General features: G+C 37.5%; 1 protein-coding gene across 6 annotated transcripts; it reads right to left on the reverse strand.

Moving 5' to 3' along the window:
• Positions 1 to 1,150: 1,150 nt before the first annotated feature.
• On the reverse strand, positions 1,151 to 59,281 carry Lnpk (lunapark, ER junction formation factor). Of its 6 annotated transcripts, none has more exons than XM_042275483.2 (14): positions 59,122 to 59,259; positions 53,206 to 53,294; positions 49,727 to 49,768; positions 48,624 to 48,811; positions 35,105 to 35,163; positions 30,032 to 30,072; positions 26,934 to 27,017; positions 26,798 to 26,849; positions 16,930 to 17,127; positions 12,000 to 12,105; positions 10,096 to 10,166; positions 9,211 to 9,381; positions 7,656 to 7,738; positions 1,151 to 1,417 (listed from the first exon to the last, which is right to left on the reverse strand). In XM_042275483.2, exons 2-14 carry the CDS (start codon positions 53,230 to 53,232, stop codon positions 1,409 to 1,411), a joined length of 1,131 nt encoding a protein of 376 aa, XP_042131417.1. In that variant the 5' UTR covers positions 53,233 to 53,294; positions 59,122 to 59,259; the 3' UTR covers positions 1,151 to 1,408. The 6 variants fall into 6 exon arrangements, with proteins under 6 accessions (XP_042131417.1, XP_076425813.1, XP_076425814.1 ...); XM_076569698.1 differs by lacking the exon at positions 59,122 to 59,259 and adding an exon at positions 58,611 to 58,748; XM_076569699.1 differs by lacking the exon at positions 59,122 to 59,259 and adding an exon at positions 54,191 to 54,298.
• Positions 59,282 to 72,089: the final 12,808 nt, after the last annotated feature.

Consider the following 72,089-nt stretch of genomic DNA (forward strand, 5'->3'; position numbering starts at 1 on the left):
TCCCCTATGGCATAATAACTTCACTTCTAATTGTTTCAATATTGGAGAAGACACAGCAAAGGAAGCTAGAACCAATTATCGGATTGTGTTTAAGATTAACTAGTCTATATCAAAAATCTTCACACCTGCTCCTTGCTATACATACTCAATCCAGCGAGCTTCATTAGCAGCTAACTGCCTAGTTCAAAAACATATTTGTCTCTCAAAGTTAAAAACTACAAATGGCATAATGTTTCAAAATCAGAACATTTTAACTTCTGATTAAAAACACCAAATTTCTTATTTCTCTGAATTTGAAAATCTAAATGAAAAACAAAAACATAATTTACTATGTATTTATCATACAGTGAACTCTCCCTACCAAGATTTTTTTTTCAGATGGCTAGTCATCCATTAAAACACTATGTGAAGAAGTCTAGATATTTAACCAAGAAAAAACATTGCCAGGTCATCTTTATTTTCCAAAACACACGCACACACAAATTCATTTATATATCATTATTTTACAAATATAAATAATACCAAGAATTCAAGTACAGTCAAGTGCAGACATAGTCCTATTTGTTAATATGTAAACATAAACTAACTATATACATCACATGCCTTTGGCCCAGCTGCAAAATGAAAGACATCAAAAGAAATACTGCACTTGACTGTTCAGTTGCATTCTTATTGACAATTCGTACCAATGCCTATGTAATTAAGATTACAGCTTTCAGTATCACTTAATGTAAACACCTAAATAGATATATCCTTCCCACTGGCAAATATCTCAGGAGTTAAAATTCAATGATGAAGTATTCAAAATCTTAATTATGTTTCAATCCTTAAACACCATTAAAGAAATTATTCCTAGCCAAAATTGTTCCTATGTCAAAATGGGTATTATTTACAAGTTATAGGTGTAGAAAACAAAAATGCTTTTTTTTAAACTTTAGAATGCACAAAATATCTAATAGCTATGTGGGTCTCTGCACATTCAGTGATACCACATGCTTTTATTTTCAATGCCCAATAGACAGGACTTGAACACACTGAACTTGCTAGGCAATCTGAATTTGAATAGTATTAAGCATATATCTAAAAGGCATTTTTTTGAGTACCACAAAGAAAAAAAAAGCAGTAGCTGACATCAACAAGACTACAAATGTCCAGTAGAAGGCACATGGAGTTCTTTACTACTGTGTCACCAAAGAGTCTCCACTTGGTTCAAGATTAGAAACAGAATCAGCTGTGAGAACTGTTGACTTGGCTTCATTTGTTGACGTTTCCTCATTCTCTGTCTCTTCTTGCTTCGCCTCTGGATCCTCTGGACCAGATGTTTTTTCAATCACTTGGCTTGTCTGCTCTGCCTCTGGTATTTTGTCGTCTTCCTGCTCTGTACTATTACCAAGAACATCTTGTTCTTCTAAAGATTCTGAAAAGAGAAAGACATGAGACTTCAGGAATATTCAAATGTCAAAACTGCTAAATAAGGCAAAATCAAAGACAAACATACACATGTACTAAGACACACCTTTTAGTCTTACCTTTTATATCTTCTACAATAAGTGCTGAACGATAGCATATTACTTAGGAATTAGCATAAAGGAAAAAATGAAGGAAATAGACCCATACTTCTATAATTTCATATACAATAAGCTTCTAAAGATCCATCTGTAAGCTCTGTGTCCAGTCTCAAGGCTCCAACAGGATGAGATACTGTAAGTGCACTGATTTTTTTTTTTTTTTTTTTTTTTTTTTGATGACTTGACACAAACTTGAGACACCTAGAAGAGGGAACTCAACTGAAGAACTACCTCCATCAGACTGGCCTGTGGGCTTAGGGCATATCTTGATTAATGACTGGTGCGGGAGGAGCCCAGCTACTGTGGACAGTGCCACCCTTGGGCAGGTGACCTTGAGTCATATTTTTAAAAAAAAGCAAGTTGATGAGAGGAGGGAGTCCGCAGGCGGGAGATGTCGAGATCATGATGGGAGGACATGCAGAGATGACTGGCCACACTGGGGAAAGCCCATGAACTGTAGAATAGTGGCTGTGGAGCCCCCATGGGACTGGACTAGGCCCTCTGATGGTTGTTTGGCTTGAACTGTTTGGGGGGCACCCAGGCAGGGGGATCAGCATCCGTCCCTGGTGCATGGGCAGGCTTCTGTGAATCTGGTGCCTACAGCGCGGTTCCTTGTGCAGCCTTGGTGCAGTGGGAAGGGGCTTGAACCTGCCTAGGCTCAGTGTGCCGGGGTCTACTGACTCCCCATGGGAGACCTCGATTTGGGGAATATGGGTTGTGGGGTGGCTTGGGAGAGAGGGCTGGGGGTTGGGAGGAGGTGGGACCTGTGGGTGGTATGTGGACTGAGTAGAAAATTTAATAAAGAAAAATGAAAAAAAAAAAAAAGAAATAATAGGGGGAAAAAAAGCAAGTTGAGCAAGTCATAGGGAGTAAGCCAGTAAGCAGCACCCCTCCACAATCTCTACTTCAGTTCCTGCCTCCAGGTTCTTGAGTTCCTGACCCAGCATCCCTCAATGACGGACTGTGACAAGGGAGTTGGTAGTTATAGGGTGAAATAAAACGTGTCTTCCATGAAATTCGTTTTTTTTAAAGTGTTTTATCACAGCAGTAGAGAAACCTAACTAGGACAATAAGGCAAGAGTCTAGAAAACAAAACAAATGTACAATCTCCCATGTTACTGAACAGAAAATTGTTTTCCTTACACCTAAGTGTAAAAAAGTGTATGCTTTTGTGTATATGCATATATGTGCATATAGATATGTATGTATATGTAGGCAGTACTCTCCAGACCTTATATACATATCCATTATTCAAGGATGAGAGAAGTCAAGATCCATCTTTCCAACTGTATATCTTGTCTCTCTTTATGCCTATCCAAGCCCTCACTATTGAAACTTAGGGATTAGAATATGCTGTGTGCTAGGACAAAGAAAACGGTCTTTTTCCTTCTATCTATACACAGAAAAAGTTTGTGTGTATTTACTCTCTTTAAGTTCTAATTATTTTTGAGTTTTAATTTAAATCTCTTAATAACAATTTAATGAAAAGTTTATGAAGAAAACTCTTTTAAATTCTTTAGATATTAAATAATGAACTGGAGGAGGAAGTGACAGAAGCAGCGAAGGCCTGGAGTCACCTAGTTTTCAAGTCAAAGGGAAATTCCAGTTTTAAGGCATTCCCTTCTTTCATAATAAACCTAATATTCTTGCTAGCAGAAAAGTAATTAAATTAGCTAAGCAAAAGACAAAATTCCCTATACTCATAAATGTTCTTTATGATAAACTACAAGTGCTATTGATAAGAAAAAAAAAAAAATCCGGGGAAGGCCAGCCTGCTTAAGGAAAGATTCTAGCTAAATTCCTTGTAACATATAGCCAAAATTTCACAAATTAAATAGTTTTGCAAGAAAATTATGTGTATTATATACACACCATTGTAGAAATACTAGAAATCCATGGTTTTAGCATAAACACACTTTTTGTCAGAACTTGGAAAATATTTTTAAGGTATTAACTCCTAAAATAGATATCCTGGATTCCCATCTACAGGATTAGTTACAAATTTCTCCTTTTACAGAATAAAAGGCCCAGATTCCATAGTTAGGGGCATCCACATAATGATGTCTTACTGTATGACAATCCAAATAGTAGTGATCACAAAAAGTAGTAAGGAATGATCATAAATGACACTTGTGACACATGATTAGAGAAATCTGGTTGTCGGAAGAAAAGCAGTAGGTCACTCAGTTTTGTTAAATGAGCAGGCAGAAAGGAAAAGCAGAAAGGGCTATAAACAAATCATGTCTGCTACAGAAGCAAGTTCTAATACAGAAAACTTAGGAGTTATAACCATTTGTAATTCAACCCTCACAGAATTTATTCACAGTAGAATTTTAAGAGCCACAGTTTTCCACAACTCTCTGGCCATAAACCAATATTTATTCAGCAAGAACTTTGTCATTTGTGTAGTAAGCCTTCTGAAACCAACCCATCAAGCCATATAAAATGAAAAAACAAAAAGCTAATAACAGAGGGCAAAACCAACAAACACCATGTTTAAATGAACACAGGCACACGCCATTGGCTAAATTCTAACACAACTAACACAACAGCAAAGGAGTCAAAGCTCAAAGTGTATTATATTAAACTTTCATAATATTACTAACTTTAAAAACTTAACCAAGTCAAAGCTAATTTTAAAATTCTAGGTTTGCATAAAAAGCTAATACAAAGAATGGAACTAAAATTTTTTTTTTTTTTTTGAGAAAGCCTTTTGTTTTTTTTTTTTCCTTTTTCTTCTATTTTCTCTTTTTTTTTTTTTATTTTATTTTACAATACCATTCAGTTCTATATATCAGCCATGGGTTCCCCTATTCTCCCCCCTCCCACCCCCTCCCCTTACTCCCAGCCTACCCCCCATTCCCACCTCCTCCGGGGCAAATCCTCCCCCGAGGACTGTGATCAACCTGGTAGACTCAGTCCAGGCAGGTCCAGTCCCTTCCTCCCAGACTGAGCCAAATGTCCCTGCATAAGCTCCAGGTTTCAAACAGCCAACTCATGCAATGAGCACAGGACTTGGTCCCACTGCCTAGTTGCCTCCCAAACTGATCAAGCCAATCAACTGTCTCACCTATTCAGAGGGCCTGATCCAGCTGGGGGCCCCTCAGCCTTTGGTTCATAGGAACTAGAAATTTTAAACATCTATAATACATGAATTCAAAGCATATGTCTCAATAATTAGAAAATATGACACAGTTTCTAGTAAAAATTATATTTCAGAAAATATATGGAAAACTAAAAACTTGGTTAAATGATAGTAAGGACTGAAATAACTGAACTGCCTATTTATAAGGACTTTCCTTCTCTTGGGTTGATGTGTAGAAAACAATCTTGATGGGAACAATACTAAAAAAGACACTGGCCTGTTACACACCTATGACACAAGTCAGTTAGCACTGATGTGAGAGGCTAAACCTACCTTACAGGACCCACACAAACAAGAGCTAAAAGACCAGGTGCACGGTATTAACAGACACATAACAATTTCAGATTTGAACAGTAGAGCATTATAAGAAGACCATGTACTATCCCCAAAGTACTTATTTCTATGGGAGCATCATTTGCCTGTTACAACAAAAACAAAAATTAGTTTTGTTTTGTTTAATGAAGCTTCAGTTTAAACTAGTTTGGTAATATAAAATACAGTTTAAAAGACATTAGTATTTGACAATAAGATACCAAAAGACTAAGACTCAAAATAGTGATCTGAAGGACCTCATCCTATCCACCACCTTTATTATAATATCCACTCCAATATTACTAAGACAGCAGTGTTTTTCTACCAAAAAAAAAATAGCAATTAGTAACTGACTGTTTAGGCCTAGCCCCAGCTCAGCTCGACAACTCAAACTCAAAACAATATAACTGTATAATAAAAATACTATTGCTTCACCTACACAATCACACACACACACACACACACACACACACACACACACACGCAAAAACATATGAGCCTTACCTTAAATTTAGATTTTTATCCTAGCTCTTAAGAAAGAAAACTAAATAATTTAGCAAAAAAAAAAAAATTGTTTTTGCTTTGTGGAGAAACCAAAACTTGGCCTTTTTAACATATCAGTGCTCACTATACACGTACACTATACATATTCCTTCCCATTATTAAGTTAAAACCGAAAATTTCAGTCTTTAAGTCATAGGTTGTAAAGAAGACATTTTTGCCTTCCTTAGGATCAATATATTTAAGGAACAAAGGCATGAATTTCATCACAATTCATAAAAATGACTCAATAAATAACCCAATTAAATTATAACCAGTTTTTAAAAAATAGTTAAAATTCAAAACATAGACTATTATCTAGTTATTTATCATTGGTAAACAATTCAATTAAAACAATTAAGAGTTTCATTACAGAGCAATGACTTAAACCACCTAAACCATTGGGTGGAAGTGTTTACAAAAAGGAATCAGAAGACCAAATTATTCAGAAAGCTCAACATAAACAAAGGTTGAAGCTTGGATGAGAAGTCTTTTATGTAAATAGGAGCCAACAAAATTTTCATTATCAAGTGGTAAAATTTCCTAGAGCATCATGAAAAACACTAAAAACAATTCTTTATTCATTCATTGTAACCTAATAGTAACAGTAGTTTGCAAATAAGAAAAAAAGAATAGATATCAGGTTATCAAATTTTATATTATATAAAGTTTACTTAAGTATCAGTATTGGATAGAAGGCATGAATTTTCATATTATCGAGTGAATAAAAGATTATTTTCAACTAAAGCAATTACCTGGGACCTAGACAAACATAATTAAGTAATGGAAACAATGTTTTTTTCAAACATGGCAGCAAAAACAGAACCACTAAACTGACGCAAGAATGTGGAGACCTTGCTGCTCTGATGACTACATCTGTGAACAGAATGCTAGCTATGAAGCATTTTGGAAAGGGTTTTATTTATGATCATTATTAGTGCTGGGGTGGTGCATGTGCCAAAGCATGCGTGTCAAAACCAAAGGATGACCCTGTGGAGAGGTTCTCTCTTTCCACCTTTCTGCAGACTCAAGGGATCAAACCTGCTTCATCAAACTTTCATGGCAAGTGTGTTTGCTGAGCCCAGTTTTGGGGATAGGAAAAAACCAATCAACCACTTACTTTAATGTCAGTTGGCAGAGTTAATTTTTTATGTATTTATGGATTGTGTATTTATACATTATCATCTAATCATAAAAGGAAATAATTAATCTAAAAGCAAGTCCTTTTTTGGTAACTAGTACAGTTTTAAAAATATAGCAATTAATACACGTAGTTCCTTGTGTTTTTGTTATGTTATCAAAGTATCTGGATTACGATTCTAGAGTGTAAAAAAGTTCAAGGATTAACAGGAATTTCTTCTAGGTCTCTTTGGTAAAAATTTGACAAGATTCCACAATTCTAAATGATAGAAAACTTTTAAAAACCTCATCCTAAATGTGAATTCTTCTAATATCAGAATCCAGACAAAACTTAACTGCAGAGACATGTGGCACAGACTGGGAGGAAAAGTTCTTAGTTCTAGATCATTGATCAGAAGCAAGTTATCTTTCCAGTGTAAATTCTGTAAATTCAGCAACATATCTGACCAGTTCCTGCTCTCAAGAAGTTATTTCAATATGCTTTAAAAATACAAAAGGAAAACATTTCTGCCCAGTCCTCACTTTCCTATAACACTGATGAATTTAGAAATTAGAACTTTAATCTCCAACTACATTGGCTATTAGCATAAAGTTGATGACTGAAATCATATTGTCTTATTTGATAGCTCAATTTAACCACCAGTGTTTAAAATAAATGCAGCTCTCTTTGTTCATCAGAAATACTTGGCATCATTTACTATAGGATCCATCTTTGGACTGATAACTGTATCGTAGTGTAATAATAGAGGAGTCTTGGAGAAAAGTTTCCGTCTTCTGAAGAAACAAGAAGAAAAAAGGTGGCCGGCCACTCTGATGAATCCAAAGAGAAGTATGAAAAAGTTACGACTCTATAAAAACGTCCTTAGCAAAATGGAATTACTGCTTCAGCTTTTAGTACTAAGGAGTCATCAGACCCTGCCTCAAGTTTAGTCTTCACCTATTAACATTACCTTACTGGGGTTCACTTTGAGCCAGTTAGACTTCATTCCGGAGATTTCAGATAGAAAATGAGACATCTGAGGTATTGTTCCTCCTAGATTAGATGAGAAGGAAAGGTATAGCTGTGTGTTGTTTGCTAACTATCCATCTTGACCTTAGTAGAAGAAATAAAGAATAGGACCCATTATCAAGATTTATATTTTATTGGAGTTTTTTTTTCTTCTCCTCTTTTGAAAAAAATCAAACAAAAAATACTACTGGCTTTCAAGCATTCACTTTAGCTTTCATAAGCAAGGTTACTCATGAAAGGGACTTCAGGTTTTTCCTCTAGGCATCTTCGGTATAAAACCCTTTATTCTCAGTTCCAAGAGGCCGCAATGCCAAGGCAGATGGTTTGCATGTGTCAGCATGCAGCTCAGAGCATGACTAAAGCCAAAAAAAAAAGGTTGACACTGTGTTTGGAGTTGATGCTGCAGACTTGGAGACGAAGATGCATTCACTCAGCGTTGGAAGGACACAGGCTCAGTCACAGCTGTCTGTATTCATGTTCACTTTGACACTTGTTAGTAAGCCAAAGCCAAGCCCAATTCCACACATATTTCAGGTTCATTCCTCAAAGTTTAAAAAACCCTTGACTCTCATACTAACCTTCTGAAATCTAAAATATTCACTGCTTCATATAATCCAGCTAAAGCAATTTTAATGCTTTTATGAAAGATAAATCAAAAGTATATAAATGATAATTGCTACTAAATTTGTGAACTTCCAGGATGTTTTTATACACTAGGCAACAGTACCAAAATACTATGGTCTGTTTCATAATTTTAGACATCTTCATAATTTAGAACTGAGTAACAAAAAAATGAGTGAATACTAATAACGAGAAATAGCTGGCAGTTTTCTATTTCACCTTTTCCATTTTTTCATGAAACTTCCTTAAGAATTCTTAAGATAGACTTGCAAGACTAACTCTAAAACACAAGCTCTGATAAATCCTATTTCCATACAACAAAGTGACTCCTTTATCACAGGCACTGTTAAGCTCATGGACTTCTAATAAACTGTCCAAATGAAACAAAGTGCTATTACTATTAACCAAGTTGTCTGAAACATGCAAAGATGACGTTCCAACTCCTAAGTTTCTTGTTCTCTGGTCATTTCTACCAATGACCAACCTGAACGGTAGACATACACCTATTCTACCCACACACATTCTAAATATTTTGTCCTTAGAACAGTTGTTTCATGATTTCAGTGCTTCATTTAGACACACCAAATGATTCCACGAAAGCATCACTAATAAGTCTCTTGGACTTCAGAAGAGTTCATTCCATACACAATGCTCAGCCAACTGGTGCTAAATGCTGTTGATCACAACATAATCTGCATTTGAAAACTGAAACACATCAATCATATCAATCACAGAAGAAGCCATCAGTGCAATAGCTGACATATGCATGCTGAAAAACTTCATAAATTAACCCATTGTCATTTTGTAAGTGTTGTGCTCTTATTATTAAGCTACACACGGTACCAAGACAAACACTTCAGTTAACAGATTCCTACCTTCACTGAACTGGCTCTCTGGTGAGGGTACACTTTCTGATGACATGGGACCAGCTGAACTTGAGCCTTCCACTGCCTGCTTCTTTTCAAAACTAAACTCTGGAAGTCGTGGAGCTTGAGGTCTGGTTTTTCTTGCAGGATTCAAGAAAAAACAGTAGGCACATCGAAAAGCTGCATAGAATTTTTTTTAAATGAAGAAAAAAAAAAATCAACCAAATTTCAAGAACAAACCAGATAACTCACAAGATTACTTTTATAAATAGTCAAACTCAAGTTATAAGTTTATAACTTCTGAATTTGTTATCTTACTATTACATTAGGTGTTCTAATCAACATTAATTTTAAAGCATACTACATGATTACTATGAGAATTCAAATATTAATTTTAAAGTAGAAAAGGTGTAACAAGTGCAGTTTAATAGCAAAACCATATAAATTATTAAATATTTGATTGAACTTGCATTTCTAGTCAATAGAATAATTACATATTTTAAAACCCAGAATCTTGTCCAAGAAGATATAGCGTGTTATATCCCTAAAGCAAAATTTATCATGTGAGCATATAATAATGGCTGCATGTGAAAATAATTGGTGATCTTAAAAGTATACGTTAATGCTTAGATGCCACCCCAGTAATTAAATCAGACTCCCTGTAGGTGGGTCTGGGTAGCAGAATATCTTGAAAACAGCTAGCCTAGAAGCTGTGCATTTTAAAAAGGAATTGAGTTAGCTTTTCTCCTTCATTTTTAGTATTAAATAAGGAGACAATGTACCTGGTCAATATGTACAGGCAGTACCTAAAATAAAATGATATTACACGGGAGTAGATGAGAATAATATATTTAAGAGTAAAATATTTAAACCTAACTATCCAAAAATCCTTACCAATGTATTCAAACTCTTCCTTTAAAGCCATGCCATTGTGGGACAAACACTGCTGACATATGAGAGCATACCTACACCACAAGGGAAAACAACACACTGGTTACAACGACAGACAAAGCTCACCAGAGAGGCCACTCAGCCACTGCGACTTATATCAAAACAGATGACTATGCCATAATAAACAAATGTTAGCAAATCATTAATAACACTCCTTCAGCCGGGCAGTGGTGGCACACGTCTTTAATCCCAGCACTCGGGAGGCAGGGGCAGGCGGATCTTTGTGATTTCCAGGCCAGCCTGGTCTACAGAGTGAGATCCAGGACAGGCGCAAAGCTACACAGAGAAACCCTGTCTCGAAAAACCAAAAAAAAAAAAACAAAAACAAAAAACACTCCTTAAGCAAAAGCTGAAGTTAACCAAAACCAAAATTTCAACCAGTTTGAAATATAATTTAAGAAGTGGCAGTATAGCTCATTGAGAGGATGCTTGCTTAGCATGTACAAACTCCTGAGTTCTTTTCCCAGCACCTAATAAATAAATACTTAAAAATAGAATAAACACAGAACATAAAGCACTTAAATGTATGCATGTATATATAAATAGATGTATATATGTGTGTGCATAGATATCTATATATAGTTTATACATGATATTAAAAATAAACTAAAGAACAGTTGAATATATCCTAAGTCAAAAGAAACAAGTTTAGTAATCAAGGGCTTAAGAAATGGCTCAGCAGTTAAGATCATAGTATATAATGCTCTTCCAGAAGACCTGAGTTTGATTCCTAGCACCTACAACAGACAGCTCACAACCACCTGTAACTCTAGCTCCAGGGATTCATGCCTCTGGCTTCTTTGTGTACCTACATTAATATACACAGACACACATACATACACACAACTTAAAAAATAATAAAAAAAAATGTTTTTTTAAAAAGTTTAGCAACAAAACACTTAAATTCCTCAGTGATTTATTCCTTGGTATGATAGCTTCCAAATCTGTGATTTCATAAAATCAGAAATGACGCAACCTTCTTTTTTTTCCCAAGACAGGGTTTCTCTGCATAGCTTTGTGCCTTTCCTAGAGCTCACTTGGTAGCCCAGGCTGGCCTTGAACTCACAGAGATCCGCCTAGCTCTGCCTCCCGAGTGCTGGGATTAAAGGCGGGCACCACCACCGCCCGGCTAATGCAACCTTCTTAGAGATTCACAACAAATATAAAAAATAAAATAAAAAGAAGCCCTGTGAAATCTTGCAGAAAATAAATACATTTAATTCTATATAATTAAGGCCAATAGTAAATTTTTATATGATGTGGTTCCTGTACCTTTCTCATTATCAGTTACACTTAAACATCATTCTCATTTTCTGTTCTATCATCAGAACTCAACAGATTCTTGGCTTAATCAAATCATTCTGTTTTGAATAACATACAATTTATATTAGAATTAAACTATGTTTCCTTTATGAAACTAATACCAACAAGTAAAGCTGTCAAACATGTACTCTACTGCCCCATGAGTTTTTTGAAAGCCTACAAATGCTTTGCACACTCATAACAACTACCTTCCTAGATTTATGGTAAGGATCAAGTAATATAATAATCCGAAAAACAGTAAGAGTTAACTAATGCAAATTGTTTTCATTACCATTGGTAGTATTTCCATCATCACCAACAACAGTGACACACATTAAAAAAAATCAATTTCTCATTAACCTACCAGGGTTTTGCTATTTTTGCTCTCTTCAAGTTTAATAGTTTGAACAAAATAATTCAACTTCTCTAATATGATAGCAGAATTAAATGTACAAATACAAGCCACAAAACATCACAGATATATACATACACTGCCAATAATTTTTTTTTCATGTCCCTTTATCTACTAGCTTAGCAAACATTACCTGTTCTGTGGACCATCACCAACTAAATATTCAACAATTCTATCCAGAGCACCTCGTTCTCGGGGGAGAATGGGTCTTGCTAAGGGTGGACCTGGAGGATGATGGCCTAGCAAATAAATAAAAATACATGAAATTTGTATATATAAGATACATACACAAGATTTAATTCAACTGCCAAAGTGATTTAGGTGTGTTAGAACATTTGAAAGATTTTAAAACAATAAAATACTAACTCTTATAAATCTCTATACAGCATGAAATGTTTAATGAACCATACTATAAAAATCTACTATATATGTACATCAGAACCACCAATGTAATTTATTAGGATATGAAACTAGTTGGGTTCTATACAAACTAATTTTTAAAATACCCTACTCCTAAAAGCCTATGGTAATAATTTAGAGACTTTTACTTTGGACTCAGAGTAACAGATTAGGGTTACCTTCCCCAAAGATTGTGAGAAATAGATGAAGCATATTAAAAATTAACAACATGTGTATCAAGCAATATAGGTTAAATTTCCCTTAGAAAACTTAAAACCAAGACAAACCCTGCAAGCGGACCAGCCTTCTGCTTACGGACAGTTTCTAAACAGAGGAAGGGGGCTAACCCCAGAGGAACTACAGCTGTCTCCCAGAGCTGAAAAGATAGCATGGGAAGTCTAGGGAAACCAATGCAGCTCAAATTCACATGACAGTGTCGAAGACAACATGAAGAAAAAAAAAATCACTTAAGTGTTGTGGAATATGACTTTAACTATGTAAAGGTGTGTTGCATTTGTTTATGTTGCATTTGTTTAACTAGGCAAAGATGTGCTACATCTATTTATGCTGCATGTGTTTAATTATGTAAAGATGTGTTGTTGTTTTACCTTGCCTGCTTAACACACCTGATTGGTCTGATAAAACCAATAGCTAGGCACAGAGGGATAGGAGGCAGGCAGAGATAATAAGCAGGAGGAGGAATCTAGGCTCGAGAGAGAAGAAGTTGAAGGAAACGACCAGGGCCAGCTAGCCAGGCAGCCACCAGACAGTCAGACACGGAAGTAGCAGAAAAAGTAGGACATAAAGAATGAAAGAAGGGTAAAAAGCCCTCAGGCAAAATGTAGATGAAGAAAAACAGGTTATATTCAGATAAAAAAGCTAGCCAGAAACAAGCCCAACCTAAAGCCCAGCATTCAGAACTAATAATAAGTCTCCATGTCTGATCTGGGAGCTGGCTGGTGGCCCAAAAGAGAGCCGGCTACACTGAAGCACTACAGAGTGCCTCTGAAAACACTGAGCACATTACTGACCAGCCCATGTACTAAAAAACTACCTGAGAGGAGAAAAATCTCCTCTAAAAGATTAAAGGAAACAGTATTCACACACAGTCAGAATGACTGCTTATTTCCAAGAACTAGAATAGAAAATCTCAAAAAAACAAAACAAGAAAAGGGGGAGGGGAGAGGAGAAGAAAGAAGAAACATAGTAATGTAAAATTTGCAATGTCTGGCATTCAAAAAATACTAGCCATGCACACAAACAAACAAAAATACAATGTATAATGAGAAAAATTGTCTGAGATATGACTGAATTGGTAGGTAAAAATACTAAAACATGTCTACATGTTTGAGAACCTAAGTATGCTAAGTAAAGACATGAGAAAAAACTACAAGTACACTAAACGTCACAGATGAAGTCTACAATATGTAGGATGTGTAGAAGTAAAATGTAAACTAAAAGCAAGAGAACTAAAATAAATACTAAATAAATAGCACAAGAGGGAAAATATTAAATATATTTTCATCAGATCTTTAAAACTGTGAGACGATATCATATCACATGAACAACTGTGATTAGAGATATTTACTAAATCTCAACACAGCCATTAAAATCACATGCCAAAAGAAGTGTTATAAACAATACGGCAGTGAAAAAAGATTAAATTGTAGTCATAAAAACCTTCAGTTCAAGGGGAGGCAGCCAAGGAGGAGAAGGGTAGCACAGGCGTGGGACAAATGAGTTCATTTTCACATGGAACATTTAAACTCAAACCCAAACATAAGCACTGCATCATGGTCAGCACCCACAATGAAACAGGCTGTCAGACGGGACAAAGAAGCAACTCTTCAATATACGCTGTGTATATATTTTTAAGAATAGGAAAACTAAATTTTAAGTAAAATATAAAACTATGCTAACACTAAGCATAAGGAACCTTAAATGACTATACAGTTCACAAGGACAAAGGCGTCAGCTTATCAAGAACTAGGGACCAGCAAGATGGCTCAGGGGGTAAAGGTGCTGACCACCAAGCCTGACGTCACGAGTTCAATCTCTGGAACCTACACAGTGGAGAGAACCTAATCCAGCAAGTTTTCTTCTGACCTCCATACACATGCATACACCCATGCATACACACCCATAAATGAGTAAGTGTTACAGTTTTTCCTTAAAGAACCATGCCAAACACGTAAATGCATCATAACAGAACTTCAAACACATGAAACAAAAACTAATAGAGATTCAAGAAAAAATAGACAAATATAAAATTACAGTTGAAGGTTTTAACATTTTCCTACCAATAATTGATAAAAAAAATAAATCTACATAAAGTCAGAAAAAAAAACTTGAACACTCACTACTAACAGCTTTATCTAATGGACTTTTATAAATGGTCTACCCAACAGGAACAAATAGATGTTTTGTTTTTGTTTTTTTTTCAAGCAGAGAGAAAGCAGTTACCAAGGTATGATGTAATGGGTCATTATACAAGTCTTAATATGTTTAATCAGATCCAAACAGCACACAGTATATTTTCTGACTACAAAAGAATTAGAATCACCAACAGGAAACATCTTAAAACTCACAAAATATTTAAGACTATGTAACATATCTAACTAACTCAGGATGAAAAGCAAAATCAAAACAGAAATCAGAAAATACTTAGCTAAATTTAAAAAATTAAAAGGAAACATAAAAATGTATGTGTAGCTAGTATAGTACTCAGGCAAACATTCTACCACTGAGCTACATTCCCAGTTTCCAAACTGGATTTTGAAAGCATTCACATCAACTTAACTTGCTCGAGTTTTTTACTTTTACATATTTAAAATGAACATGTACACAAAGCAATCTGAATACATAAAAGATTTCATTAAAGTATCTTAAGCTTCCTGCAACTTGGTAATAACTTGGTTAAATAACTTGGTAACTTTGAAAATAATGCACCTTAATACATGTTGTCATGGGGAACAGTAAATAATAACCATCAAAAGCAATTATTGTAGGAATACTGGGCATCTTTACAGTTTGGCAAATTATCAAGTACCTGCTGGTTATTAATTTTCAAACATATGGGAGCACTGCGGTAATATACATTAAATTGATTCTCTCACAAACATGTTGGAATAGAAAAATGAATTATTAATTTTCTCTATAATAAATTATTTAACTAATTCATATTTTTGGCAATGTACAATATAAACAGTATTTCCACAGAAACTAATTAGAAACTTAGGCAGCACATGCTTTACTTACATGTACATGAAATCTAAGCTACAGTTGCTTGTATAACCAGCCCTATGCTATACAGTGTCGTCTTTACAACTATGTAAGTGGGTAAGCTGCATGCAAGTCAAAGATTCTCACCTGAAGTTCTTACATTAAATAACCAAAACTTGAATTTACAAATTATGGGTATCTCAAATCACCTAGATAACAACTGGAAAATGAACTGTTTTCAATCAATTAAACTTTCTCAATTTCACAAAATATATGACTATTTTTATCATTATATATAAAATTTTTTTTTTTTTTTTTTTTTTTTTTTGGTTTTTCGAGACAGGGTTTCTCTGTGTAGCTTTGCGCCTTTCCTGGAACTCGCTTTGGAGACCAGGCTGGCCTCGAACTCACAGAGATCCGCCTGGCTCTGCCTCCCGAGTGCTGGGATTTTGATGTATTATTAAAATCATTTTAAATACTAATATTTTTATGCATTCCATTTATAGTCAATTCTTTTAATTTGTAAATCAATGGTTTCTTAGTCTTCTAAAATGTTAGTTGAATTTTTACAGGAACACAAGCAAGAATCTATCATAAATAACACTGTGGTTTTTTATTTACATAAATGCTCTAATAACTCACCTGATTAAAGTAGTGTCTACTCTCAAAAACATTACTCTATTTATATAGCAGCAATTAGTTATGAAGTACTAAAGTACCTGTATTAGAATTAAATGCCATATATAAAATACAGTTTACCCTTATTTAATAATCTGACATGGAAATCTACATGAAACATCATCTGCTAAAGCAGTGAATAGATTTCCATGCCCTAATCACACTTCAAAAAAAAAAGTAGCTGGCCATATGTTACACCCCTGAATAAAATCTACAGATCTATCACACTATTAAGAGAACTTAAAAGGAACCTATCAGAAAACACTATAGTTCTATGACTTAAGAGAAAAAAATCTACTAGCTCATATTTACAAAAGTAATATCAGACACTACAATGCTTGGTATTTTTCCTGAAATATGGTAATTGTCATGTTTTAGTGTCTATACGAGGAATTAGCAAAGAATATGAGTACTTGCTAAAGTGCTCTCCTCTATCCCTACCATATATAAATCTGGAGCCATTCTAAGAATTGAATATAAAAAGATAATGCTACACTGTAGACTACAGAATGCTACAAAGTTTTATTGCCATTTAAACAAAGAAGCCATAACAGTTAAATGAGCTCAAGAAATAGGTTTTGGTATCACAAGGTGCCAGCTGTAAAGAGTTATAGCTAATTGAATATGGAACTCCTGCTTAATCAGATAACTGCTCTGCTATTTCCAAATGAAATGCCATTTCCATAGTGTCTGAAAATGGCCCATTTTATTGGTAACCAGAGAAAACAATATAAACTGTAAATAACATTAAGTGCTCTGTTTACCCATTCCAGGCACTGAAGTAGCAGGGGATCCAAGGCGCCTGGGTAAAGCTGGAGCAACAGTCCTTTCTGGAGGTCCCCCAGGAGCTGAAGCATCCTTTGATGGCCCAGGAGATACTGGAACTTGTGGAGGAGCGCCCTGAGTAGAGCTTGCTGGTGCTGAGGAAAGGTTTCTTTGAGCTGCAGTTCGCTGACGAATCTCTGAGAACAATAAGTATATTCTATACTTAATGTCTAATATACCATATTAGCCACAACCATAAATGACATTTGCTAAAATTTTGTAGCACCAAAAGGCACTGTATCTAACCATTTATAATGCGAATTCTACATAACACCAAAACCAGAGAACTCTTAATAACCAGAGTAATTCAACTGTACATGTTTATGCAATCAAACTAGCCACCTGGTGGTGGCGCACACCTTTAATCCCAGAACTCAGGAGGCAGAGACAGGTAGATCTCTGTGTGTTCAAGTCCAGACTAATCTACACAGTGAGTTCCAGGACAGCTAAGGCTACATACAGAGAAACTCTGTCTTGAGGAAAAACAACAACAACAAAGCAATTTGTCTATCTACCGACATCTTAAAAATAAATTCAAAATCACCACCCAGTTATGTGCCACATCCTTTTATAATAAGCCTTTCTAACTATGATACGGAAAAGGAAACATCAGAATTAGTGAAAATTTCAAACAGTAGATTTGCTTTTCAAGACTAAAAGTAACAATTTTAATGTGGAAATATATACATGTATATTCTGGAATAATAATTTAAGTGGTCATAAAAATGCTATTAAAAAAGTATGCTTCACTATTTAGGCACCGATCCCTTCATACTATGGTGACTTTTGGCACATTTATTTGCGTCAATCCATTCAGAGAAGGAGAACTCCCACTGTATATACATGCTTTGTCATACATGAACCTCAGCTTTCAGTTAGAAATTAGAAGACTCTCCGGAGCAGAGATTGGTCACATGTGCCAAATTTAATCTGCTGCCTGGTTTTGTAGCTTTATTGGATGATATTCTCTCTCTTGTTTACATATTATCAACAGCTGCTTTCAAACACTTGCAAAGTTGCAGAAAGGACCATATGGCTTTCAAAGCTATTTACTAACTGGCTACACAGACTATTTCACGATCCCTACTAGACAACATAAATGAAGTTCTAACATTCCCTTTTACACCTTAGCATTAGATATCAAGGCAAGAGACCCTTTGTAACTTTTTAATTCTATATATCACAAGCCTAAACTACTGGGCTGAAACTAAAGAAATCATATGTTCATTGGTCTAAACAGTAAAAGTGCATTGAACACTTTTGGTTTGGATTCTGACAGTTTAAAAACTGTTTTTGTTTGTTTAGACAGGATACATATATCAAACTCCCCAGGTAAGTGAGAAGGACCTGAAACTTCTGATCCTCCTGCCTCCCTCTCCCTGTAGTAGAATCAGAGGCATGCAGCATCAGGCCCAGGACTTCACATATGCTACACAGACATGCTATCAACTGAGCTACACTCCAGTCTTAAAGTAAATTCTCGACAGAAGGATGACTTAATACTTTTATTAATAATCAGTCAATAAAATTCAGTTACCAAGTATGAGAATATGCCTCGCTGTACTGGATTTAAATTCAAAATTAAGCCCATAGACTCCAACTATGTTAGAATAAACAAAAAGGAATAAAATAAAGTTTAAAAGTAATTATAAAATATCATGTTATGACCAGAAGACTCAATATTCAAGCTTCCTTAATTTCAGCTATATTGTTTTCTTCATATGCACACAGCCTTTTCTAAATTGATGACATCTCTCAATTTTGCTTCCTCATAATGAAAATAGTTAATCGCTATGGTTATTGTAAAGAATGAGAAAAATCAACAAAAAGAGCTTAGCCAAGCACAGGAAAAGTACTTAATAAGTAGTAATTATTAGTATTAGCATTAATAAACAGGTCTCATAGATTACAATAACCAAAAACTAAGCAATCTAAGCCAAGTATAGTAATCCACATGGAATCCCAGTAGTATAAAGAGGCAAAGGCGAGGGAGGATTAACTCAAAATCAGCTTGGGCTACAGGGGAAGACCCAGGGTCAAAAACATCAAGGGTTGGGGTTATGGTTAAGTAGTGGGACAACTGCCAAGAACAAGCAAAGTCCTAAGTTCAGTCCCTAACGTTGGAAAAATGAAAACTAAAAAGAGAATGTAAGTGCTCTGAAGCAATCTAGTATCTACAGTGACTATATTTTATAGGGAATGGAAAGATGACTTAGCAGCTAAGAGCATTGGTTGCTCCTGCAGAGTACTTAGGTTCAGTTCCTAGCACCTGCATGAGAGCTTACAACTGTCTGTAACCTCAGTTCTAGGGGATCCGGTCCCCTGTTCGGTCCTCCACAGGTACCTGGAAGCCATGCAGCACACGTACATAAATGCAAAAAAAAAAAGAAGTATACATATAAAACATTTGTATTAAACAAAAACAAATATTTTTAAATTATTTATTTTATATGTAACTATTTGCCTTTGTGTATGTATGCCCACCACATCCATGCCTGGTGTCTTCATCGATCCCCAGAACTGGAGTTACAAATGGTTGTAAGTCACCATATAGGTCCTGGGAAGGAAACCCAGGTTCTCCGTAAGAACAAGTGCTCTTCACTGCTGAGCCATCTCTCTAGCCTCTAAAAATTTCTTTTTTAAAAGATATGGTTATTAGGGGATTGAAGAGATGGTTCAGCGGTTAAGAGAAGTGGTTGTTTTTCCACAGGACCTGGGTTTGATTCCCAGGACCCATATGACAACTCACAATGGTCTGTAACTCCAGTTCCTGGGTATCTAACACCCTCTTCTAGCCTCTTCCAGCACTAGGCACACACACAGTGTACAGATATACATGCTGGCAAATCACTCATAAAGATTAAATAAAATAAAATATAGATATTAATTTATACATTAAATGGTTCACAAGTTATTTGAGTTTCTTTAGCGAAAATCTAACTATGCAAAAATTAAAATCTGAGCCGGGCAGTGGTGGCCCACACCTTTAATCCCAGCACTTGGGAGGCAGAGCCAGGCGGATCTCTATGAGTTCGAGGACAGCCTGGGCTACAGAGTGAGATCCAGGACAAGTACCAAAACTACACAGAGAAACCCTGTCTCAGGAAAAAAAAAAAAAAATTAAAATCTGTAGTTTTTTATTAATTCTTGAACTGGATATTCTATAATAAAAATAACTATAACTTAATTTTTCAAAATTGACCTAAACATTTCCAATAGTGATTTGAATATCAACTCCTAGCTCGTAAACACTGTAGATTATTCATGGAAGTATCTCCTTAGCAATCCTGGAAAGACCGTGCAAGCACATAGTTGCTTGCAGATTCTCACATAGAAAGGACACCATGTCTTAGAAGCTATTCTACCAGGCATTATTTTTGCACTGACTCTCACGAGTCTCGGTAGATAATCTAGATGATTTACTAACTCCTCTTACCAACCACTACTTTCCAAATGTAATCACCATCAAACCACATCAGTCTGCTTTCTATGCTTCTCAACCTCCCTAACACTGCGCCCTTTTAACACAGCGCCTCTTGTGACCCTCGACCACAAAATCTCCATTGCTATTCATAATTGTAATTTTGCTATGTTATAAATCATCATGTAAATATCTGCTCCCCAAGGGGTCGCGATCCAGAGGTTGAGAACCACTGTTCTAGATGCTTCTTTTTCATTTACACTGCCATAATTTTGTATGATTTATGCCCTCCTCTCATATCTATACTAGATTACATCCTAAGTTTATGTCTCAGCTTTGTTCTGTTTTACCCAATCTCCAAGCTAACAAAAAAGAAAAAAAAAAGGTCTTCTTGATTTAGATTTCATCTTACGCCTGTCACAATGACTAAGACAATAAAACAAATGACAACTCATGCTTGCTAGGACGTGGAGTAAGGGGAACACTTATCCATGCTGGTGAGCCTGCAAACTTGTACAGCCACTATGGAAATCAATGTGGCAAGGTTCCTCAGGAAGATGAGTATCGATCTACCTCAAGATCCAGCTATACCACTCTTGGGTATCCTACTACAGAGACAGTTGCTCAACCATGTTCATTGTTGCTTTATTCATAATAGCCACAAATTGGAAACAACCTAGATGTCCCTCAACAGATGATTGGATAGCAAAAATATGGTGCATTTACAATATGGAGTATTATTCAGCTGTTTTTTTTAAAAATGAAATTGTAAAAGTCCCAGGTAAATGGGCAGAACTAGAAAAAAAATCATACTAAGTGAGGTAACCCAAGAAAGACAAAAATGGTATGTATTCTCTTATATGTGGATATTAGCTATTTAGTCAATAATAACCAAAGTATAATCCAGAACCACAGAGGTTAGGTATAGAGTAAGGGACTAGCAGGAAGAGATACATCTCCCTAGGAAAGGGAAACAGAATAAATAATTATAGGTGAGATGGGGGAGGACAACTGGAACAGGGGGATCAAGTGGGGAAAGGGCACAGATGAGAGAGGATATGAGGATAGGCAGCTAAAATGAAGGGCCATTTAAGGGGTAGTATAGAAGCTCAATGCAGTAGAAGCTTCCTAAAATATTTAAATATATGACGGCAATTTAAATAAAACCACCAAATAATGGGGGGAACAGAACCCCAACTAGACAGCTCTCATCACCAAATGAAGCCTCCAGTACCAGAAATGGATTACATTTGAGTTGCTGGTCAAAGGGGTCCTATGGGCACCCCCGAACAAGCCATGCTCTTGCCAACACTCTAGGTAGCTCTCCACAAACTGGTGGCAAGGCCCTACTGCTGAAGACAGCCCTGTAACAAATCCCTGAATGTGGGAAATCCAGCCGGTACCCACACAGAGACTTTACCCCACAAGCTATTGTCTCAGGTCCAGAAGGTACTCTGCATGCTACCAAAGGAGAAACAAACCCCATCCTAGCTTACAAACCCTCTGATCTACAACACTGCCCTATCCACAAGACATGCTAATGCAATGGTGGGGCAAAGCTTGTAGGAATAACCAACCAACATCTGATTTGACTCAGGTACACTCCACTAGATTAAACCCATACCTAACACTGCTTTGGTGACCAAGAACCTAAGACTAGATAGCCCAAGGACCAAGGGAAAAACCAAGTATTTCAGTTCTACTAAAAGAACACAGCAATGAAATGACTTCCAGTGACATTCTGCTATACTCATAGATCAGTGTCTTGCTCAGCTATCATCAGAGAAGCTTCCTCCTATATAGTAGATGGGAACAAATACAGAGACTCACAGCCAGACAATATGCAGAGTGAGAGAGACACAAAACATCCCTACATGAGATCTCTCTATCAAATCCCTCCCCTCAGGGATCGGGCAACCCACAGAAAAGGAAGGGGATCCAGTGTAAGAACCAGAAGGGATGGAGGATACCAAGGGAATATGGCTCTCTAAATCAACAGGAATAATGCACATGTGAACTTAAAAACCTCCTATTCATCTGTACTGGCTAGTTTTATGTATTACCTCGAAACAAGCTACAGTCATCACAGGAAGGAGCCTCAGTTAAGGCAAGACCTCAGTGAGATCCAGCTGTAAGGCATTTTCTCAATTAGTGATCAATGGGGGAGGGTCCAGCCCATGGTGTGTGGTACTACACCTGGGCTGGCGGTCCTGGTTCTATAAGAATGTGGGCTGAGCAAGCCATGAGGGGAAAACCAGTAAGCAGCCCTCTATGACCTCTGCATCAGCTCCTGCCTCCAGGTTCTGGACCTGTTTGAGTTCCTGTCCTGACTTCCTTTGACGATGAATAGCAATGTGGAAGTGTAAGCTAAATAAACCCTTTCCTCTCCAACTTGCTTTTGGTCATGGTGTTTCATCATAGCAATAATAACCCTAACTAAGGACAATACATTAGAATTAAATATAGTCCTGGATTTCAAGATCTTGAAAACGAAAAAGCTCAGTCCTTAACAAATTTAGTCCTGTATAATCAAGATCTTGAAAGAAATTTAATTTTTTGTCATTCCCAAATACTTACATTTCTCTATGATAGAGAGGATACTCAGGAGTTTATACTGTGACAAATTTCATTTTTTATTTCTGTCCAAGCTTTATTGCTTTTTAATATAGTGAGACAAAATCTTTCCATCTTCTAGTCCATGACAATACAAGCATCTTACCAAAAGGTTTTATTTAATGTATATACACAGATCCCTATTTTATATGCTCAATCCTTCATATCAAATGATAACTAATTTTTTTTTTTTCAGATTAAACACTCTAAAAATTCCTTACCAAAAAATGTTAGGGAAAGATCTCTCAAGGTCATCAAAAAATAAAGAAAAATCCAGAAACCATTCCAGTTAAAAGCAGTCTAAGAAGAACAGACAACTAAACATAACATAGAACTCAAATGGTATCACAGAACAGGAAAGGGTACAGCACGGCCTTCAGTTATATGTATCACATGGCTACAAACATACCTTCGTGTTCTAATAGGAGAAACTTGGCACAAGAACAAACAGGAACCTACACTTACTTTGACATTTGTCTACAAATCAAAGCTGTTCTTTAAAAAAATAAATTGAAATCTACTTGAGACTGAAAGAGAATGTCAGGGAAGCTGGGTTAATCATCCAGTAAGCACAGTATTTCTTTTAACATAAATCAAACAATAGGCAACTCAAACAAAACTATCCTCAAAATCTGTAATCAGTCTAAGTATAGTAAACATCATTAACAACTCAGTTACACAAAATAAAGATATCTATTATACATGCATCAGTTTTTGCAGCTCAGCAATTTGCAAGAGAACTAGCAAAATAGACACTTCAAATTAAAATCCTTTTAGAGAGTAGATCACTTCAAGGGCCATATCTGAATGCAATATATGTATTCAGCACTTTATTGCACTTTCTGTTAACCAAAAATCAGACTAAAAAGAGAAGGTAAGAGGGGAGGAGAGCAGAAGGGAAAAGAGGAGGAGGGAGGAAAGGGGAAAACTAGCATGCAAGTGCAGCAAAAACTCAAGATTCAAACTAACAGAAGCTCAGAACTAACACAAACACAAAACCAACAACTATGACAACAGGAAGCTAAGAAAGGTGGCACACACCTGCAATCCCAGCACTCAGCAGTCTGAGGCAGGTGGACTGCCACGAGTTCCAGATTAGTTTGAGTTACAGAGTGAAACCCTGTCTCCAATAAATAAATAAAGATATGAACTAAAAGATACTGAATAAGATTCAACATAACTAAAATGCAATTCTGAAAGGTAAAAAGAAATAATAACCTAATTTATAACTTTTTAAATGTTAAGAAAAAATCCAAAATGCAATTATATGCCAAAAGGAGTAAGATATCCTAAAATAAGACACCCAAAAGAAGTAATGTTTTTTTTTTTATTTAAAGTTTTAAGTTTTTTGAGGGAGATGGGCCTGGGAAAATGGCTCAATCGTAAAATGTGTGTTGTGCAAGTAGCATGACCCGAGCTCAGTCCCCAGAACCCACAAAATGAAAAGCCGGACATGGAACTTGCCCTTGTAATCTCAGTGCTGGGGAAGCAGAAATAGGTGGATCTCCAGGTGGCTAGCCAGGCAACCTAGCCTACTTGGAGAGTCATAAGGAAGTGCGAGACCCTGCCTCCGAACAAAGTAAACAGCACCTGAAGTGACAGCATGAGAGTGTCCCCGGTCCACATGCATTTGCACACACATGCATGTATAGCTGCACACAGTTACCAATTTTTTAGGTTAAAAAATGATACCCTCATCTCTTTATTCTCCAAGATATCTGCCTGTAAGTATTGAATACATTTTTAATTCAATGTCTTTATTAGTTTGAGGGAGAGGAATGTGTCCTGTATGCCATGATGCATATGAGGTCAGAGGACAATGTGCAGGAGTCAGTTCTCTCTTTCCAACATGTAGATCCTGGGGATAGACGCAAGTGCTTTTACCAGAGTCATCTTGCCTGCTCCTTAAATGCATTTTTTAAATATTCTCTCGAAGACTATCCAAAAGCAAATGAAATCAGCAGCAGCTTTTCTATAATTATCATGTCAGAAGAAAAACGTTATTTGGGTCTCTGAAGTTTCTAAGAAACGTTTAAATTCTTAAAATTGCTACTTTAAATACTAAAATACCTAGGACAGTAACAGCCGTGGCTTTCTGTAAAATATCACACTGAAAAACATGTTTACTAGTGTTATTACTTATTCAAAGAATTTCTTACACATTATTAAATGATTCCTACAGTCAAGCTATTAGCCATATCCATCATACCAGTTTTCCTGTATATGGAGAGAACACATAAAGTCCAGTCTTTGCAAATTTCAAGTAAGCAATACAGCATTACTAAGTATAGTCACTATCCTATCTGTCAGCTGTTTATGTATTACATTCATCTATATAACTAAAATTTTATCCCTTGACCAATCTCTCCCTATTGCTCCCATCACCTCTATCTCTGAAAACAACAATATTATTCTCTGCTTCTATGAACTCAGTATTTCTTAAGTAGTACTTCTTAAAAGTATATATACAAAAAATGTTTTACATATAACAAAACTTTTTTCTAGGATTGCTTAACAAATGTATAAACTATAGGAAAACTTAACACTGATTGTAAATATGGAAATTTCACTAGAAACACATATATGTAATTTATTTTAATCATATGAGAACTTTTACTTTTACCAAAAAAAGCAATGAAAAAAATAAAGAACAAGCTAATATTTTTCTAACCCATGAATTCTTCCCACCAGCAATATCAATTAGAAAACCTAAAATGTGACTCATTTTATCTTCACAGTCCTTGTGGTTATTTATAAAAAGATTCCCTTCTCAAAGTTATAAATGGTATTGTAAATTTAAAACCAGGCTTCAATTATGCAAGGACAGGAGTTGCAGTTTTCTATGTATTTTATATTCCTCAATGCCACAAAATCTTAAAAACTTACCAGACTCTAGTGAAAAACTACAAAGATTAAAAACTAATGAAACTCAAGATATCTTCACACTCCACTTTAGCAGACATTTTATATACCATTTAAAATGACTTCTGGAGGCTGATGAGGAGGCATACCCATAAGCTTGAGAATCTGAGCTCAATCTCTACAACCCAAAGGAAGGTGGAAGGACTGAGTCAACTCCAGAGTTACCTCTGACCTCTACACATAAGCCCTGGCACACATGTCCCCTCCCACACACATACACACATCATATACACAATAATAATAAACTAAGTTTAAATAATTCACAATAAAAATAAAATGACTTGAAATTTTATATATTATTTAATGTATTGGTGATGACAGTATGGTAGGTAATACAACTCCAAAAATTTGCTGTTACATGAAATTTTTCTTTCTATGTATTTCTATAAATGATATAAAAAATTTCATATATATTCAATTTTCTTTTTACTCATTTTTAAATTATTTTGCTTTTGTATTAAGTAAATGTGTTATTTTAAAGTTTTTTAACCATCACAAAAGTCTTCATTCTCCAGAAAGAAATCATAAAAATGAAGATATTAATAACAGACATTCCAAAGATTATTATTTGCAAGGGAAAAAGCTCATAAAATATAGGTGAAATCAATTAAACTTCAAGATTAAAATCAATTATATATTTTAATCTCAATAAATATTTAATATTCTAACTTATCAATATATTCCCACAAAATAAAAATTGTTATTTATCCTACGTCAGATGTCAGATTATCAAGTATAAATTAACATAAAAGCATTTAACTTTTTACACACCACCAACACACACTTGTGAACTCACTTGGGTAAATATGGATCTTTCCAACAGCAGCAGCAGTTTCTACAAAGTTATTTACCTTGTCCTGGTTTTGCAGTTACAGCTGCTCCAGCAGATGGCGGCTCAAACTCCTGTCAATTACAATAATGTTTAAATTATACAGTCCCTAATACAATGTATAAGTCATAATGAAAAAACAGTAATGTCAGTTTTACCTTTGCTTTCTTTGAGTCTGGATCAAATCTTTCAAGAATTAACTTAGCTGTCTTATAAGTTTCTTTTTCCATGACTTCTTCAAGCTACAAACAAAAATTTCCATAAGTTGTTATATTTTGAAACATATACTATCTATTTTTATAAATCTTATTCAAGGGGTATTAAAGTATCAATCTTGGAATCAAACAAAATAAAGTCACTCCTCTATTTGTACTTATAGTCAGCAAATGCATCTAAATAGAAAGATTTCCAACAATCAAATCATTAAAATCCAAGCTTTTAAAATAGTTCCTTACCTCTAATAACAGTGCTTGTATTTTAGCAGCTTTACTGCAAGGAAATACCAAATATCGCTAATTGTTTACATATAATGAGGAGAATAATTACATGCACCAACTTCAATAATGGAATGTGCAAAAATCTATCAGCCATCATTATTGGAAGTTATTAGACATGACAAGCAAATGACAGGCAATTCCTCAGATTTATTTCCTCATAGCACTTAATGCTATTAATTTAAGAAGGTCGTTAGCCAAGAGCTTTACAAAATAAAATCTCTGTGCCAATTAAGTGCTGTCAGCATCGATTTTAGATTATTTATTAGCAGAAGCAATTAGCTTGCTGCAAATGCAATGAGAACTCACTAACTGGGAGAGCAGCCATGGAGTTTGCTCAAGTGACTCAAAGCTAACATTCTCCCCTCCTCTTTTTTCACTTAGATTCAAACAACTTTAGAAGAAAAAAACCAAACAGAACAGAACGTAAGTCAATTTTTACTGAGTTTTATGCTCACACTAGGGGCTGTAATTAAAATACTTCATTGTTATAGCACTTTATTTACAATGCTCTCAAGTCACTTTATAGCCTAAGACAGGAGTTTGATTTTAAAAGTAATCACTAGTAAAATATCATTTCAGCAGAAAAAGTTCAAATTTAGTATAAAATAATCAGCTATGACAAATAACTACTGTGCAATATAAAATGCTTTTGGAAAAACTGGAACAGGATCTTTTCCTTCTCAGTGACCAATAACCACTTATATTCATTATATGTCATGTTCATTCCAAGGATACTTATTTTAAAAAGCAACCCAGACCACATTTACTTAGTTAAAGCATAGCTTTAAAAGAAACACAATAGAAGTTAATTGATTCCCCATTAAATGTTCAACATTTAAGACGCCAAGTCCTTAGATGATTTATAAATCTAATTTAGTAAAACTAAAATATTTTACTAATTATTTCAAAATTATAATAAATTCTCAAGCAAGTTTAATTTTATGATGTAAAATTCATTTTGGACTAGGGAAAATTAGGAATGGAGGTAGAGAAAGAGTATCATGAAATGTATGCCCAAATCAATGTCATCATGGAATATTAAAGAATTTAACCTCTGGTGCTAATAACTTTTAGATCTGTTGTACTATAACAGACCTCTCAGTAATGACAGAAATGCTCTACACTGGCACAATAGAATATGGTAAGTGAGCACTTAAAATGTTGCTTTATGACCTACAAATTAAAGTTACTGTTTTATTTCACAATAAATAATGAAAATGTAAATAGTCAATGTGGTAAGAAGCTACTGATTTGGTCAGTACAGGTATGGATGAAATCTCCTGCTAGGTTTGCAAAGATTGGCACATTAAGAAAATTTAGCCAGTCTCAGAAAAAAACAGGTATTGCATGTTTTCTCCTGTATGTGGTTCTCAGATTTTAGACAAACAGAAAACCATGTGTACATACATGACAGGAAGAAAAAGTGAAATTGTCTATGGGAACAAAGGGGAATAACGGAAGTGGGGTGAGCAGGGAGATATGAGAGGGGAATGTGCTCAATATACAATACATATTTGTATGAATATGTCCTTATGTAACATAATAAATATAATAAATATATGCAGTGAAAGTTTTTAAAAGATAAAAATGTTTTAAAATTTTAAAAAGATTAGATACAACTATAATCTTTAACATAGAACTCAAAGTCAAAATGCTATTTCAACAACTGTAATTCCTAGTAGATCAGTCAGCCTTAAGTATTCACTTGTGTGTCTGTGTTTCATTTATCTATTTCAAATAAGATCATTCTTAAGGCACTAATAGGTACAAACCCATTCCCCTTTATGTTTAACTTTTACTTCAAATCCTTTTCATACAACACACACCCATCATTGAGGTACTATGCTACCACAGACAAGTGATCAAGAGCTGAAACCTTTAAAGTCAAGAAGCAAAGTAAATTATCACCAGTTTACATTAAATACCTCAGTTATTTATAACAGCAACAGAAAACTAATAAACTTATACTCTAGACAAAAGTACATTAAACAGACCACATATACTTGAATATTTGATTAAATTTCATTTTATAAGTTTCTACATAACACCATGCTATCAGCTTTTATAATACTAAGAAAATGTGTAAAAACACTAAGACAAACCCCAAGATCAACTCACTTACAGACTTACATATGCCGACCTCTGAACACCTCGGCCCTTTTGCTCACTCTAGTACTCTTCCCCAAACACCCAAAGCATTCACTAATTAGCCTCAGAGCAGGTATTCTGTGCTCACCAATGCTGGAATAAAGTAGAAGATACTAGAAGAAAATATCATTCCCTCTTGTTTCAGTCTTTTCACGTTGAATTTGTCTCTTACAACTAATATTCTTTTTCCTCCCCTCCCTCCCTCCCTCCCTCCCTCCCTCCCTCCCTCCCTCCCTCCCTCCCTCCCTCCCTCCCTCTCTCTCTCTCTCTCTCTCTCTCTCTCAGTACTAAGGAAACCTAAGAATTTATACAAGTATACATTTCCTACATTTGGGGCTCACCTTTATACCTTCTCTGCCTCATTTAGTTCTTCAATTATTTATTTCTTAGCTTCCAATTAACATAAGTTCTCAGAATCTCAAAAGTGCACACACCTAACCTACTTTTTCCTGAGTATTACTATTAACTAAAAAGAAAAAACATAATAATTTCAACATTAAAATACTGTCAAAAGTGTTCCTTGAAGAGTCACTAAGGTATAATATATAAGCATTAATTATCCAGTTCTTAACTTATTTATATAAATTAACATTAAATAAAATTTAACTTACAATCTTTTTCTTCTGGGATTTTAAATCATCCAATGCTTCATCTAGAAAACAAGATTTAAATGTGAGCTAAATAAAATATTAAGATGCTTAGATATGAAACTCAATCATAAATAATATACATGAGACAAACAAAAAATGTTCTGAATTTCTCTAAATTTATCACATATGTAGAAATAAAAATTACCAATATTTACCCATACATTTCATATTCTACCTGTATTATACATTTCAAGATTCAGAAAAAATTTAAATGGACTTTATATAGACAAAATTTTTTTTAATAGTTTATTTTTGTTTTACGTGCATTGGTGTTTTGCCTGAATGTATATCTGTGTGAGGGTGTCAGAATTCCTAGAACTGGAATTATAGACAGTTGTTGTTTGAATCTTATATGGTCTTTTAATAAAAAACCCAGAGCCAGATATCAGGATGAAAGCTGAAAGATCAGAGAAGCAGAACAAGCCACAGCCAACCTCACCTCGCCAACTCCTCAGCTGATCCTGTTTTCCTCAGACTGAAATCCTCTGAGTCCTCACCTGAAAGGGTCTCAGCTGAACTGCCTTAGTTCCTGTCTCCTCACGCCTTATATACCTTTCTCTGCCCTGCTGTCACTTCCTGGGATTAAAGGCATGTGTGCTTCTCAGTACTGGGACTAAAGGTGTGTGGGATTAAAGGCATGTGCCACCACTGCCTGGCTCTGTTTCCAGTGTGGCCTTGAACTCACAGAAATGCACACCAAGTAATAGGATTAAGGGTATGTGCCACCACTGTCTGGCCTCTATATCTAATCTAGTAGCTGGCTCTGTCTTCTGATCCTCTGGCAAGCTTTATTGGGGTACGCAATATATCACCACAGTTGTTAGCTGGCATGTGGTTGCTGGGGATTGAACGTGGGTCCTCTGGAAGAGCAACCAGTGCTCCTAATTGCTCAGCCATCTCTCTTGCCCCTAGACAAAAATTCTTTTTTTTTTTTTTTTTTTTTTTTTTTTTTTGGTTTTTCGAGACAGGGTTTCTCTGTGTAGCTTTGAGCCTTTCCTGGAACTCACTTGGTAGCCCAGGCTGGCCTCGAACTCACAGAGAACTGCTTGGCTCTGCCTCCCGAGTGCTGCGATTAAAGGCATGTGCCACCACCGCCCAGCTAGACAAAAATTCTTAATGTTTTCAGAAACAATACTTTTACTTTTTTAACATTCCACCCACATTAATTTACAAATACCAAGTGTCTTTTTATATAGTAATAAAGATATTTTGTTTCTAAGAAGTATGCTACTCATTTTAATAAAAAATAAGATTTTGAAAATCTTTATTATAGTTGAGAAGAGACTTACAAAGGGATATCAGTAGCTTTTCAAAATTAAAGATTTCTAAAATTTGCCTGCTTATTTAAGTTGGCATAATGGAATATGAAGAATCACTTCAAAAGATATTCCGTAAGCCAGGCATGGTACTGCACATTTTTAATCCCAGGGAGAGGCAGAGGCAAAAAGATTTCTGTGAGTCAGCCTGGTCTACATAAGGATTCCTAGGTGCCAGAGCTACAAACTGAAACTCTGTCGCAAAAATAATAATGTTTTAAATAAAAATAAATAATTTTGGAAAAATAAGAGAAGTTGGAGAGATGGCTCAGAGATTAAGGGCACTTATTGCTCTTGCATAGGACCTAGGTTCACTTCCCAGCACCCACATGATGGCTCACCACCATCTTTAATTCCAGTTCCAGAGGATCTGACACCCTCCTTCTGACCTCCACTCATGGTGCACATACATGCATGCAGACAAAACACACATACACATTAAATAAAAAATTGATAAAAAAGGAATCCCCTTACAAATGTATTAAGTTTCTAGTTTTTCTGTAGAAATAATCAGTAAAAATAAGTAACTCCTGAAGGTTGTTCTCCAGCCCCCACATGTACAGTGTGGACATATATACCCACACATGTACAGTGTGGACATATATACCCACACATGTACAGTGTGGACATATATACCCACACATGTAGAGAGTGGACATATACACCCACACATGTACAGCGTGGACATATACACCCACACACATGTATAATGTGGACAGATACACCCACACACATGTATAATGTGGACAGATACACCCACACACATGTATGCCCCCACACAACAATGTAGGGTTTTTAAAGAAAAAAATACATTGATTAGATAACAACTCACATACAGATTTGATTTGGTAATCAGATTTAAGTTCAGTGTGGTTAAGGACCTGGAGAGGAGCAGCTGCACAAAACTTGCTGCTCTTGTACAGGACTAGAGCGTGGTTCCCAACACCCCTATCAGGCAACTCACAACCACCGGTAACTACAGTTCCAATGATCCAACGCCCTCTTCTAGCCTCCACAGACTCCTGCACAACATACATCTGGCATATAAACACACATAGGCACACACACACACACACACTCACTAAATAAAAGTGTTTTTTAGTGGAAAAATTAAGTGTATTCAAATAATGTTTGTTGAAGATTAAGTAGGTAATTATATTTAAACAGGGTAGGGTTTCCCAAATAAGTATGATAAGGAAAGGTGTGGAAAACAACAAAGGTGTCTGAAAATAAGTGGTTGTTGGGCTGGATAGAAGTGAGGTCATATGCAAGGAGGACACTTTAAAAGCCATCTATTTGTACAACCTTATTTTCATACTGAATCAAACAAAATATTTTTAAAGCAAGTAGCACTTTTTAAACTACTGAAAATTTAATATTTAATATTTGATATTAATATTTCTAAGTATGATTAATTCATTATATTATAATTACTCTAATATAAGATATACTTCAAAATAATGTAAGCAGCGAAGGTGAAGGCAAAAATAAAATTAAGATAGTCCATGAGATGATAACTGTTCAAGTAGGATCATAGGTATATCAGAGTTCAGTATACTAAACTTTGTACAGTGGGGGCAAACAACAAAAGAAAAAGAAGCAGACCACGTGGAAAGTTCATTTAAGATGAATGTGTATTTCTCACTGAACACAGAGAAGTCAAGCTGGTGCTTAGCTGGAGCCTTCACTCCTAGTGAAGACTAGTTAGTGTTCATGGTACTGAAAGATACTGCACACACTGGAAAGAGTCAACCTCAACCCAGCTACAAGCCATGATCTACATGGCGACCTGTGTGCATGACATGCTAATGCAATAATGGCACAAAAGTTGTGGGGGTGACCAATCGCTCTCTGCTTGGATATAAGGCCCACTCCACAAGATGGAACTCATGCCTGACACTGCTCAGGTGGCCAAAAACCTGAGACTAGACATGCCATGGACCTAGGAGAAAACCAAAAACTATTGCTCTGCTAAAACAGTGGTTTTCAACCTGTGGGTCTCAATTCCTTAAGAGGTCAAATGACCCTTTCACAGGGTTCACATGTCAGATATCCTGCATATCTGATGTTTACATTATGATTCATAACAGAAGCAAAATTACAGTTATGAAGTAGCAATAAAAATAATTTTATGGTTAGAACTTACCACAACATGAGGAATGAAATTAAGGGGTCAAAGTATTAGGAAGGTTGAGAACCACTAGGCTGAAGGAATCTAGCAATAAAATGACTCCTAATGACATTACGCCATACCCATAGATCAGTACCTCACTCAACCATCCTCAGAGAACCTTTCTCTTGTAGTACATGGGAACTAACACAGAGACTCACAACCAGACAATGTTGAGAGTGAGAGGCATTGGAACAGTCAGTCCTAACTGGGATGTCTTCATCACACTCCTCCCCTCAGGCTCAGAGAGCTGTGCAGAAGAGGCAGTGGAAGGATGGAAGAGCCAGCGGGGACGGATGACACCAAGGAAACAGAGTCTTCCAGACCCATCAGGACGGATGTGAACTCCCAAAGAACTCACTGGGGGCAGCACGCACAGGGCTCGCAGATTCAAGCCCGACATGGTTCAGTGTGCAAAGGCAGAAGTGGATACAATCTCCCATCCCTAAGCAAAAAGCAATCTCCGAATGACATCCTCTTGTAAAGGAAAAATCAGTTTTCTCTAATGGAGTCTCACTGGGCATGTTAACCACACTTAAGGGTTATTTTTATAGGTTTTCTGTCTCATATTTGCTTTGTTTAGACATATATATTTTTTTTTTGGTCTTACTGGTCTCTTGCTTATATATCATAATTTTTTATTTTGTGTTATGGGTTTTGTTTTTACATGCATTTGAGTGTGTGTATGAGTGTTTCTTGTGATTTTTCTTTGGTTTTGCTTTTCTTATTCTTGCTTTTTAAAATTGTCTATCTGTTTTCTAAAGAGAGAGAAAAAAGGGTGTGGAGTTGGCTAGGTATGGAGGTGGGGAGGATCTGGGAGGAGGTGAGGAAAGGAAAACAGTGATCAGAATATATTGTATGAAAATTTTTTAATAAATGTATAACTGATTAAGAATTTTGTAAGACCTGAAAACCTCTAAAACTTGCACATACATAAAACATACACAGAAGTTGATTATTATATTTTATATTTTAATTAAAAGAAAGCTAAAGGGCTGTGAGGATGATGAGAGTAACACAGTTAAAAGAAAAGTCAGAAGGCTGGAGAAAGGGCTCTGTGGTTAAAAGCACTGGCTACTCTTCCAGAGGACCCAGGTTCGATTCCTAGCACACACAGGCATATGAACTCTCCTGGACTCCACAGGTACCAGGCAGCACACACATAGTGCACACAAACATGCAGGTAAAATACCCATATACATAAAATAATAAAATGAATAAAAGGAACAAAAATATGTGTGCTAGATTTTACTCTGTACCAATGTTTCCCACAAAGATTGATTTAACAAATACAGTTTGCCTTTAGTTAAGAAAATGTTTTGTGTAAAAAAAAATCTAAATAAGAACTGACACATTAAAAATAAAAATTTCTTACATTCATAAACTTTGTTTTACTGTATAGCAAACAATTCTGATACTTACTACATTATGATCTCATACACACTATGATCTCATAAACCATTTCATAACTGGCTTATAAAATATCATACAGTAAGATGTTTGCTTATTTAATACATACTTATAAAAAATTACGGAATTTAAACTTACTATTTCTCTCTGTTCTCTTGGAAAAGAAGAAAATAAGCACAGTTCTTATGGTCCAGATGCTAGAGAGGAAGCAAAATTCAAAACAAAATCATTACAAGAGGTGAATCAGAATACATAGAATTGAATTAGGGTTAGGTATATATATATAAAATAAAAAAATACTATATTCTGTCAAGGAATACCAGAAGCTTGCCTGAGCTTTCAATAGAGGAGTTCTCAACCTAAACTCCATGGGCCTTCTGAGGGTCCCATGGAATTATAAAAATGCCTTTGTATATGAGTACATTTCTCTAGAGAAACCATTGTTTTTGCAACTTCTAAAGGGTCTATGAATCCCCCAAGACATTAAGAACAATATTATAGAATGCTTTCTTTGATTAATATTTATTTTATTTTTATTTATTTGTATGTGTCTGTGTATTTATATGTGCCTATGTGTGGTGATGCCCATGGAGGCCAGAAGAAGGTGTAAGATCACAGGTAGCTGAAGTTACAGTTGTAAACCTATTAGCATAGATGCTAGCAACTGAACTCAAGTCCTCTGCAAGAGCAGTACAAATCTTAACCACTGAGCCATCTCTCCAACCTCAAGATGCTTTCTAAATAAGTATCAATTCCAAAAAATTTTATATGTTCCCTTGTGTTAATAGGCAAGCGTGTTCTTTTCCAAACATGAGCATTATTACACAATTCACTGGAGAGATCTTTATTCAACAGAATAAGCTATCTGGAGAAAGAAATTAGCCAGGAGAGGGGAGAGCCTTACTTTCAAATAAACACTTGATAAAAAAAAAATTAGCTAAATGGCTCCTTTTAAGATTCTATGGTAGCCAGGTGGTGGTAGAGCATGCCTTTAATCCCAAGCACAAAGGAGGCAGATGCAGGTGGATCTCTGTGAGTTCAAGGCCAGCCTGGTCTATAGAGTGAGATCTAGGACAGCCAAGGCTATACAGAGAAATCCTGTCTCAAAAAAGATTTTATGGTAATAACTCTTTAGGCTTTGTACTCCTATTATATCCAAAAATATTTTAAAAAAATTAAGAGAAACTCAAAATAATCCTCTCACAAGGTCATTTCTTCAATTCAGTATAAATACAGAAAAGACCAGACCAGTCAGATGGCTCCGTGGGTAAAGTGCCATAAACCCAACAACTTACTTGAGTTCACTCCTCTGAACCCACATAACCAACCCCACAATATTATCCTCTGTCCTCCATAAATGTGCCATGACATGTACACAACACTCCACAAACACACACACACACAAATGAAAAGATTTAAAAAAGTAAATGGAATATAATAGCAATGAAATTAAATCAATTATAATAAAGAACTACATCTCTCAAATGTAACAGGCCCGGGTGAGTTTACTAGTGAACTCTCCTTAACTTTTCTTCTTATACTACTTCATAAACAGAAAGGGAGATAACCCTACCAAACGTTTTTTGAAGCCAGTATTACCTTGATACCAAAACCAAAAAAAAAAAAAAAAAGGACAAAACAAAAGAAAACTATAGGCCAGTTTCCCTAATGAACACAGAAATATGAAAATTCTCAACAAAAATATTTACAGTTCAAAAAAGCATCAAAAAGATCACCTACCATGTCAAGCTGGTTTTGTTCCAGAAACATAGGGATAGTGCAACACACACAATCAATGAATATAGTGCATCACATTAACAGACTCCAGGATAAAATCTAATACTCCTTCATTGAAAAGGGGTCAGGGGACAGCTCTGAGGAAAGTAGGACTAGAAGGAATAATAAAGCTATATTATATAAAACAAACCTAAAGCCAACACTACACTAAGTGGGGAAAAACTCAAAGCATTACTAAACTCAAGAGCAAGAAATGGTATCTACTATCTCTGCTCTGATACAGAGTGCTGCTTATAGTCAGCTACAGCACTAAGACAAGATAAGGAAACAAAAGGGTACAAGTAGGGAAGGAAAAAGCCAAAGTATCCTTATTCACAGGTGATAGAACTCTACACATAAGAGATCCTAAGGCTCCACAAAAAAAAACTGGTAAACATTATCATCAAAGAAGCAGGATACAAAATTAACATTTAATAATCAGTAGCCTCCCTGGGTACAAATAGTAACTGTGCTGACAAAGAAATCAGGGCAACAATCCCATTCACAACTGCCTCAAGAAAAAAATAAACTATTCTGGAATAAACTTAGACAAGGAAATGCAAGATCTCTACAACAAAAACTTTGTAAAACTGAAGAAATTTAAGAAGACACTAGAAGTTGGGAAGATTTCCCCAGATACATGCTCATGGACAGGAAGAATTAAGATTGAGGAAAAGACTGTACTACCAAAAGCAATATACAGGCTCATTCAATGCAACCCCATCAAATTTCCAACATCATTGCTCACAAAAATGTGTGTGTGTGCGTGCGCGCGCGCGAGCACGCTCACTAGAGATATTGTCATACCTAATTCCAAGTTATGCTACAGAGCTATAGTAATAAAAATACCATGTTGCAGGATATTTGATCACACTGTCAACCCTGAAATTACATTGTTTACTGGGGGGGGGGAGGGGGGCTGTTTCTAGTTGTGGTGTGGCTCAGCCCTAGACACACCTTTAATTCAAGAGCTTTCTGCTTGAATATTGTAAACAGGCAATAAAGTCAAACATAGGTTAAGAGGCAGAGCAAGCAACCAGTTGACAGAAAAAAAACAGAGAGTAAGAGGGAGGAGAACAGATAGAAAGACACACAGAAAGTAGAAGGGAGGACATTCAGTTTGAGGAATCTTGGTTGAGAAGGCATAGGAGAAACTCCTTTTATGGAACGTCAGCAGGGGAGGAAGGTCAGTTGGGTGCTTTCTCTGCCTCTCTGAGACAGGAGGCTTTCACCCCAGCATCTGGCTCCCAAGTCTTTATTGGTAAAATCAAACAATTAAGATTTAGAGGAAAACAACAATACCATGGTACAAGTGCGTGCGCACGCGCGCACACACACACACACGCGCACACGCACACGCGCACACACACTGATGGAACAGAGGACCCAGATATAAACCCACACAGTGACAACCACCTGACCACCTGACTTTTGACAAAGATGTCAAAAATACACACTGAAGAAAAGATAGCCTTTTCGGCAAATGACACAGGAAAAACTTGACATCCTCAAGTAGAAGAATGGAAACCAGATCAATATTTCTCACCCTGTAAAAAAAAAACCAATCAACACCAGGCACTGGAGAGATGGCTCAGCAATTAACAGCGCCTGCTGCTCCATCATGAGGACAGGAGTTCCGATCAAAGCACCCTACCAGGCACTTCACAAACATCTCCAAGGAATCCAAAATCCTCGGGCCTCCTTAGCCACGGGCACACTCTCATACGTACGTACATATGTATACACACACACACACACACACACACACACACACACACACACACGAAGTCTTTTTAAAAATCAATTCCAAATGGTTCAGCAATCTTTGGAAGACCTAAAACTCTGAAACTATTAAGGGAAAAAAGAAGGGAAAATACTTCAATATATAGACAAAGACAAAGACTTTCTCAATAGGATTCCAGTATCAAAAGAAATAATGCTAACAATTGACTACTGGGGTCTCAGGAAAGTAAAGTTGCAGTACAGCAAAGAAAAACAATTAAGGGAAAAGACAGCCCACAGAATGAGAGGGAAATGGTGCCTAATTATGCATCTGGCAGATCAGCATGTAGAATATACAAAGAACCCAACATCAAAACAAGAAGTCAAGCCACCAAATCAATAGATGGGTATGATGGTTTGAAAGAAAATGGCCCCCAAAGGGAGTGGCACTATTAGGAGGTGTGGCCTTGTTGGAGGAAATGTGTCACTGTGGGTCAGACTTTGGGATCTTTTTCCTCAAGCTTCCCTCAGTGTGACAGTCAGTTGACTTCCTGTTTCCTACAAGATGTAGCACACTCAGCTCCAGCACCACGTCTGCCTGCACACTGCCATGCCATGCTCTCTGTCATGATGATAATGGACTGAACCTCTGAAACTGTAAGCCATCACCCCAGTTAAATGGCCAATAAACATGGAAAATGTTCAACCTCACTAGCTATCAAAGAAACGCAAATTAAAATTATGCTGAGATTCCATTTCTCACACCAGTCAGACTGACAGTCATTAAGAAAATAACAAATGCTCTGGCAAGCACACAGATAAAAGGGAACCCTTATATATATATGGTGCTAGTGGGAATGTGAGCTAATCCAGACATGTAAACTATCATGGAAGTTCCTGAAAAATTTGCCAATAGATCTACCCTAAGACACAGGTCTATCAATCCAAGGTATTTACTATAGAAGGTCTCCAGGCCAACACAACAGAGATACTTGCCTATCAGTGTTTATCATAACACTATTCACAATAACTAAATTGTAGAATCAATACCTAAATGATCATCATAGAGAAATAAAAAAAAAATGTGGCATACACACACAATGGAATTTTTTCAGTCATAAAGAACAGCCAGGCAGTGGTGGCGCACGCCTTTAATCCCAGCACTCGGGAGGCAGAGCCAGGCAGATCTCTGTGAGTTCAAGGCCAGCCTGGTCTACAGAGCGAGATCCAGGACGAGCACCAAAACTACAGGGAGAATCCCTGCCTTGAAAAACCAAAATAAACAAACAGTTAAATAACAAAGTATATGTAGTTTTCAGGAAAATGAATGCAGCTGGAGATAATATTAATCCAATGAAGTCGGTTTTTAAAAAGACAAATACCCTACTTCACTTATTTTATAACATTAATAGAACACCAGCACCCTATACAACAAATAGATACTCCTAAAAATTAAAACACATTGTGTCTGGATATAAATTTAGAATCTAAGAAAGACACAGCACTGCTATTTGGAAACTTCATCAGCAAGGCAGCTAGCACAACCTCCTCATACTCAGACTCTCTATGACTGACTGACTGTGACAGACATGACAGCAAAGAAGTCAGAAGAGCTCAGAGTTGGGTCCCTCTCTTTGACTGTCTTTTCTTTCCTGGATTACTCACTCTGAAAGCCAGTGAGCCTGTGTAAACACCTAACAAAGGACTGACGCTTGCTAACAACATGTAAGCCTAGAAGTAGATGAAAAATGACCAAAAATGCCTAAAACCATATGAGGCATCATCACTGTATTTAGACTCAGAGCCTACTTTGAAAGATGCAAAACAACTAGCCCTGGATGACTGCGGCAAGGAAAAGAAATCCACACAGAAGCACAGGTTTACAGGGTATGGCCTAAAAGAGATCCCAGTGGGGGAGTGGTGGCGCACGCCTTTAATCCCAGCACTCAGGAGGCCGAGGCAGGCGGATCTCTGTGAGTTTGAGGCCACCCTAGTCTACAGAACGACTTCCAGGACAGCCAGGGCTACACAGAGAAACCCTATCTTGGAAAAAAAAAAAAAAAAACAGAAAAGGCAGAGATTAAAAAGAAATTATCCAGAAATACTGCATTTACAAAGAGCATTGTTTCTATGACAAGGAGGGAGAAAAGAGATTCAGCCCTGTAAGAAAAATGCAGTTGCCTAACTTCACTGGCAAGGAAAAGATACAAACACTTCACACAAAAGCCTAGATAGTAAGGAAAATTCCAGTCAGTCTAGAACACAGGTGAAGACATTCCATTCATCCCAAACAAATCTCCCACAAATAATGGCACAAAATAAAGTAAGCAAAATATATGGAAGTAAAAAAAAAGTATATATTTCAAAACTAATATTAACTTCTTATCAGCAAAGTGCACTAAACTTTAAACCAGAAATTCAAAAAGAGACTGGTTTACAGGATCATAAAATTTCTAAAATGTAATCCTTAACATGAACTAACTTTCAAACTGTTTTCTCAGACTGAAAATTATGAACAGACAAGCACCAGGGACAACTAAAATAGAAAGTGCCTATGTTAATACCACAAAAAGAAAGACTTAACTAGAGACAGTCGCTTACCTTTTTAATTTTACTACCACAAATTAGTTGTATAAATAATGTTTCTTTACAGATGTACATACTGTACTTTTAAAAGATCTATTAAATTAGTTTTTGAAGGTACAGTTCCTTTCTAGAAATTTGCCCACTAGGCAGCATATGGGTTGGGGGACTTCGAACAATACCTCATCCCTATACAAAAATCAATTAAAAGTACATTACAAACAAGTACAACATATTCCTTTTAAAAGACTTAGAAAAAACACAGAAGGAAATCTTTGGGGCATATAATTAAGCAAGAGGTTCTTAAACTTGACAAGAAAATCAAGATTCATAAAAAGAAAACTGACAAACAGCATCTCACCAAAAAAATTTTTAAACTTCTGTTAAAAAAAAAAAAAAGAAAAGAAAAGAAAAAACAACTGTTACGGGACCCTTAGGTGGGGAAAGGCATTATCAAGCCTAAGGACCTGAGTATATCCTCAGGACCCACATGGTGGAAAAATAGAATCAATTCCTTCAAGTTGTTCTCTGACCTCCATACCTGTGGGTTTGTGTGGAAAGACAGAAGGAAGGGAAGGAAGGACAGGGAGGGAAGAAGGGAGCGAGGGAGGAGTGGAGGGAGGGAGAAGAGGGAGGGAGGAGGGGAGGGAGGGAGAGAGACAGACAGCAGTAGGCTGGCCGATTATTGAATTTACTTCAAAAGGCTGGGACTTGTGTTTGCCAGTCTTCTAACTAACTCAGGAAACAGCCAGCAGCTAGGAAGCATGAAAATTGTGCGTGGTGGTTTGAGTAAGAACGGTCCCCATAGGCTCATATACTTGAATACTTGTCCCTAGTTGGTAGAACTGTTTGGGAAGGATTAGGAGGTGTGGCCTTGTTGGAGGAGGGGTCAGCAAGGATGAGCTCTGTGGTGTGCCCCCTCTGTCTCACAGTTGCTGTGAACTATCAGTTACTGTTCTAGCACCATGCCTGCCTGCCTGCCACTATGCACCCTGTAGTGATGGTCATGGACTCTAACCTTGGGAACCATGAGTCCCAAATGAGTCACAGTGTTTTCTCACTGCAACAGAAAAGTAAATACAATCAAAGTAACTATTCTTAACAGTTTCTAACTGAAGTAGGGCTATAAAAAAAGGAAATATGAAAATGACCACCCTTCCCATTCCCTTGCTTAAATCTCTTCTCTCAGAGTCCCAGAGAAAACAACAAAAAGATTTTATTTAATTAAAATAAAATAAAGTCACCATGGAGGAAGACAATGGTTAACTCCTCTAGGAAGATCAACTTTTGATAGTAATTAATTTCTGAAATTATAGGGAATAAAATATCTAGAAAGTTGTATTAAGAAAGAAAGGAAGTGAAGGGGTAAGAAAGAAAAGAAACAAAGAATATGGCTGTAAGAATGCTTATGACATTAAATGATACAGTAGCTGGAGGTATAACTAAGTGAAAGAGCGTTTGTCTAGCAAGCATAGGGCACTGGATTTAATGACCACATACACACATAAGACACTTAAAATTGTTCACTTTAAAATGAACCAACTAGAGCTCAATGCAGTTTATTGACTATTTACCTAGTATGTATGAAGCCTTGGGTTTGATCTTAAGCACCACACAAAATTAAAGGGGGAGGGAGGAATACACTCACATAACACAACATACATACAACAAGCAGGCCTGGTAGTGCAGGCCTTTAATGCAGCCACTCAGGAGACTGACGTAGGAAAGTCTCAAGTTCCAATCCTTGTCCAAGCTACAGAGTAACTTCAAGGCCAGCCTGATCAACTGAGCAAGACCCTGTCTCAAAATAAAAGCTAAAGAAGGTTTAAGGCTGTAGCTCAGATAGAATGCTTGCCTTACACATACAATCCCTAGCACCACTAAAAAACAAACAAGAAAAAGTATTATGTATGCATGTGCATATATGTCTGTATAGCCAACTCAGACAGCCATGTAAAACACATCAATAATCTCATCATGAGGATTATCAGCTGGAGGCCACCCTAGACTAGGTACTGAAATGTTGATTCAAAGAAAACAGAACAATCAATTCCAAAAGTAATATATATCTGCAGAAATAAAAATGTTTAAGTATACCCAAACCTTCCTTCCCTGTGGAAAAGCCTAATCTCTATGAAATAAATGCTGCCTTTTGATTGGAATTTAGTGAGGCTAGAGGGTGGTTCAGTGGCAGAATACTTGCCTAGTATGTGTGAAGCCCTGAGGTTTGAGCCTTAGCACTGGGCAGGGAAAGAGAAGGGCAGGTTAAACCTTATGCTGGGAATATACCCCAGTAGTAGAGCATTTGTTTGGCATGTATACGCGCTTGGATTTAATCCTCAGTAGTAAAAAAGCAGTGTTTAAATTTCAAAAAAAAAAAAAAAGGGAAAAAATATGAATATTCACTTAATGTCTGTGTTCTAGAAAACAATAATGGAATCTAAAGTTCATCCACATTATATAACATGAAGATGAAGTAAATTCTCAAAGCACCTTATATAGAAGATTGTTGTGGATATTGCTCTGTATGCTGTGAATGTGTTGCTCTGATTGGTTAATAAATAAAGTGCTGATTGGCCAGTAGCCAGGCAGGAAGTAAAGGCAGGACAAAGAGAGAGGGGAATTCTGGGAATAGGAAGGGAGGGTAAGGAATTGCCAGCCAGACACTGAAGAAGCAAGATGTAAAGATACTGGTAAGCCACATGGCAAGGTATAGATTTATAGAAATGGGTTAATTTAAGATGTAAGATCTAACTAGCAAGAAGCTTGAGCCATTGGGCCATACAGTTTTAATTAATATAAGCCTCTGAGTGTTTATTTGGGTCTGAGTGGATGTGGGCCCGGGTGGGACTGGAGAAAACTCCAGCTACAGAACATTGATACTCTACCACCAACGGCAATTCTGGAACACTTAGTAAAGTTTTTCTACTTTTAAAAATGATTCAGGTGAAGAATATAGCTCAGTGGAAATTCACTGATGCTTGGTGTTCCATCCCCAGTGTTAGCAATGATAATGACTATAATTATTATGATAAAGTGATTTATTTGTCTCAAAAGTAATTCTCATGATTTAGTGACAGATCCAGCAAAGCACAATTTGGGGCAGGAATTGGAGTTAACAGAGTTCTCTATTGGGCATTTATAAATTACCTTTTTTAATCAGAAAATCAACTGCTCTATAGAATTGAACGTCAAGTAGGAGTATTTTTCCTAGTGTTATGAAAATATTTAAATCAACTATCTCTTTTTTTTTTTTTTTTTGAGACAGGATTTCTCTGTGTAGCTTTGGAGCCTGTCCTGGAACTCATTCTGTAGACCAGACTGGCCTTGAACTCAGAGATCCACCTGCTTCTGCCTCCCGAGTGCTGGGATTAAAGGTATGCACCACTGCCGCCCAGCTTATTTCATATTTTAAAAATTATTTTCTCCTTGATTTTTATGAAAAATAGAAAGGAAACAATGTAAAAGAGCTCAGCATTATAAGCTCATCTACTTTGGAATTTAAAATCCAAAAGATTTCTAAAAAGAAGGGAAATAAATAAGCTAAGAGTGAGGCTGGCAGCACAGCTCAGAGGCAGATCTAGCCTAGTACACGAGGAGGCTCCACAGCCAATGCCCAGGAAATCAACTTCAATGTTACACATGAGCTCAATTTCAGTTCTCATATATGAACATAAAAATAAATGTGTTCGCCTTTGCACATGCAAAGTTAATTATCTTTAGTTTGGGAGTTCAAATTTAGAAATATGTCCCGTACTAAAGACTAAACTAAAACCTGAAATACCTTCTTTTTCTATATCCCATTTTCTCCTATCATATTGTATCAGCTTTAACTTCCAAAACATTTCAAAGTCATCTAGTAATTACTGGTGTTACTGAGCAGTCCAATCATCTTTATCTTTAGATTAAATTTACTAAACCAAGCATGGTGGTGTAAGCATTTAATCCTGGCACTCAGGAGGCAAAAACAAGCAGATCTCTGTGGGTTTGAGGCCAGCCTGGTGTACACAGTGAGTTCCAGGCCAACCACTGCCAGTCTCAAAAATAAAAGCTAACAAAAGAACTTGTATAGCAGCTTCCTAAGTATCTGACTTTTGTCCTCTCCTCTTACCCGAACTCCATATGACAACATATATGTGACCTTCTAAGTGTAGTTTCTATCATGCTATTCTTCCATTATAGAAGCTTCCCATTTCAACTACTATGAAATACTTATTCCCAGCTTTGATCTTCCATGATCTGGATCTTGCCTGATCCTCCAAGCTCACTTCACAGCATTTTTCTCTCCATCACACATTCCAAACATATCTGTCATCTTTGCCCCTCACATAGGTATATACTCATGTTCACAGTCTACACATTTTCTGTTTACTATTTTAGAAACATCGTCCCTCAGCTACTGGACTTTGCTTTTTTTACAATGAAAGTATACAATGATGTAAAAAAAATTCAAACACTACCAGACAACACAGAATAAAAGATGTAGCCAGAGGTTTTCTTCAGTCCTGCCCAGCCCTGTGGTCTTGCTTGCAGCCACTTATAAAATAATCATTCAGGCGCTTAATATTATTTACAAACTGTATGGCCTCTGGCAGGCCTCTTGTTAGCTAGCTCTTATATCTTAAATTAACCTATTTCTATCAATCTATGTTTTGTATTATGTTCCGTGGCATTACCTGCACCCCGTTACATGTTGCTCCTTCAGTAGCTGTCTTGAGTCTCTCCAGACTCCATCCTTTCTCTTTCCTGTCTCTCTCCTTGGATTTCCCGCCTGCCTCTAAGTTGCCTTGCCATAGGCCAAAGCAGCTTATTTATTAACCAATGGGAACAACATATATTCACAGAGTACAGAAAGACATCCCCCAGCAAAAAGAACTACTTAAAATCCTACCAAAAAGAATTACCACTAATATTTTGGAAATAATCCTTTGTATGTAACTTTGTAGGTGTATGTGCCACTATATGCTGCATATAGTCTTCACAGATTTCAACTTTTCCCATACTTGTTCTTCAATTCAAACACCACGTCCTAAAAGAAGGTCTCCCAGGACCAGGACCTTCCTCAAGAAACCCTTTTTTTAATCACATCATTTGTCTTCCTTCATTGCACATATTTCTCTCCAAATTAACTATGTCTTTGTTAACTTGTCTCTATTTTTTAGATGAATTCAAGGCCCATGAAAGCAGAATCTTACCACTACTTTTCCCATTATTATGGTCTAGACCACTACCTAACACATTGCAGATGCCTAATACTTATAAAGAGAGGAATGTTTTGATAAATGTGAGTGTGTGTGTGTATGTGTGTGTGTGTGTGTGTGTGTGTGTGTGTGTGTGTGTGTGTGTGTGTGTTTTACTAGGACTTGAACCCAGAGCCTCACATATGCTAGCAAATGTTCTACCAATAAGCTATAGCCCCCCAATACCTTCTGTACTTTCTATTTCTGAGACAGGGTCTCAGTAGGTTGCACAGCCTAAGTCAACTCTCCCTATAGTCTAGGCAGGCCTTGACCTTGTGATCCTCCTGACTCAGTCCCCCAACTAGCTGGGATTACAGGTCTGACTTCAATTAACATTTATAAGCTACAAAATCCTACATTTTTATCTCCTATTAGATTTTTCTCTAAGTTTCATACTCATACTTAACCATCCATTTGACAGCTACAATTGGAAAATACAGTGGTTCACCAAACCTGCTCCTACTCATGTTGTTCACTATTTTGATGAATGATAATACTCTCAAACATCCTAAACTATAAAACTGAATTTTACCCTTGAAATGATTCCTCCTCTTCACCCCATAATAAACCAATCACCAAAAGTCTCTCAATTCTACTTTCTAAATCTCCAATCCATCAATTTCACTCAATCCATCTGCTCTTCTCCCACCCACCCACTACAAAGCATTCATCATTTCTCTTTATCAACTATAACATCCTTCTAGCTTCCTACTCTAGATCCACTCTTACTTCCTTCTAATTATTAGAGCTACACTCTCAGTGGCTATAATGATGTGGCGGTTAATCTTGTCAATTTTGCTGGATTTAGAATCACTTAGGAGAAAGACATCTGGACATGTCTGAGAGGCTTACCTAAAGTAGGAAAAGCTATACTGCATGTGGACAGACCTGTGCTCTGGGCTGGGTCCCAGATTAATTCACCTCACTCTGCTTCCCAACTGCAGATGCAATGTGACCATGCTCCTTCAGCCATGGCTACACCTCCTCTTGCTGCCATGTCACCACCTTACACATATACACTCTGCAGGCCTCAAATTAAACATCAATTTTACAGGAGTTTGGAGTACACAATTCCACAGAAATCCTCCCTCCCAATGCAGCCTTGGGTGATATAATAAATAACACAGTAATCTAGACAAGTGCTGTGAAGGAACTGTGCAGATATAATCCAAGTTATTGATTTTAAGTGGGAGGTTATCATGGATTATCCACATAAATCAGAGATTCGGAAGCTGACCAACAATCTCCCACCAGAGACTCCAAGTAGACTGCTGTCTGATCTCTGGAGACTCAGGCCTATGAGATTCTAAGCAAAGACCTAGTTGATCTGCCTGAGTTTCTGAACTTCAGAGCTCTGATATAATGAATGAGTGTTGTTTTAAGCTGCATAAATTGAGAACAATGGAAAACACAACCAAGATTTTTTCTAGAAGCCTGTCCCCACACTAAGCCTGGGTTAGGGCCCCTGTTAAATGTTCCCATAGCATTTTGTATTTCTCTGTCATAACACTAATCATATTTATTACTTAATATACATAGCCTAAAATTTATAGCCAATGAGTTTCCAATTTTGTTCACCATATACTATTATAACCCAATGTCTACACAATTGTTATTCATAAATGTTCGCTAATTAAATGAAAAGACTTCTTGTTTCCCAAAATCCTCAGCTGAAATACACCTCCTATAAAGTGCCAGATTATGAAATACTTATGAAGGAATGATTAGCTTATAGCAATAATTAAAAAGAAAGGCGTTAGGATGAAAGATACATACTTAGAAGCATTTGGACACATTATTTCAGTTTTACAAATGTTCCATACTCATCACCATACTCCATACACCATATACCATGCCCAATGCCTATAGCAGTGGTTCTCAATCTTCCTAATGCTGTGACCCTTAATACCATTCCTCGTGTTGTAGTGATCCCCAACCATAAAATTATTTTCGTTGCTACTTCATAACTGTAATTTTGCTACTGTTATGAACTGTAATATACAGGATATCTGATATGCAACCCCTGTGAAAGGATCATTTGACCTCTGAAGGGGTTGCTAGCCACAGGTTGAGAACCACTGGCCTACAGGAACCACAACCACCTATCGAAAACTATAAAATATTACTAGTAACAATGGTAATATATATATAATATATTATATATATATATTTGGGCTATAGAATAGAAATTATACTACTTTTTTTTAAGTTATCAAACTTCAGAAGTAATCCAAATGTATTCAATCTAAGACATTAATATTTTATAATAAGAAGAGAATGAATATATTAAAAGTATCTTGTCAGGAAAGGAAAAGATCAGCAAAGAGAATACTTACATAAAAGGAAAAGCAAAAAATGGGAGTGTCATGGCAAGTCTTGCTGTCAACTCATCAGGAAGATACCACAAGTACACAATTAAGCATGTAAACAGATAAAGAACTGAAGAATAGATAATTAATCTTCCAACCCATAATTTCTGCAATCTCTGATTTTTTTCTCTAAATTCTTCCAGTGCTTCAATTTCCTGTTTAGAGAGAAGTATTCCATATTATTAAATCTCATAAATGAAAGAACTAACATGACAGAAAGATCATATAAGATTCCTAAAATCCAATGAAATTCAATGCTCTAATATTTCAAAGCAAACATAAGGAAAGGAAAACTAAAAATGAAGTTAAAAACTAAATAAGCCTTTCCCAACAAATTATTTTTTAAACTTAAATATTAAATATTATTTTTAATCTATCAAATTAGCAAAGACTGGAGAAGTGAAACAGATATCAGCAAATACTTATTGAGTGAAAAAAAAATTCTCCATATATGGGCTTTAAAAATCTGGCAAGAAAAAAAAAGAATAAAAATTATAACAATGTAGGGTCAGGTATGGTGGTATACACCTTTAATCCTGGTACACGGGAGGCAGAGGCAGGCAGATTTCTCCAAGTTTGAGGCTGGCCTGGTCTAAATAGTCAGTTCTAGGCCAGACAGGCAGAATAATACAGTGAGACTGTCTCCAAAAACAAACAACAAAAAAATCAAAACAGTGGCTGAAACTGCACCATTTCAGTCTATTCACTATTTCCTATAGTCCTAGGGGGGAAAAAATCACTTTTTAAATAAGAGAAAAATGTCAAATCTACAGAATTGTTGCAGACTGATAAAGTTGCACAGTAGCCTGCAACCTTTATTATGATATCTGTTACATTGACTTACACCATGCTAGCTCTAATTACATTCTATTGGGTTCTATTACTTGATATTCTATTACCTGATACAGGCTTTTTAAGTCACTAAGAGACCAGATTTTTTTTTTTTTTTGAGATCATGTAACACTAAAGATCTCAGGATTCCTCTATAATATCTTTAAGTTCCATATCTCTTCTCTAATATAAAATTACTAAAATATTAAATTAAAATACTTTAGAGCCAACAAACATACCTTATCTATATTTTCTAGAACTTCTACTGTTGAAGGTTTTGCCTGTTTTAGAAACAGAAATAAGACATGCATTAAAACTTGTTACTAAAAACACTTTGATTTATAGTCATTAAAACATTTTATTTTGCAACTAGGTTTCTCAATGTTATCAAGCTACATGTCTACCTGTTTTAACTAAAATTGGAAAATTATAAAAATTATAATTACTAAATCTATGTAGGATTTTTGTTTTGTTTTGTTTTTCAAGACAGTTTCTTTGTGTAGGCTTGACTGTCCTGGAACTCGCTCTGTAGACCAGGCTAGCCTTGAACTCAGAGTTCCACCTGCCTCTGCCTCCAAAGTGCTAAGACTGAAGACATGCGCCATCACTGCCCAGGTAGGATTCTTAAAATAACACTTTTTCTAAATCTTTCAACTGTGATAGCTCTATTTTTACCATTCTTAACCTCAACAGAACAGACTTTTATTAGAGAAATAAATTTTCATCCAAAGGGATTCATATACCAAAATATTCACAGACTAAAGACAGTCTAATTCAACAATGCTGAAAGTTCACCTAGAGCTCTGTGTAAGCAACACACTAACTGACTACAACACTGACATACAACAAAGCTCTCCGGAGGTCAAAATCTGTTCATTCTGATTCCTAAAGTACACACCTTGGGAGAGCTGTTTGCTTGCATGCTTGTTTGTTTTGTTTTAAATGTGTATAGGTGTGGGCTTGCATGTATGTCTGTAGACACATGCATCCATGGTGCCCACAGAGGTTAGAAGGGGCACTGGGTCTCCTGGAATTGAAGTTATAGACAGTTGTGAGCCACCATATAGGTGCTAGAAATTGAGCCAAAGTCCTCTGGAAGAGCAACCAGTGCTCTTAACCTCTGAGCTATCTCTCTAGCCCCAAGTACACAGCTTTGTAAAGATTAGTTTTTAAAGACTATCTAAGAATAATTTATAATAGAGATTATTTGCCAAAGGTATTTTTATATAAGCCAGAATGGTTTAAATAACAATTGAGAAAACATTTATCAAGACAATAACAAATGTCAATGCAATAGTGTAGCTGAAAGTTTTTCTGTGCTTGCCTGGTATCAAGGTCCCACAGCCACTTATAAAATTCCTGTGTCCTGCCTGGTCCTGTAACTACTCAGATCCAAGTAAACACACAGAAGCTTATATTAATTAAAACTGCTCCACCATTAGCTCAGGCCTACAACTGACTAGCTCCTACACTTAAACTCAGCCCATTACTGTTCATCTATAAATTGCCACATTTTCCATGGCTTTACCTGTGTGCCATTACATGTGGCTCCCTGGACAGCGGGCTGGCTTCTCCTCACTCTTCCTTCCTATTCCCAGAATTCTTCTCTCTGCTTATCCTGCTGTGAATGTGTTGCTCTGATTGATTGATGAATAAAATGCTGATTGGCCAGTAGCCAGGCAGGAAGTATAGTATAGGCGGGATAAGCAGAGAGGAGAATTCTGGGAACAGGAAGGAGAGTGAGGAGACACTGCCAACTGCCGCCATGAGAAGCAAGATGTAAAGACACCAGTAAGCCATGAGCCACGTGGCAAGGTAAAGATTTCTAGAAATGGCTTAATTTAAGATGTAAGATCTGGCTAGCAAGAAGCCTGAGCCATTAGGCCATAAAGTTTTAATTAATATAAGCCTCTGTGTATTTATTTGGGTCTGAGCAGCTGCAGGCCTGGGCAGAACTGGAGAAAACTCCAGCTACACTATAGTCCCTACAAGAGTTGTTAACATAAGGTTGAACCACACAGCCGGGCGGTGGTGGCGCACGCCTTTAATCCCAGCACTCGGGAGGCAGAGGCAGGCGGATCTTTGTGAGTTCGAGGCCAGCCTGGGCTACCAAGTGAGTCCCAGGAAAGGCGCAAAGCTACACAGAGAAACCCTGTCTCGAAAAAACAAAAAAAAACAAAAAAAAAACAAAAAAAAAAAGGTTGAACCACACAAAATTGCCATTTTTGTATGTCAAAGCAGAATACTTGAAGTTCAAATAATTCAACCAAATATGAAAAACAAAGAATAATAAGATTTTTCAGTCTGCCATAGATTTTAAAAGAAGAATCATTTCATTCATCTATTGAATGAAAAAAAGTTGATCCCACAGAAGGAAGGAAAGTTACCAATCTAGGGAAATTGGAGGTAGAAAGCTAGAGGGTTGAAAGATTAGGGGTCAAAGGATACAAAACCACATTTAGAATAAATTCTACAGATCCACACAGCATGATGACTACAGCTTATAGTGATATACTAGATCTTTTTCTGAGCTTTCTCAAAAAAGTTTATTTCAGTTTTAAGTATGCACATACACATGTGTGCCCATGTGTACACACATGAGTACAGGTATCAAGCCAGAAGTGCCACATCCCTGAAACTGGAGCTCCAGGCAGTTGGAATAACTGGACTGGGGTGCTGGGGAACTCAGGCTCTTTGCAAGAGCAACAGGTACTCTTAAAACCTTAACCATCTCTCTAGTCCTCATATACTATATTCCTGAGAAATACTAACAGAGGGAATGTTATTTTTTTCACCACAAAAAATTATAATTATGTGAGCTAATGCATGTTAATTAGCTAGATCAAACAATGTAATGTACATACTTTAAAACATCATGTTACATACGATAAATACATACAATTTTACCTGTGGATTTTTAAAAAAGAGGAAGTCAATTTAATACAACTCTAACACGTAGATTAATCTAACAAACCAAAGGCTAAATCATCACTAGTCTTTATTAGTATAATAAGGAATAAGAAAAAAAAAATAAGGAAATTAGTTTGTCCTAGACTATATTATCTCTTCTTACAATAGAAGAATATTTATCAATATGCTTTATATTTTATATCTCTAAATTTGAGATACTTTCTCTAAAGGTTTAACTAATAAAATCTTCATTTTTAATTTTGTTCAACCTATAACACTTAAAAGCATATTTAGTGATTTAGTGTGACATCAGCAAATTTATCTGACATGCTAAAAAAAAAAAATTACAATTCCTTCAGTCCCAGAAGTAGGAAAGCAGAGGCAGGGCAAATTTCTGTGAATGCAAGGCTACACAGTGAAACCCTATCTCCAAAATAAGTAATTAAATAAATAAACAGATAAGTAAGTTAATAAATAAATTATACAGTCTATAAAAACCATAAATATAAAACTTTTAAATTCAACTACTTTTAAAATAAACTTGGAACTTGGGCAAGATGAGAAGAAAACTACTTGCATAAGATACATAAATAAAAATGAATTACTAAAGACATTAGATACCCATAAAATATACAGAACTACCAAAATAATGTCCAAAGAAGTAACTCTAAATGGAGTTAAATGAAACTAAAAATATAACATTAAACTCACTGAAAAGTACACCCCAAAGGAGATCTTTACAAAAAACTTATGTAACATTTTTATGTTAGATTTGAAAACTTGCAATACAGAAAATATGTTTTCTTACCCTCCATCGAGAAAATAATCCGCCCATCTTTTATTTGTAGAAACTTGGCACAATAATAAATATCATGGGTTGTCCAAAAGAAATCACAGCTAGAAACAAAGCAAATATTTTAAACTTTTAAGTTAAATACCCAACACATTCTCTCTAAAATTTTTATGTTGTAATACTACATTAAAATACCATAAAGTATTTGTTAGCCTCCACTTAAATGAAACTTGAATCCAGATAGCCACTGGTATATTCAAAGTGAGGACATATTTAAAGGTAAAAACAGAGTTGGAAATTTTTAATGACAAACCACTTTAGAAGTATACACATATCTACAGACTTTCTATTTTTTAAAGTAGTTTCCCTATGTTATTCTTGTTATAAAAGAATGAATCCTTCAATAGTTTGAGCCTTAACTACTTTGTTAATTAAAGTGAACAATGTCAACAGTTTGTCACAGAACAGCCTTTAGTGTAAATCACCTTGGAGACATGAAAACCTGATGACAACGGAGTTAGTGATTTGTCCAATAGCACATAAGAAACCTGCCCTAAAGTTCCTCTACCTTCAGACTTCTGGTTCCTATTTCTAAAAACACTACTGTTCAATGCCCAGTTAAGCATGTGTTACTAAAATTCTAAGACCTTCAAGCTGGATATCCTTCATTTCAGCTAACTTTGTATTCCCTTTGTTTATCTATGATTCTTAAACATTGTATAAAGACTCAGAAATGATATCATAAATCAATTTAACAGATAATCATTATATAATTTCTTATTCTTTTAAGTTGAAATGGTAAAATTATACCTTCAAATTGACATGTTTTTATCAGGTTACAAGTATATGCTTATCTGTGTGAAGCTACTTCATTTATACACTTGTACACACACACACTTATTTTCATAGGTATATCCCCCATATCTTAACCATAAAAAATTATCAGCACCCAGTAAGAACTTCAATACTATTTATATATCAGAATTAGCTCAAGGCATACCTATTTTAAGAGTTTCTTTTCTTAGGAAAGTAATGAATGCCTAATTTTTAAAGCACTTTCATGTATAAAGTGATTCTTCAGGACAAAAATATCTGTTCTAAGACAATCTGAAACATACAAACAATTTTATAAATGACAAAAAATTGCAATCACTAATCCTGCAATATTAGCTCAGTATTCAAAATTCTAAAATGTGACAGTGAGGTATTCTGGAGCTCTTATGAACAAAAAGAATACATTTCTGAGACAAGATATTAAAACCTTCTTAAGATTCTAAAAATAGTTACCAAGAAAGGTAAAAGAAAGAGATTCAGCCGGGCGTTGGTGGCGTACGCCTTTAATCCCAGCACTCGGGAGGCAGAGGCAGGCGGATCTCTGTGAGTTCGAGGCCAGCCTGGGCTACCAAGTGAGCTCCAGGAAAGGCGCAAAGCTACACAGAGAAACCCTGTCTCGAAAAACCAAAAAAAAAAAAAAAAAAAAAAAAAAGAAAGAGATTCAGAGGAACTACTTAATTTGATATTCTCAAATTACACATCACCCCGCTCTTTTGAAACTAGCATGTGATATCTGACAGTGTTTCATGCACAACTGGACTACACAGTTCCATTTCTAAAAGAACTGCATCCTTCCAAGTCAAGCTTGTAGCCATCACACCTTGAGACCAAATTTTCTGTTTTGGTTGGGTTTTTGGAGACAGGGTCTCCCTCCATGTCTAGCCTACCCTCAACTTCCACCTTCCTGCCTCAGCCTCCTGAGCAATGGCATTACAAACTTGCACCATCATGCCCTTCCTGGGTTAGACAGGTTTTTACTGTTGAAAATTAATTACAACTTCAGTTACTCACTGGCTCCTAAACCAGTTACTCTAAAGGGCCCTAAAACAGATGGTTTGCAAGAACTTTATCGTTTAGATACTGTCCCTCCACTTCACAAACTAAGACCCTGAGGCTAGAGAAGTAATATGTTAAGCTCCAAAGATATTAAGTAGCAAAACCAAACATTGCATTTTAGTTTTGAATTTTTTTAATGCAACAGTTATTCCCAACAGCATAAAATCAGAAACAGAGAATACTTATATAGCATAGGCTGGATTATATCAATATAGGCTAGAATATCTATGTATAAGATATAGATAGCTGAGGATACAGGTCAGAAGCAGAGCATTTGCCTAGTACATGTGGAGTCCTGGGCTCAACTCGCAGCACCACAAAAAATAAAAATAAAAACCAATGTGAAATAAAATATAGGAAAGCACCTTGGACCTTCTCAAACAGTTGATAAGCAGAGTTGCTAAAGTGGAGAATGAGTTATAAACACAAGAGACAGTATTTATGGCAATGTATCAAGTAGCCCAATTCCTTTATCAGATTAAATACAAGTGCCAAAATCTGCATTAGAGAAGTTAAATGGCTTGCTAAATTTCCAAGACTCCAGTTAGAACTTTTAGAGCAATGGTCTAAAACAGTCATTACTGTATATTACCTTTCGAATGAGTATATGAACTATACTCATGATTCATAATAAATATCTATTTTTATATCAATTATTTGTTTGGAGAATGTTTTGTGTTAAAGAAACAAACTATGGGTTAGTCTCTAGTCTCCCTGAAGCAAGAAGTTGTGCTTTTAAATTTACCCTCTGAAATGTTAGTGATAGTCATTAAATCCATGCTTTCATATTCATAAGCAAAGAATCAATCCTTATTGATTCAGAAATTTTTTCTATCAAATTCTATTATTAAAGAAGCTGATTTAGTATAAATGACACACACATAGTTTTTAATAGGTATGAAACACAAAAAGATTAAATATTTCTATACTTTTAAGTTCATTTTTCTATCTCACCCACTACTTCTGTCCTTTCCAACTAGACATCTTAACTCCAATTCTGATTGCCCATCATTTACTGTGAAACAATGAGCAAATAAATTACTTAAACATCCCTATTTCTCTATTTCTGCAAAAGAGGGATGGTTAGAATCCTCTTAAATGCTGAAAGGCTTAAATAATATAGCCTACACTATTTACTCCAGTACCTGAAAACACAGTAATTACTCAAAACAAATTTTCTCTTGCTGTAGTTATTGTCATTTTCTAATCCATCTCTACTTTGTTGCCAAGTAACTCTAGCATTTCCTTCTAAAGCACAAATCACTCACTTGCCATTAACTAGACCTCAAGCAGCTTGTCTCCAAACTGTACCATTTCTTTCCAACTCTGATATCACAATGGGACTTAGCATGCATGACCTTAAAGACTGAGTACATCTAAATGTATTTTATTTTTTAAGACTTACTTAATTGTATTTGTATGAGTGTTTTGCTTGCATGTCTATGAGCACCATATGTGTGCCTCGAGCCCAGGGAAGTCAGAAAAGGATGTTAGATACCCTAGCACAAGAGTTACAGATGGCTGTGAACCACCATGTGGGTCCTGAGTGCTCCAAACCTCTAAGTCATCTCTTCAGTCTCCTAAGTGTGTTTTTCCATAAGCAACAATGCCTAGCAAATTACAGGATATTTTCTTTTATTCACACTCAAGTTTAAGTGACAGAACTTAAAATCTTAAATGTTTTTCTTGAATTCTCAACTCATTTCAAATCACATTAAAACAATGGGATAATGATTCAAAACATGGTTGAGCTATATACTAGCTATATGATCTTGGGTAAATTACGTAAACTCTCTAAGTCTTGGTTTATAAAGCAGTGAAAATACATTCCACGGAATTGTATAAATTAAATGAAATTATCACTTAGCAATGTTCACACATAGTGTTTAATAAATTGTAGCCATTACTACTGCTATTACAAAAAAAATCCACATGTAAAATTTAAATGAAGCACATGCCTAACTTTTCATAAAAATGAGCACTTATTTCATAACTTAAAATGTTTAAAAATAAGTTTGTATCTTTACTGAAAATATTTTCTCATTTACTGTAGCATGGAAATAAATAACAATATTCTTCAGGCACTTCTCATTATAATAAACTTGTAGGCCTTCAGAGAAAATAGCAAAAGAGTTTTGTGTTTAACTTAAGTTCCAAACTTAAATATAAACTAGTCAATCTTCAACAGCACTTCCATGTTACTACACAATCTGGAATTCAATGTAACTTGTTCAAAATCGCTTTCAAATATCCAAACAGGCAATTCTGAAATCTCTTGTACCAGGTTTATTGCCCAAAAATAAATGAAAAGCACACCTCTAAAAGCACTTTAGATGTGTGAGATGACTGCCACAAAAAAGGGGGGGATTTCTATATGAAATCATACCTTCATGATAGTCACCTGTCCTACCTTGCATTCTTCCAACATATAAACACAATATACGTTTATTAATAGCACTACTGTGCTGACAATAGACGTCAAGGAACTTTTTAAAAACTCTACGTTTAAATGAGTCAATCTTGTTTAAGAAAATATATTCACAATCAACTCCTTTCCCCGAAGAAGGCACTATGGAGAATTTTGGGGACTAGGGATTAGTCCTGCTGCCAGTTTCAAGATATGCCTGACACTAAATTTACTCATAATCCTTTACACCTCTGGACAATTTGTCAACGCTGAGACCGAGGCCACTGAGACAGAAAATAGACTCTCAGCACAACAAACCAGAAGCCAAAAAGGAAGGAGCAGAACATGGAAAACTCAGTGAGTCACACGTGTTGCTTACAACTGCACACACAAAACTTCAATTCACCAATCCGAACTCTCCGACCGCAAAGACATCATCAAAGGATTAAATCTACTGATGTCGTTTGGAGTTGCTTTGCCCCCAGCTGTCCCTAACACCACTCATCTTCGTCCTTCCTCTCCACCCCTCGGGCCGGCCGCTGTCCTTCTAATAAATAAGGACAATGGTCGTGGACTGGCTCCTCCAAGTCGCTCACAATCCACGCCCACACCGCGCTCTGAGCAGCATGACACTGACAGTTTTCAAGTCCTTCCCATCCGGCCAGCTCCAAGTGGACGCGGAGGTGATCAGAGAACTCGGGGGTGGCTATTTCAGCTAGGGAGTGTGCTTTCTGGGCGCTTCGGGCACTTCTCAACACAGGTGGGGCCAGGGGGATCGAGCTTGCTTCGGACAGCCACTGCGCGGAATCCCTGAGAACACAGCCGGGAGAACACCGGCCTGGGGAGGGGAAGGCCGAGCCGGGTCTCGTGCACTCGGGCGCCGCCCGGGCAGCTGTGCTGGGCAATCCACGGGAGAAGGTGGCAAACCGTGTCCGGGGGCTCAGCCCCGCGCGGCGTGTCCCCAGCCGCCGCCGCCGCCGCCGCCGCCGCCGCCGCCGAGCCCTAGGCCACTTGGCATGGGCGGAGGAGGCACCCGGGCCGGCGCGCCGAGGAACCCGGGAACTGCTTTCCCGCAGCCGGGAACGCCTCCGTCTCCGCGGCCCTCCCCCCTTCAGCGTCCTACCTGAGCGAAGTGGGACCCGCCCGGCCCCGGCGTCCGCTCCGGCAAGCCCGGGTCGTCACGGCGCGCAGCCCGCCTCTAGAGCAGGCGGCGGCAGCTACTGAGAGGGAGCTGGGCCGGGCCCATGCCTTCCCATCAAACCCCGCGCTCCCGCCGCCAGCCAATGGGCGCCGCGGCCGGCGCGCGCCGCTCACCCCCCCCCCGTCACGTGACCCGGCCCGCCCAGCGGTTGGTGCCTCGCAGCGATGCCTTTGGCCAGAGGGTTCAGGCTGCGAATTCTCTGTCGGTCCTTAGATCCCTGCAGGCAGGGTATGGCCGGTCCGATGACTCTTACTGGTCTTGGACTCTTAGTCTTCCTTTGCCTCCTTTCTTTCTGAACAGCCCCCCCCCCCCCGCTTCCCCCGGGAAAGAAACCGATCCTGGTTGTCCCAGTCCTTCTGAGCGAAGAGTGGAGAGGACAAAGAGGAGGGGCGTTTGAAGGTCTAGACGAGTGTGTCTGAAAAAGAGCGGGTACCTGAGGTCCCAGATCAGCTGTCACGGATCCAGCAAGCAGCAAAAAAAGGTTTACACTACATAGCTCAGAAGAGACCAGTCCCAGCCAAGCCAGTGGAGACATCTACATAGGCCTGGCTAGACCCGATGAGGGCTTGAGGCGTCTGTTGCTCATGGACGTCAAAAAGGGTCCTTTGATGACTGGGCGCTTACCTCACCAGAATGAGATGAACTTCAAATGCTAAAAGGATGGCCTTTTCAAACCTGTGGGTAGCAAGGAAGGCTGAGCTTTACACCTTTTCACTCTCCTAAAGTTCTAAATAACTGAGCCTGCCTAAAACCATCGTGATGTATTTTTCCTAAGAGTTGAAAACGGCCTAAAGAATGTTAAGTTTCCTAGTCAAGTATCAATAATAAATGACACTTGAATGAGGAGGGAGAAAAAAACACACTAGAGATGTGTACCCATAACAAGAAGGGAAACTTTAACAAAGGCTTTTATGTTTTATCCTGTGTGCAATCATTTTTATGGGTTCTTGTACTTTAGTTACTAAAGAAAATGTTTCTGATTTTCAAGGTGTAACGGGTATAATATGCTGTGTTTACAGTGATGATGCAGGTGAAGAAGGAGAAGACGATATAGTCGTAGTCTATCGAGTTGGTAAGATGATTCTCTAACTGCTAAAATCCTCCACTACAGCTCTGTAAAAAGAATTGGAGAGATCTAAACTTTAGTGTGCGGTGTGAGCCACCTCACAAGTGTGGAAGAAAATGAACACGCGTTTCACCAGGTTTGATTTGGAAATTTTACCACTTTATTTTCTAGCCTGTGCAGCTTCTAAGTATTGAAGTCTCGTGCTGCTGTGCAGCTACTGCATCTCGTCTCAGGTCTTTCCTCAAGAGAACAGGAAAGAACATGCTTGACTCTTACTAATATTTTGTCCTCTAGTTTTTCAATGGGCCATCAAAGACTGTCATAAAGGGAGTTTCAAAATAAAACCGGGACAGCAAGACAGAAGAGCTAGCTGGTTACAATAGAGTCTAAAAATCTAATCCTAAGAGAAAATGTCCTAGGGGAATAGAGTTAGAAAAAGTTTTAACCTAGTCAGGTTTGAAGGAAAACATAAACTCCACATCATCCCCCAAATCTTTCAAAGTAAGTATCATTTTTCAGATGAGGAAACAAAGCAGAAGGATATGTACGCTGTTAAAGATAGCACCATGCCGTTTTGTCTTCTATATGGGGAGGTAAGAGCTGCACTGAGGATATAACTCAGTGGTAGGACACTTACCTAGTGTGTATAAGGCCCAGGTTCAGTCCTCGGTACCATGAAAGAAATGAAAAAAGGGAGTAAAAAGGAAGCGTTTGTCAAGGGACAAGAAGGGGAGGCAGCAGAGAACTAAACATGGGATGGATTGCTAAACTACAGACTACGAGCAAGGCCCTGGGTTAAATATAAGGGAATGTGCAAGAGCTGTAATAAAGCATCCAACAGGAGTGAGAGAAAAACTGCAAGTTAGGTGTTGTTGTATAAACCCGTGCTCAAGGGGTTAGAACGTAGCACAGCAGCCAGGGACCATGTCAGAGCCAGTGAAGCGGCTGCTTTAGCAAATCAGATCTCAAAAACGGCTCCCTACTAAGCCTAAACTTAACAGGATTGCATCTAAAGAAGTGAAATCCAGAGAATGCTTTGAGAGAGGAAACAAACTGTTCAAGCTGGTGGAATCCTAAATGGTTTAATTCAGCCAAAAAAAAATCAATTTCCATAAGTGTTATGAAAATTTACAGGAGGGGCATTCATCAATCTGGTCAGAGGTGTTAGAGAAAGCTTCCTTAAGGAAGTCACACTCAAATTAGATCCGAAGAATAAGAAACATAACTGGAAAAACACAAGGAATGTCATATGTAAAGGCCTTTTGTTAGAAGCAGGCATTTGCAAGCCTAAGAGACTAAAAAGAGGCCATTGTGACTGGGTCGGATACTACAGGGAGACAGTGATACAGTGTGAAACTGGGCACCACACTGACAGATCTGTTTTTCTGGCCTTGTTTTTTAAAAAACAAAAGTTAATCCTTTCCTTGAGAAAACAGCAGATTTGATGGGATCCAAACAAAATGTGAGAGCATGGGCGTGGTCAACTCTGGACCAGTGAGGGTACGCAAGTGATGAGTGCAGTTGGACACAGTGCAAGCGAAAGGAGATAAGAACAAGGAAGTGGAAATAAGTAGGGCTAATGGAACAAACTAGAAAGTAAAATGAGAGGTCCTGGTGACAGGTTCAGATCAAGATTTAAGGAACGAGAAATGAAAAATAACTGGAGATTCCTGGTGGTCCCATTAGATCACTGCTAATGCCATCATGGAGATATGGGGAACACTGGAAAAGAGCCAGGGTTAGAGGAAAATGTGATTTTGACTTGAACAAAGAACTTAGGGTATTTTTACGACTTCAAAGGGAAGTATAAACAGTTGGGTTTATGGGTCTGAAACACCAAGAAGTCTGGGCTAGACAAAAATGTGTTGCCCTTTCTGTAGCCACATTCTTTCAAATGGAGTGTCCTTACTCTAAGTAAGCTGTTTTGTCTTACATTTAGAATAGAAAATACAAAATAGAAGTCACCATAGCAGTGTCCCAGGATTCCCTGAGAATCGCCAGGGCCTTGTTAAAAAAAAAAAAAACAGTTCTCAGATTTCCCCTTAGAGATACTTGTCTGTTGTGGGGCCTGAAATTTGTATTTTTAATAAGTGCCACTGTTGATCCTTTTTATAACTAAGTTTATTCAAGGCATGGTACTATGGTGCCAGAGACTAACTGCATGAGAATACCAAGCTAAAATACAGACTCTTCTCACCGGGTGGGGAAAAAAACCACTCTTCAGGGTAGGCCGCGTGCCCAGCAGTCGATGGCCAACAAACAGAAAACACAGTGACATCTTTCAAGGTTCCTTGCCTCATAAATGTCCTGGCTGGGCTTTTTCTTTCTTGTTTTTCTAATTTTTTTCTCTTTTTACCCTGCTGGTCCTTTGTATCTATGATGGCTTCCAGTTTTGTGTTTTTATGGCATTCCTGAGTGTTTGAACACACATAGTACATCAATAGCAAGTTCTTTTGCCTTTTCTTGGACTCTTCCTGCTGTTTGTTTTGACCTACCCCAATGTGTTTGGTCTTATTTTGTCTTATATTTTATTACTCCTTAGATACCTGTTTGTTTTCTCTTTTGAGAAATGAGAAAATCATTATTTTTAATGTGCTTTGATGTTTGGTCTGCATGTGTGAAGATGTCAGATTCCTTGGAACTGAAATTACAGACAGTTGTGAGCTCCCATGTAGATTCTGGGAATTGAACCTGGGCCCTCTGGAAGAACAGCTAGTACTCTTAACCACTGAGCCACCTCCCCAGCCCCTACCTGTTTGTTTTCTAATGAGAGGCAAAAAGGGAGTGGATCCAGATTGGAAGAGAAGTAGGGAGGTACTGGGAGAAGGGGATGGAGGGAAAATGGCAATCAAGATCTATTGCATGGAAAAATCTGTTTTTCAACAAAAGAAAAAAAGCAGTTATTGAGATACTGGAAATGTAGCCCATTGGTTGATCACTTGTCTAGCATGTACTAGGACCTAGGTTCCATTGATTATATATTAAAATAAGTAAATAAATAGAATAGACAAATAAAATAGAATTAAGAAGATACAGCCATTTCATTTCTTTTTTTGGGGGGGGGCATTCTTTTGCTTTTGTTTCCTTTTCTGTTTTGGGATTTTTGGTTTTTTTAGACAGGGTTTCCCAGTGTCTAAAACTCAAACTCACAGAGATCCACCTGCCTCTGCCTCCCAAGTGCTGGGATTAAAGTCACGCGCCACCACCGACCGGCCTGAGTTTGTTCCTTGGTATGTTTTGCATTGTTGAAGATACAAGATAACTCTCTGAGTTATATTACCAATTCCTATACATTTTTCTCTATGAAGTTTAGAAAACTATTGTTGCAAATAGCTATTCTGTTTTTTCAGTATTTTCCTATGTGTATTTACCTGATTACATGATTTTCCTTGTTACTGTAAATGTGACGAATTACTTAGTTGATTTTTGAAGAATGAAACAGACTTACACAGTGAGAAGAAATCTCACTGGCTTAGCTATATACTTCTTTCAAAATATAATTGATTTTATTTGGTAATAATTTGCTTGGAACTTACAATTTTAAATTCATAAAGGATGTGATCGCTATCCTTTCCTTTGTAGTAATGCCTTCCTCTGGCCTGAGCAATAGACTGTTAAAAGTTCTTGGCTTCATAGAAATTCTGAACGTTATCTCTGCTTTGTAGTTTTTAACATGCTATAGACAACTAGTATTATATTTACTTCAAGGGTGGTATTTATGCCATAAAAGCTCTACCCTTCAGAATAAATTAACAAATTATTTTTTAAAAATACAGATTCTTGGTCCCTGCAAATTAAAATCACTAGGAATTAGAAGAAGAAAAGCATAGAGAAAGGAAGACAGTATCACCTCCTGTGGATAAAGCTTTACCCTTCATCTTTGATGGAGGTGACCTAGGTCCTCCACAGTAAGGCAGCTCTGAGGAAATGGGGCCTTGCAAGCTACAAGCTAGATAAGTTTCCTGGTGCTGAGCCTGGGACTCCTGCCCTGGTCACAGAAATGGCCCTCAGCCCACTTAGATAACTTTTTTGTACTACTTCCAGAGCTGCTACACAGAGAAGCCCTGTCTCGAAAAGCCCAAAAAAAAAAAAGACAAAATAGTCACATTACATGAGGTAGATATGCTTTGTTTATTTTTAAATCTTGTTTAAGTATTTTAATACTATAGGACAATGGTTCTCAACCTTCTCAATGCTGTGACCCTTCAATACAATTCCTCATGATGTGGTGACCCCCAATGATAAAAATTATTTTTTTTGCTACTTCATAACTGTAATTTTGCTACTGTTATGAATCATAATGTAAATATCTGTGTTTTCAATGGTCTTAGGTGTCCCCTGTGAAAGGGTCATTCGATGCCGGGGGATCTCCACTCACAAGTTGAGAACAGCTTCTACATAGGCTGAGAATATCTTCAACATTTTTCAGAGTTGATCAGGATTTTTATTTTTATTGTCAGTGCTATGATAAATACTTAGTGCAAAGTGACAGAAGTATGTTTGGGACTATTTCCAATATTGTTTGAAATTTTGTCCTGATTCCAACACAAAATTGAACAGTTTTTATGAGGCTTAAGCCAGCAACTCAAGCAGTAATTTTGAAAATCAAGTATTCTAACATAATGCAATCAAAGCCATGCTAATTTGATACATGCTGAGCAATGGTGGATGGAAATATTATTATAAAAGCCCTTGCTTTGTGTAGTTAAGCCATTAAGTTTCCAAAGACGAGAAAATGTTTCATGTACAATAAAGGCACTGCAACTCATACCACAGCCTGCCCTCACCACCTCGGGATGCTTTCAGATGCTTCGATTTTCACCCTCTAATGGATACAGTACACCAACCAAAGAAATGTTCTGTCTTGCGTTTCTTTGTAATGAAAAGCCAATCACCTTCATCTGAAAGTTTTCTCATTACTCAGTGTTTTCCCATTTGTATAGTGTGTTGTTGGTATTTTTCTTATTGATTTGTGTTAGTGCATTGCATACTGGGGAAATAAATCTTATGTTGATTATATGTTGTGAGTGGTTTTCCCACTTTTATGGTTCATCTCTTCACTCATAATATCTTGATGGGAAAAAATTCCTAATGAAACCAATTTATTGGTCTTTTCCTTCATTAGTAATACCTGTTTCCTATTTCAGAGATCTCTTCTTGCCCTTCTACATTAAGACTTTTAATTTTTTTCTAAAATTTTAGTATTTTTCTTTGCTCTAGAAATTTACTTTCTTAAATTAGAGAAAAGGTGAGCACTGAAGTTCTTCACTCCTCTCCTTGGGGAGAATGAACAGTAGAAGAGGTGACGTGCTCCGCTCTGCAGTACTTTGTTAGGGTTTCATTTTGAGCCTATGACAAGAAGACACATCACAGAAAGAATGTGTGGTAGAAGAATCTGCTTACATTGCCTCGTGGTAGAAGCAAGCAAAAAAGAGAGGAAGACAGAACTGGACTCCCAGTATCTTCTTCATGTGCAGAGCCCAAAAGACCTGACTTCCTTCACTAGGACTCTCTTCAGAAAGGCTCCACTGCCTCCCAACAGCAGTCTGTCCAGCAAGCTTAAACGCATGCGCCTTGGGGGACACGCATAACCATGACATTTGCTTGTAAACTGGAAAAGTAATGTATGTGTGAAATACTTCTCACTTTTCTTTTCTGTTGATATATTATCCTTTTGTATATTGCTGGATTTGATATGCTATTCTGCTTCAGATGTAGAGAGCTTTAACAAATGGTGTGGACCTGTAATTGCTTGTCTGTTAAGGTCTTTCTCTGCTTTTAGTATCAAGGGCAGCCTAGCTAACTTCATAAAAAGAGTTACAGAATATACTTGCCTTTCTGTGGTCAGTTATTATTTTTGCCTATTATTTGTCTTATCTTTGGAATCAGGTTTTCAAAAACCTCACCCCACCCCAAAAAAATATCCAATTGGCCTTTCATTCAACTTTCTTTGTGTATATTCATTTCCTTTCATGTAAGCCTTTCTGGAACATGGTTTGTGTCTACAATGTTCCCATATAAGCCTCTTAATCTCCAAATTTGTTCTCATTTTCATTATATTCCATACCTTGTAAAAGGCAGGATTCTAAAAGTATTCTTGTAAGATTCTCACCTCTGGTTAGTCAATAAAATAATAATCCAAGTATTGCTATCAAGGAAATCTGCAGAAGAAATTGAAGCTATAGACCTTTTAGAGGGGAAAATTCTCCTGGACAATCTGAGTAGAGCCAATTGAACTACTTCCCTGGCAAAAAGAGAAGTTTAGCTGGAGTCCGAGAGATATGGCAGAAGAGGAAAAAATGAGATAGGAAGTAATCAGAGGTAGTCAAATCGTAAGAAGGATTTGGTGCTTCATCTGTGATTTTTGAAAACGGGAAGGGCCCGCAGCCAAGGAGTGCAGTTACCTACCCTTCAGAGGCTCGCCTAACAGCTGGCAAGTAGGAGCTCAGCCCTGCCAAGGGCAGAATTAAACTCAAACTCCAAGGAAACCTGGAAACATTCTTCTCAGACAGCAGAAGGAGCACACCCTGCTGATATTCAAATTCTGTGAAACCTAAAACAGAACAGGCTAAGCTACACTGTCTGCATTCTTGACCTATAGAACAATATGATGATGTTACCCAAGGTATAAAATGTATGGCTGGGGCTAGCTAGATGGTTCAGTGAGTAAAGTCACTAGATAGCAAGACTGACTTCCTGAGTTTGATCCAGTTACATGGTAGAGGAAGGGAAACAACCCATACAGATTATCTTCTGACCTCCACACATGTGCCATGGCATAGAGATGTGTTCGAACATACTATTTAAAAAATTTTTAAACATAGCAATGTGTTAACTGCAGCAAAAAGAAAAACCTTTCTTACAAGCAAAGTATCTTTGATAGTTCATCAGAGAGACTTTTCTGTTCAGTGACATCTGCAAAGTCACACTGTGGTATGCATTGTTTGCCTATTTGGGTTCATCCATCACACTCTTCTGAAGTAAACAGTCATTCTAGGTGGGTCGAGGTAAGTGTCCTGTGCACCTTTAGAATGCCTACACACTAAAGTTGAATGAAATCTATAAATGAGTGAACTGTGGAGATGTGCTCAGGGGCAGGGTACATGTAGGCAGAGAGATGGAGAGAAGTGTGTCAGGAACCTGAACTGAGGAGCCCAGAGCAGTCCAGAGAAGCCACCACCCCCACCACAGTCAGGGGAGCAACAGTACGGGAAGTTAAGTATGCTGAACTTGGATGGGGGGAAGCCAAGATCCAGCCAGACGCTAACACCCAGTAACCAAGGTAAACACAAGTGTGGACAAGCTTGCCACACCCCTCATAGTCTCAGCCACAGAAAGCCCAGAATGGGAGTATGATTCCCAGCACACCAGAGACAAAGTTGTTAAGGACAGGCAAGAGTCTCACACTGGGGGATTGCTGTAAAAGTGGAGCTCTGTGTAGTAAGCTGGAGAAGAATTCTGACTTGAATAACTGAGGTTAACAGCCCTCTTCTTCCTACAGGACCGTGCTACAAATGAGATGGGAGAAACCACATTCACCCCTGCTACCAGAAAGAGCGATACTAAAATAGCTTCAATTTCATTTGTTTTTTTTTTTTTAATTTTAGTTTAGTTTACAAAGTAGCAGGTTTCTTTATGGTATTTTCTTAACATGTTTTTTGGTTGTTACACACACACACACACACACACACACACACACACACACACACCTTCCCATTCCACCACTATCTGCTCTAACCTTCCCTCCACTATGCCTCTTTATATCACATATTCTGTTCCCCTCCCGCCTCCTGCCTTAAAGCCTACTCCATGCCCCCTTCTAGCTTCCTGGCCACTACCCCACTAACCCCATACCTAAATACACACATTCACACATTTGATTTCATTTCGTTTTAGATTGTAACTCATCTGAAAAGACTTTTCTGACCGCTTTCCCTGTATATGCACTACTTTACCTTGTAGCTCTCTTCCCTCTAACCACTCCCTTTGGGTGCTCTTTTATGACCTTTTCCCCGTGTCTCCACCATTTTCCTTCATCGTCCTCTTTCCTCTAACCATGCAATTTCCAGGTTGCTCATTTGCTCCCTCTTTTCCCATCCTCTTTTTCCATCTTAACTATCAATCATGACGGTTCTAAAAACCCTGTCAACTGCATTTTTCTCAATCCAGTCCCCGGGGCTGCTGTCTCCGCACCTTCTCTGGGGTCCATGGGAAGTAAATGCCTGCTTCTGCAGGTTCGCACCAGCACCGCTGTCAAGTCATGGTGTGCGCTACTTCAGCAGGCTTCCTTCCTAAAGCAGAGTAGGGACCATAAATTCAGGTGACAACTCACTAGGAAGAATCACAGATACCAAACCAATTAGTGGGGAGTGAACCAAAAGGGAAAGTGAAAACTGGAGGCCACATCCATACCAGCAGACAAAATACAACAAAGAAACTCAACTGGAGAAATGAAACCACCATCACACCTCCGCAGCTCACAACTCCAGCGCTGGGAACCAAAGGTGAGCTGAAATTCCACAAGTTTTTTAAAAGGATCAGTAACCACACAGAGGACTCGATAAGCAGATGGATAAGGAAATCAATCTGGAGCCCAGATAGCAAAGTTAAACAGCATGAATGAAGAAGAAATTTGAAGGTGAAATTCAAAATCATAGAGGAAACAGACTCCTGAAAAGAAGGAAAGAGACATGCTGGAATGAAAGAGTCAACACAGTGGCCAGCCTGGTGTACCAGTAAGTTCCAGGCCAGCCACGGCCACACAGTGAGGCCCACACACAGTGAGTTCCAGGCCAGCCACGGCCACACACTGAGGCCCACTCTCAAAAACAAAACCTAACAAAAGAACTTGTATAGCAGCTTCCTAAGTATCTGACTTTTGTCCTCTCCTCTTACCCGAACTCCATATGACAACATTTATGTGACCTTCTAAATGTAGTTTCTATCATGCTATTCTTCACTATAGAAGCTTCCCATTTCAACTACTATGAAATACTTACTCCCAGCTTTGATCTTCCATGATCTGGATCTTGTCAGATCCTCTGAGCTCACTTCACAGCATTTTTCTCTACATCACACATTCCAAACATGCCTGTCATCTTTGCCCCTCACATAAGGTATATACTCACGTTCAGTCTACACATTTTCTGTTTTCTAGTTTAAAAACATTGTCCCTCAAACACTGGACTTTGTTTTTGTTTTTGTTTTTGTTTTGTTTTGTTTTGTTTTAACAATGCAAAGTATACACTGATGTAAAAAATCCAAACACTACCAGACAAGACCAAGCCAAAGAATAGATGTTGGAGATAGAGGACAGGATTGAGATAATATTGCATTCAGACATATCTAAAGGAGAAAAGAAATGAGCATGACCAAAACTTCCAAGAACTATTCAGGAGCCCAGACCTAAGAATCTACTAGATGGGGAAAAGGAACTAAGTATTAAAGGCATGGACAATTCAGTTATAAAATTATAGCAGAAAAATTTTCAAGTCTAGAGAAATAAATGAACATACAAACACAAAAAAACATTCAGAATCAAACATGCAGGGTGCTGGAGAGACAGCTCAGTGGTTAAGAGCACTGGCTGCACTTCCAGAGGACCACATTTGATCCTCAGCACCAACATGGCAGCAAACAACCATCTTTACCTCCAGTTCTAGGGGATCTGACACCCTTCTGGGGCCTCTGTGGATACCAGGCAAGGGAGTGTAATCAAATACATGTAACATGAAAGCCAAGGAGGGGCTACTTGTGGACAGATGACATGGAACAGGGAAGGTAGTAAGAGGGAGGTGAATAAGAACAAATTATTTGTGAAAATGCTGCAATGAAACACATTACTTGTTTGCTAACATGCATACATATATATAAACATATCCACATATAAAATATGTGTGTGTGTTAGCTGAAGATGGAGCTAAATGATAGAGCACTTATTTAGCATGCTCAAATCTTTAATTGGATACCAGACAATACAAAACACAAGGAATGATGCTAGTGGTGGTGATGTGTGGTTGGTGGTGGTGATGTGTAGTTGGTGGTGGTGATGTGTGGTTGGTGGTGGTGATGTGTGGTTGGTGGTGGTGATGTGTGGTTGGTGGTGGTGAGGCAGCAGGTAGGTGTAGCATGAAACTTAGAAGGTCTTATTAATAAAATCAAACCTGAGGCCAGTTATTGGGGTGAACACTGGAAGATCAGAGAGACAGAACAAGCCACAGCTTCCTTACCTGGCCAACTACTCAGCTGATCTTGTTTCCTCAGACTGGAAGCCTCTGTGTCCTCATATCCGAATGGGTCTCAGCTGAACAGTGCTACTCAAAACCTAAAAGCTTAACCAGCCAAATGCTTAACCAGCCAAATGCTTAACCAGGCCAAATGCTTCTAGTTCCTGGTCCTCATGCCTTATATACCTTGCTGCCTTCTACCACCACTCCCTGGGATTAAAGGCTCGCTTTCTGGGATTAAAGGCGTGAGTCACCATGCTTGGCTGTATCCTTGAACACACAGAGATCCAGGTAGATCTCTGCCTCTGGAATGCTAGGATTAAAGGCATGTGCTACCACTGCCTATCCTCTATGTTTAATATTTTGGCTGTTCTGACCCCAGATAAGTTTATTAGGGTGCACAATATTTTGGGGAACACAATACACCACAGGTAGGTATGGCAGTTCGCACCTATAATCCTAATAGTAGAAAGACTGAGATAGGCACTACCACAAATTAAAGACTAACATATAATACAGAGTGAGTTTCAAGCCAGCCTGGGCTACTGAGACCCTGTCTTCAAAAAAAAAAAATGATAATGGGGGCTGGAGAGAAGGCTCAGAGGTTAAGAACACTTGTTCTTGGAGGGAACCAGAGTTAAGTTTCCAGCACCCAAATGGAAGCTCACAACTGCAACTCCAGCTGTAGGTGATCCTATGCCCTCTCCTGACTTGTAAAGGTACCAGAAACACATATGATACATGGAAACATCAATACACATCAAATTTTTGAATTAGAAAATATGATTATCAGAAAAGGACCTATTGCTCTTACAGTGTAGAATCTGTCAGATATAAGCAATGACATTAGTTGGCCATTATTGTGCTTTACTGCTGTTATTAAAAAGCTTATGAGTTGCTTTCAATTTTGTCACCAATGGAAAACTGGCTTGTAGTCTTATTCAAGCATGTGGAGCACGGACCAGGTCTGGTGGCGCATGCCTTTAATCCCAGCACTTGGGAGGCAGAGGCAGGTGGATCTCTATGAGTTTGAGGCTAGCCTGGTCTACAGAGCGAGTTCCAGAACAGCCAGGTCTACAAAAAAACAAAACAAAACAAAACACCCTTTCCAGTGAATTATAAACAAAGCATGGTTTGGGGGAGCCCCTGACTTGAATGTAGTTTCAGAAGTCTGGATGGCATTGACTGATTCCTCATAGTTTGGTTCATTGGCATGTATCAGAAAACAGATTCCGTCTCTCCTGTAAGTAATTGTCCAGTGTCTGAGGGTCGGGGGGGGGGGGGGGTGTCTGCTTCGCTCTGTCTTGTTTTGTCTAGCTAAGCCGTTATGTTTGTCTCACGTACCACCTACTGTTTAGTCTGACTTTGGAGATTTATAGTCAGCCGTCAGAGCCGTGGGCTGTGTAGCTTTGGGTCTGTCCTGCACATGTGCAGCTCAAAAGTGAGACCAAGTATTATGCTGATTTACCATCAGAATTGGAGGATCATCTTCAAACCTTTATCTTCCAGGATTTCTCCCTCACCTTGCAGTCCACAGGGGTCCTTTTCCTAATCTTCTGGTAGAATGATAGGATTCCTCTTGCACTCCAAGCTGCCAGGCTTCCCAAGCTGGGGCCACCCACAAAGGAAAAGGCAAGAGGAAAAAAAAAAAGAATGATTTTTAGAACTATGAACTCCCTGAGAGTCAGTACGTCCCTGCTTCTCGACTCCTCTGAACAGAAAAGGAGAACACAGACTCACCTCCACTATTCGTCTGCCTTTGACGAGCCAAGAAAAAAATACATTACCATGTGCAGTCTGGCCTGTGAGCAGTGCTTTTCCTGGTCTTCTGGACAGAAACTAGGATCTCAGAATTGTAACTGTCCGCAGTTCAGATGTGTGGTGCTCTCAGGAGCCCTTGGCCATGAGTAAAAGGGAGTAATGAGACACTCACCCCTGAATAGCTCACCTCCTAATGGCCCCCACCTACGCTTCACTCTTTAAAGTTGCCAGATAATTGTTTCATGGGCTTTGTTTAGAACTTTAAGTTAATTATCAAACAGATATCAAATATCAGACTCAGGAATTCCACCTGCCTCCTTTGCTGTGGTGGGGGCAGGGCATGGAGGT

Source organism: Peromyscus maniculatus, chromosome 4 (genome assembly GCF_049852395.1).
Source record: "Peromyscus maniculatus bairdii isolate BWxNUB_F1_BW_parent chromosome 4, HU_Pman_BW_mat_3.1, whole genome shotgun sequence".
Classification (NCBI taxonomy): Eukaryota; Metazoa; Chordata; class Mammalia; order Rodentia; family Cricetidae; genus Peromyscus; species Peromyscus maniculatus.

Excerpts from the sequence above, each read along its gene's own strand:
- Lnpk (XM_042275482.2), bottom strand. The coding sequence starts at position 53,232 with ATGGGCGGATTATTTTCTCGATGGAGG. Across the intron at positions 48,812-49,726 it reads TTCTAGAAAATATAGATAAG|GAAATTGAAGCACTGGAAGA; the intron begins GTATGTTTGTTG and ends CTCTCTAAACAG. Across the intron at positions 1,418-9,210 it reads AGAGAGCCAGTTCAGTGAAG|AATCTTTAGAAGAACAAGAT; the intron begins GTAGGAATCTGT and ends TTCTCTTTTCAG.